Below are 64188 nucleotides of genomic sequence, written 5' to 3'. Positions count from 1 at the left end.
TTAATTTAAAAAGTTTAATTCAAATTTTAAAAATAATTACACCATTGTTTTCCTTATTAAATTTGGAGCCTGTAGCCAAATTTCATCCATGAAACTTTAAAAATAAGCTGACAATTGCAGATTAAAATGTTCAAAACATGCTCTCTGACAGGAACGGGGACCCAATTATTTGCCCCATTGGAACGCATTGAAAATCATAGTAAATACATAGGGTCCTGTTCAATAAATAATTTTGATAGCCACCTTGGGACTTCTGGTTCATGTTAGGCATTCATTTAGAAGTGTCTAAGTGCAATCTCAGTGCCTCATGACCGGCATTCCGTTGCAAAATTTTGTTTTTATTGACAACAGGGTCAGTCTGTCTACTTCCGGGAAAGAATAAAGGCTAGAATTTAGGCAATTTACTCTATGTACTGACGCCAGATTACATTTAAATCAATCAAAATTTTTACAGAAATTCAAACTAGAAAGCCTACCCTTTCAAATAAAACTACATTCAGTTACAGAACTAGTGAAATAATAACACTACACAATTTATAACAAAAGTTATATATTTTTTTTAAGAACTACATTCGTGGGTACCGGACTGGTTGCCCTAACTGGGATCCTATTCCTGTCAGACTTTATTTTTTTTCCCAGACTTAAAACTGCACTTTTAAAATAAAGATATACATCTCAGTAGTTATTGTGCAAAGTTTCAAAAAATTTGATCAAACAGTTACAGAATTATAGATCCTTATCTATAACATCTCAAATACCAGAAAATTGATCGGAGAAAATCTTAAATTCATGAAGAAAATATGCTAAAAATCAGCAAAACTTTTTTATTTCAAGAGATATTTACATTCTGTAAATTGCATAAGGTAGACAAATTCATTCTTTGTATGGAAATCTAGTTGAAACCAAAATTTGTTTAAAAATAAATTAAAAATATTATTTTTTTCAATTAAAATTAAAAAATCTTCTGTTTTAAAGAATTACATATGCAAAACAAGCATACCCCATAAACAATGGTATAAAATATGAGACAAAGTCTTCAAATAGTCTGCTAAGTTCATTTAAAATACAATATAAGAGGCTAGATGCAGAGAAGTTCTCACTTGTAGCTAAAACCAGTCAAACAGCACCTCCTATAGTTTAACAGATGTGAAGGGAAATCCTTGATCTTCCTGACCGCCTAACGCTACTGTGCGTTGTTGTACTTTTGACTGCTCTAAATGTCCCACTAGTTCATATGTGTGTTCTCTTGGACACTGAAACTGTTGGTGGCTGGGATCCATGTACTTTAGTCCAAGTTCACCAACCTGAATATAGATAACAAAGACAAGTTAATAATGCAGGAACTTTTAAAAATGAAACTTAGGAAAGAAGCATTAATTAAAATGAAATTCAAACAGTGAAACTATTAAAAGAGCACTAAGTGTTTCCTTAACCAGAAGCAGATCTCCAAAAGTTCCAAAACCAAGGAAGATATAGCTCTATTCATTTACTGCTGAAATAGATACAGATAAAATTAACGGTCCTTTTAAGGACCATCAAAATCTTTAAAAGGGAGTCTTAAATTGTTGTACATTGAGTTTAAATTGCTTGTATAAGCTATATTATAGCCCTACCCCTTAAATATCTTCCAAAAAATGTAAAATTAGAGAGCCCCTGGCAAGTGTTTCTGAGTTCACACAATAATATGTGGCTATGTATGTGATGCGGCTCTAAATAAATGTTAGCTGGATTCGCACACAACTTTCATAACTGAACCGTGGCACTTAAATGATTTATTTAATAGCCACAATTTATCAAAAACTTATTAAAAACCTAAAACTGAAACTATGGGTTTATTTTCTGTTTCCAGGTCCCAGAAATAAGATATTAGAAAGAAATAAGCCCATATTTTCCATCTTTCACTGTCCCCTGATCCCATATAACACATTTATTATTTCTTTCCCTGTGACTTTTTCTAATACTATTTGCTGATATTTTTCAAAAATCCCTCCATTTTAACTTGCAAGTGTAGGAATACATATTACAGACAACTATGACCTTTCTGTGACCCCCTTTTAAACTTTAAATTGAAAAACAAACTTTTTTAAATTTCATAAATTTAAATTTCAATTTAATTTAAAAAGTTTAATTCAAATTTTAAAAATAATTACACCATTGTTTTCCTTATTAAATTTTGAAGCCTGTAGCCAAATTTCATCCATGAAACTTTAAAAATAAGCTGACAATTGCAGATTAAAATGTTCAAAACATGCTCTCTGACAGACTTTATTTTTTTTCCCAGACTTAAAACTGCACTTTTAAAATAAAGATATACATCTCAGTAGTTATTGTGCAAAGTTTCAAAAAATTTGATCAAACAGTTACAGAATTATAGATCCTTATCTATAACATCTCAAATACCAGAAAATTGATCGGAGAAAATCTTAAATTCATGAAGAAAATATGCTAAAAATCAGCAAAACTTTTTTATTTCAAGAGATATTTACATTCTGTAAATTGCATAAGGTAGACAAATTCATTCTTTGTATGGAAATCTAGTTGAAACCAAAATTTGTTTAAAAATAAATTAAAAATATTATTTTTTTCAATTAAAATTAAAAAATCTTCTGTTTTAAAGAATTACATATGCAAAACAAGCATACCCCATAAACAATGGTATAAAATATGAGACAAAGTCTTCAAATAGTCTGCTAAGTTCATTTAAAATACAATATAAGAGGCTAGATGCAGAGAAGTTCTCACTTGTAGCTAAAACCAGTCAAACAGCACCTCCTATAGTTTAACAGATGTGAAGGGAAATCCTTGATCTTCCTGACCGCCTAACGCTACTGTGCGTTGTTGTACTTTTGACTGCTCTAAATGTCCCACTAGTTCATATGTGTGTTCTCTTGGACACTGAAACTGTTGGTGGCTGGGATCCATGTACTTTAGTCCAAGTTCACCAACCTGAATATAGATAACAAAGACAAGTTAATAATGCAGGAACTTTTAAAAATGAAACTTAGGAAAGAAGCATTAATTAAAATGAAATTCAAACAGTGAAACTATTAAAAGAGCACTAAGTGTTTCCTTAACCAGAAGCAGATCTCCAAAAGTTCCAAAACCAAGGAAGATATAGCTCTATTCATTTACTGCTGAAATAGATACAGATAAAATTAACGGTCCTTTTAAGGACCATCAAAATCTTTAAAAGGGAGTCTTAAATTGTTGTACATTGAGTTTAAATTGCTTGTATAAGCTATATTATAGCCCTACCCCTTAAATATCTTCCAAAAAATGTAAAATTAGAGAGCCCCTGGCAAGTGTTTCTGAGTTCACACAATAATATGTGGCTATGTATGTGATGCGGCTCTAAATAAATGTTAGCTGGATTCGCACACAACTTTCATAACTGAACCGTGGCACTTAAATGATTTATTTAATAGCCACAATTTATCAAAAACTTATTAAAAACCTAAAACTGAAACTATGGGTTTATTTTCTGTTTCCAGGTCCCAGAAATAAGATATTAGAAAGAAATAAGCCCATATTTTCCATCTTTCACTGTCCCCTGATCCCATATAACACATTTATTATTTCTTTCCCTGTGACTTTTTCTAATACTATTTGCTGATATTTTTCAAAAATCCCTCCATTTTAACTTGCAAGTGTAGGAATACATATTACAGACAACTATGACCTTTCTGTGACCCCCTTTTAAACTTTAAATTGAAAAACAAACTTTTTTAAATTTCATAAATTTAAATTTCAATTTAATTTAAAAAGTTTAATTCAAATTTTAAAAATAATTACACCATTGTTTTCCTTATTAAATTTTGAAGCCTGTAGCCAAATTTCATCCATGAAACTTTAAAAATAAGCTGACAATTGCAGATTAAAATGTTCAAAACATGCTCTCTGACAGGAACGGGGACCCAATTATTTGCCCCATTGGAACGCATTGAAAATCATAGTAAATACATAGGGTCCTGTTCAATAAATAATTTTGATAGCCACCTTGGGACTTCTGGTTCATGTTAGGCATTCATTTAGAAGTGTCTAAGTGCAATCTCAGTGCCTCATGACCGGCATTCCGTTGCAAAATTTTGTTTTTATTGACAACAGGGTCAGTCTGTCTACTTCCGGGAAAGAATAAAGGCTAGAATTTAGGCAATTTACTCTATGTACTGACGCCAGATTACATTTAAATCAATCAAAATTTTTACAGAAATTCAAACTAGAAAGCCTACCCTTTCAAATAAAACTACATTCAGTTACAGAACTAGTGAAATAATAACACTACACAATTTATAACAAAAGTTATATATTTTTTTTAAGAACTACATTCGTGGGTACCGGACTGGTTGCCCTAACTGGGATCCTATTCCTGTCAGACTTTATTTTTTTTCCCAGACTTAAAACTGCACTTTTAAAATAAAGATATACATCTCAGTAGTTATTGTGCAAAGTTTCAAAAAATTTGATCAAACAGTTACAGAATTATAGATCCTTATCTATAACATCTCAAATACCAGAAAATTGATCGGAGAAAATCTTAAATTCATGAAGAAAATATGCTAAAAATCAGCAAAACTTTTTTATTTCAAGAGATATTTACATTCTGTAAATTGCATAAGGTAGACAAATTCATTCTTTGTATGGAAATCTAGTTGAAACCAAAATTTGTTTAAAAATAAATTAAAAATATTATTTTTTTCAATTAAAATTAAAAAATCTTCTGTTTTAAAGAATTACATATGCAAAACAAGCATACCCCATAAACAATGGTATAAAATATGAGACAAAGTCTTCAAATAGTCTGCTAAGTTCATTTAAAATACAATATAAGAGGCTAGATGCAGAGAAGTTCTCACTTGTAGCTAAAACCAGTCAAACAGCACCTCCTATAGTTTAACAGATGTGAAGGGAAATCCTTGATCTTCCTGACCGCCTAACGCTACTGTGCGTTGTTGTACTTTTGACTGCTCTAAATGTCCCACTAGTTCATATGTGTGTTCTCTTGGACACTGAAACTGTTGGTGGCTGGGATCCATGTACTTTAGTCCAAGTTCACCAACCTGAATATAGATAACAAAGACAAGTTAATAATGCAGGAACTTTTAAAAATGAAACTTAGGAAAGAAGCATTAATTAAAATGAAATTCAAACAGTGAAACTATTAAAAGAGCACTAAGTGTTTCCTTAACCAGAAGCAGATCTCCAAAAGTTCCAAAACCAAGGAAGATATAGCTCTATTCATTTACTGCTGAAATAGATACAGATAAAATTAACGGTCCTTTTAAGGACCATCAAAATCTTTAAAAGGGAGTCTTAAATTGTTGTACATTGAGTTTAAATTGCTTGTATAAGCTATATTATAGCCCTACCCCTTAAATATCTTCCAAAAAATGTAAAATTAGAGAGCCCCTGGCAAGTGTTTCTGAGTTCACACAATAATATGTGGCTATGTATGTGATGCGGCTCTAAATAAATGTTAGCTGGATTCGCACACAACTTTCATAACTGAACCGTGGCACTTAAATGATTTATTTAATAGCCACAATTTATCAAAAACTTATTAAAAACCTAAAACTGAAACTATGGGTTTATTTTCTGTTTCCAGGTCCCAGAAATAAGATATTAGAAAGAAATAAGCCCATATTTTCCATCTTTCACTGTCCCCTGATCCCATATAACACATTTATTATTTCTTTCCCTGTGACTTTTTCTAATACTATTTGCTGATATTTTTCAAAAATCCCTCCATTTTAACTTGCAAGTGTAGGAATACATATTACAGACAACTATGACCTTTCTGTGACCCCCTTTTAAACTTTAAATTGAAAAACAAACTTTTTTAAATTTCATAAATTTAAATTTCAATTTAATTTAAAAAGTTTAATTCAAATTTTAAAAATAATTACACCATTGTTTTCCTTATTAAATTTTGAAGCCTGTAGCCAAATTTCATCCATGAAACTTTAAAAATAAGCTGACAATTGCAGATTAAAATGTTCAAAACATGCTCTCTGACAGGAACGGGGACCCAATTATTTGCCCCATTGGAACGCATTGAAAATCATAGTAAATACATAGGGTCCTGTTCAATAAATAATTTTGATAGCCACCTTGGGACTTCTGGTTCATGTTAGGCATTCATTTAGAAGTGTCTAAGTGCAATCTCAGTGCCTCATGACCGGCATTCCGTTGCAAAATTTTGTTTTTATTGACAACAGGGTCAGTCTGTCTACTTCCGGGAAAGAATAAAGGCTAGAATTTAGGCAATTTACTCTATGTACTGACGCCAGATTACATTTAAATCAATCAAAATTTTTACAGAAATTCAAACTAGAAAGCCTACCCTTTCAAATAAAACTACATTCAGTTACAGAACTAGTGAAATAATAACACTACACAATTTATAACAAAAGTTATATATTTTTTTTAAGAACTACATTCGTGGGTACCGGACTGGTTGCCCTAACTGGGATCCTATTCCTGTCAGACTTTATTTTTTTTCCCAGACTTAAAACTGCACTTTTAAAATAAAGATATACATCTCAGTAGTTATTGTGCAAAGTTTCAAAAAATTTGATCAAACAGTTACAGAATTATAGATCCTTATCTATAACATCTCAAATACCAGAAAATTGATCGGAGAAAATCTTAAATTCATGAAGAAAATATGCTAAAAATCAGCAAAACTTTTTTATTTCAAGAGATATTTACATTCTGTAAATTGCATAAGGTAGACAAATTCATTCTTTGTATGGAAATCTAGTTGAAACCAAAATTTGTTTAAAAATAAATTAAAAATATTATTTTTTTCAATTAAAATTAAAAAATCTTCTGTTTTAAAGAATTACATATGCAAAACAAGCATACCCCATAAACAATGGTATAAAATATGAGACAAAGTCTTCAAATAGTCTGCTAAGTTCATTTAAAATACAATATAAGAGGCTAGATGCAGAGAAGTTCTCACTTGTAGCTAAAACCAGTCAAACAGCACCTCCTATAGTTTAACAGATGTGAAGGGAAATCCTTGATCTTCCTGACCGCCTAACGCTACTGTGCGTTGTTGTACTTTTGACTGCTCTAAATGTCCCACTAGTTCATATGTGTGTTCTCTTGGACACTGAAACTGTTGGTGGCTGGGATCCATGTACTTTAGTCCAAGTTCACCAACCTGAATATAGATAACAAAGACAAGTTAATAATGCAGGAACTTTTAAAAATGAAACTTAGGAAAGAAGCATTAATTAAAATGAAATTCAAACAGTGAAACTATTAAAAGAGCACTAAGTGTTTCCTTAACCAGAAGCAGATCTCCAAAAGTTCCAAAACCAAGGAAGATATAGCTCTATTCATTTACTGCTGAAATAGATACAGATAAAATTAACGGTCCTTTTAAGGACCATCAAAATCTTTAAAAGGGAGTCTTAAATTGTTGTACATTGAGTTTAAATTGCTTGTATAAGCTATATTATAGCCCTACCCCTTAAATATCTTCCAAAAAATGTAAAATTAGAGAGCCCCTGGCAAGTGTTTCTGAGTTCACACAATAATATGTGGCTATGTATGTGATGCGGCTCTAAATAAATGTTAGCTGGATTCGCACACAACTTTCATAACTGAACCGTGGCACTTAAATGATTTATTTAATAGCCACAATTTATCAAAAACTTATTAAAAACCTAAAACTGAAACTATGGGTTTATTTTCTGTTTCCAGGTCCCAGAAATAAGATATTAGAAAGAAATAAGCCCATATTTTCCATCTTTCACTGTCCCCTGATCCCATATAACACATTTATTATTTCTTTCCCTGTGACTTTTTCTAATACTATTTGCTGATATTTTTCAAAAATCCCTCCATTTTAACTTGCAAGTGTAGGAATACATATTACAGACAACTATGACCTTTCTGTGACCCCCTTTTAAACTTTAAATTGAAAAACAAACTTTTTTAAATTTCATAAATTTAAATTTCAATTTAATTTAAAAAGTTTAATTCAAATTTTAAAAATAATTACACCATTGTTTTCCTTATTAAATTTTGAAGCCTGTAGCCAAATTTCATCCATGAAACTTTAAAAATAAGCTGACAATTGCAGATTAAAATGTTCAAAACATGCTCTCTGACAGGAACGGGGACCCAATTATTTGCCCCATTGGAACGCATTGAAAATCATAGTAAATACATAGGGTCCTGTTCAATAAATAATTTTGATAGCCACCTTGGGACTTCTGGTTCATGTTAGGCATTCATTTAGAAGTGTCTAAGTGCAATCTCAGTGCCTCATGACCGGCATTCCGTTGCAAAATTTTGTTTTTATTGACAACAGGGTCAGTCTGTCTACTTCCGGGAAAGAATAAAGGCTAGAATTTAGGCAATTTACTCTATGTACTGACGCCAGATTACATTTAAATCAATCAAAATTTTTACAGAAATTCAAACTAGAAAGCCTACCCTTTCAAATAAAACTACATTCAGTTACAGAACTAGTGAAATAATAACACTACACAATTTATAACAAAAGTTATATATTTTTTTTAAGAACTACATTCGTGGGTACCGGACTGGTTGCCCTAACTGGGATCCTATTCCTGTCAGACTTTATTTTTTTTCCCAGACTTAAAACTGCACTTTTAAAATAAAGATATACATCTCAGTAGTTATTGTGCAAAGTTTCAAAAAATTTGATCAAACAGTTACAGAATTATAGATCCTTATCTATAACATCTCAAATACCAGAAAATTGATCGGAGAAAATCTTAAATTCATGAAGAAAATATGCTAAAAATCAGCAAAACTTTTTTATTTCAAGAGATATTTACATTCTGTAAATTGCATAAGGTAGACAAATTCATTCTTTGTATGGAAATCTAGTTGAAACCAAAATTTGTTTAAAAATAAATTAAAAATATTATTTTTTTCAATTAAAATTAAAAAATCTTCTGTTTTAAAGAATTACATATGCAAAACAAGCATACCCCATAAACAATGGTATAAAATATGAGACAAAGTCTTCAAATAGTCTGCTAAGTTCATTTAAAATACAATATAAGAGGCTAGATGCAGAGAAGTTCTCACTTGTAGCTAAAACCAGTCAAACAGCACCTCCTATAGTTTAACAGATGTGAAGGGAAATCCTTGATCTTCCTGACCGCCTAACGCTACTGTGCGTTGTTGTACTTTTGACTGCTCTAAATGTCCCACTAGTTCATATGTGTGTTCTCTTGGACACTGAAACTGTTGGTGGCTGGGATCCATGTACTTTAGTCCAAGTTCACCAACCTGAATATAGATAACAAAGACAAGTTAATAATGCAGGAACTTTTAAAAATGAAACTTAGGAAAGAAGCATTAATTAAAATGAAATTCAAACAGTGAAACTATTAAAAGAGCACTAAGTGTTTCCTTAACCAGAAGCAGATCTCCAAAAGTTCCAAAACCAAGGAAGATATAGCTCTATTCATTTACTGCTGAAATAGATACAGATAAAATTAACGGTCCTTTTAAGGACCATCAAAATCTTTAAAAGGGAGTCTTAAATTGTTGTACATTGAGTTTAAATTGCTTGTATAAGCTATATTATAGCCCTACCCCTTAAATATCTTCCAAAAAATGTAAAATTAGAGAGCCCCTGGCAAGTGTTTCTGAGTTCACACAATAATATGTGGCTATGTATGTGATGCGGCTCTAAATAAATGTTAGCTGGATTCGCACACAACTTTCATAACTGAACCGTGGCACTTAAATGATTTATTTAATAGCCACAATTTATCAAAAACTTATTAAAAACCTAAAACTGAAACTATGGGTTTATTTTCTGTTTCCAGGTCCCAGAAATAAGATATTAGAAAGAAATAAGCCCATATTTTCCATCTTTCACTGTCCCCTGATCCCATATAACACATTTATTATTTCTTTCCCTGTGACTTTTTCTAATACTATTTGCTGATATTTTTCAAAAATCCCTCCATTTTAACTTGCAAGTGTAGGAATACATATTACAGACAACTATGACCTTTCTGTGACCCCCTTTTAAACTTTAAATTGAAAAACAAACTTTTTTAAATTTCATAAATTTAAATTTCAATTTAATTTAAAAAGTTTAATTCAAATTTTAAAAATAATTACACCATTGTTTTCCTTATTAAATTTTGAAGCCTGTAGCCAAATTTCATCCATGAAACTTTAAAAATAAGCTGACAATTGCAGATTAAAATGTTCAAAACATGCTCTCTGACAGGAACGGGGACCCAATTATTTGCCCCATTGGAACGCATTGAAAATCATAGTAAATACATAGGGTCCTGTTCAATAAATAATTTTGATAGCCACCTTGGGACTTCTGGTTCATGTTAGGCATTCATTTAGAAGTGTCTAAGTGCAATCTCAGTGCCTCATGACCGGCATTCCGTTGCAAAATTTTGTTTTTATTGACAACAGGGTCAGTCTGTCTACTTCCGGGAAAGAATAAAGGCTAGAATTTAGGCAATTTACTCTATGTACTGACGCCAGATTACATTTAAATCAATCAAAATTTTTACAGAAATTCAAACTAGAAAGCCTACCCTTTCAAATAAAACTACATTCAGTTACAGAACTAGTGAAATAATAACACTACACAATTTATAACAAAAGTTATATATTTTTTTTAAGAACTACATTCGTGGGTACCGGACTGGTTGCCCTAACTGGGATCCTATTCCTGTCAGACTTTATTTTTTTTCCCAGACTTAAAACTGCACTTTTAAAATAAAGATATACATCTCAGTAGTTATTGTGCAAAGTTTCAAAAAATTTGATCAAACAGTTACAGAATTATAGATCCTTATCTATAACATCTCAAATACCAGAAAATTGATCGGAGAAAATCTTAAATTCATGAAGAAAATATGCTAAAAATCAGCAAAACTTTTTTATTTCAAGAGATATTTACATTCTGTAAATTGCATAAGGTAGACAAATTCATTCTTTGTATGGAAATCTAGTTGAAACCAAAATTTGTTTAAAAATAAATTAAAAATATTATTTTTTTCAATTAAAATTAAAAAATCTTCTGTTTTAAAGAATTACATATGCAAAACAAGCATACCCCATAAACAATGGTATAAAATATGAGACAAAGTCTTCAAATAGTCTGCTAAGTTCATTTAAAATACAATATAAGAGGCTAGATGCAGAGAAGTTCTCACTTGTAGCTAAAACCAGTCAAACAGCACCTCCTATAGTTTAACAGATGTGAAGGGAAATCCTTGATCTTCCTGACCGCCTAACGCTACTGTGCGTTGTTGTACTTTTGACTGCTCTAAATGTCCCACTAGTTCATATGTGTGTTCTCTTGGACACTGAAACTGTTGGTGGCTGGGATCCATGTACTTTAGTCCAAGTTCACCAACCTGAATATAGATAACAAAGACAAGTTAATAATGCAGGAACTTTTAAAAATGAAACTTAGGAAAGAAGCATTAATTAAAATGAAATTCAAACAGTGAAACTATTAAAAGAGCACTAAGTGTTTCCTTAACCAGAAGCAGATCTCCAAAAGTTCCAAAACCAAGGAAGATATAGCTCTATTCATTTACTGCTGAAATAGATACAGATAAAATTAACGGTCCTTTTAAGGACCATCAAAATCTTTAAAAGGGAGTCTTAAATTGTTGTACATTGAGTTTAAATTGCTTGTATAAGCTATATTATAGCCCTACCCCTTAAATATCTTCCAAAAAATGTAAAATTAGAGAGCCCCTGGCAAGTGTTTCTGAGTTCACACAATAATATGTGGCTATGTATGTGATGCGGCTCTAAATAAATGTTAGCTGGATTCGCACACAACTTTCATAACTGAACCGTGGCACTTAAATGATTTATTTAATAGCCACAATTTATCAAAAACTTATTAAAAACCTAAAACTGAAACTATGGGTTTATTTTCTGTTTCCAGGTCCCAGAAATAAGATATTAGAAAGAAATAAGCCCATATTTTCCATCTTTCACTGTCCCCTGATCCCATATAACACATTTATTATTTCTTTCCCTGTGACTTTTTCTAATACTATTTGCTGATATTTTTCAAAAATCCCTCCATTTTAACTTGCAAGTGTAGGAATACATATTACAGACAACTATGACCTTTCTGTGACCCCCTTTTAAACTTTAAATTGAAAAACAAACTTTTTTAAATTTCATAAATTTAAATTTCAATTTAATTTAAAAAGTTTAATTCAAATTTTAAAAATAATTACACCATTGTTTTCCTTATTAAATTTTGAAGCCTGTAGCCAAATTTCATCCATGAAACTTTAAAAATAAGCTGACAATTGCAGATTAAAATGTTCAAAACATGCTCTCTGACAGGAACGGGGACCCAATTATTTGCCCCATTGGAACGCATTGAAAATCATAGTAAATACATAGGGTCCTGTTCAATAAATAATTTTGATAGCCACCTTGGGACTTCTGGTTCATGTTAGGCATTCATTTAGAAGTGTCTAAGTGCAATCTCAGTGCCTCATGACCGGCATTCCGTTGCAAAATTTTGTTTTTATTGACAACAGGGTCAGTCTGTCTACTTCCGGGAAAGAATAAAGGCTAGAATTTAGGCAATTTACTCTATGTACTGACGCCAGATTACATTTAAATCAATCAAAATTTTTACAGAAATTCAAACTAGAAAGCCTACCCTTTCAAATAAAACTACATTCAGTTACAGAACTAGTGAAATAATAACACTACACAATTTATAACAAAAGTTATATATTTTTTTTAAGAACTACATTCGTGGGTACCGGACTGGTTGCCCTAACTGGGATCCTATTCCTGTCAGACTTTATTTTTTTTCCCAGACTTAAAACTGCACTTTTAAAATAAAGATATACATCTCAGTAGTTATTGTGCAAAGTTTCAAAAAATTTGATCAAACAGTTACAGAATTATAGATCCTTATCTATAACATCTCAAATACCAGAAAATTGATCGGAGAAAATCTTAAATTCATGAAGAAAATATGCTAAAAATCAGCAAAACTTTTTTATTTCAAGAGATATTTACATTCTGTAAATTGCATAAGGTAGACAAATTCATTCTTTGTATGGAAATCTAGTTGAAACCAAAATTTGTTTAAAAATAAATTAAAAATATTATTTTTTTCAATTAAAATTAAAAAATCTTCTGTTTTAAAGAATTACATATGCAAAACAAGCATACCCCATAAACAATGGTATAAAATATGAGACAAAGTCTTCAAATAGTCTGCTAAGTTCATTTAAAATACAATATAAGAGGCTAGATGCAGAGAAGTTCTCACTTGTAGCTAAAACCAGTCAAACAGCACCTCCTATAGTTTAACAGATGTGAAGGGAAATCCTTGATCTTCCTGACCGCCTAACGCTACTGTGCGTTGTTGTACTTTTGACTGCTCTAAATGTCCCACTAGTTCATATGTGTGTTCTCTTGGACACTGAAACTGTTGGTGGCTGGGATCCATGTACTTTAGTCCAAGTTCACCAACCTGAATATAGATAACAAAGACAAGTTAATAATGCAGGAACTTTTAAAAATGAAACTTAGGAAAGAAGCATTAATTAAAATGAAATTCAAACAGTGAAACTATTAAAAGAGCACTAAGTGTTTCCTTAACCAGAAGCAGATCTCCAAAAGTTCCAAAACCAAGGAAGATATAGCTCTATTCATTTACTGCTGAAATAGATACAGATAAAATTAACGGTCCTTTTAAGGACCATCAAAATCTTTAAAAGGGAGTCTTAAATTGTTGTACATTGAGTTTAAATTGCTTGTATAAGCTATATTATAGCCCTACCCCTTAAATATCTTCCAAAAAATGTAAAATTAGAGAGCCCCTGGCAAGTGTTTCTGAGTTCACACAATAATATGTGGCTATGTATGTGATGCGGCTCTAAATAAATGTTAGCTGGATTCGCACACAACTTTCATAACTGAACCGTGGCACTTAAATGATTTATTTAATAGCCACAATTTATCAAAAACTTATTAAAAACCTAAAACTGAAACTATGGGTTTATTTTCTGTTTCCAGGTCCCAGAAATAAGATATTAGAAAGAAATAAGCCCATATTTTCCATCTTTCACTGTCCCCTGATCCCATATAACACATTTATTATTTCTTTCCCTGTGACTTTTTCTAATACTATTTGCTGATATTTTTCAAAAATCCCTCCATTTTAACTTGCAAGTGTAGGAATACATATTACAGACAACTATGACCTTTCTGTGACCCCCTTTTAAACTTTAAATTGAAAAACAAACTTTTTTAAATTTCATAAATTTAAATTTCAATTTAATTTAAAAAGTTTAATTCAAATTTTAAAAATAATTACACCATTGTTTTCCTTATTAAATTTTGAAGCCTGTAGCCAAATTTCATCCATGAAACTTTAAAAATAAGCTGACAATTGCAGATTAAAATGTTCAAAACATGCTCTCTGACAGGAACGGGGACCCAATTATTTGCCCCATTGGAACGCATTGAAAATCATAGTAAATACATAGGGTCCTGTTCAATAAATAATTTTGATAGCCACCTTGGGACTTCTGGTTCATGTTAGGCATTCATTTAGAAGTGTCTAAGTGCAATCTCAGTGCCTCATGACCGGCATTCCGTTGCAAAATTTTGTTTTTATTGACAACAGGGTCAGTCTGTCTACTTCCGGGAAAGAATAAAGGCTAGAATTTAGGCAATTTACTCTATGTACTGACGCCAGATTACATTTAAATCAATCAAAATTTTTACAGAAATTCAAACTAGAAAGCCTACCCTTTCAAATAAAACTACATTCAGTTACAGAACTAGTGAAATAATAACACTACACAATTTATAACAAAAGTTATATATTTTTTTTAAGAACTACATTCGTGGGTACCGGACTGGTTGCCCTAACTGGGATCCTATTCCTGTCAGACTTTATTTTTTTTCCCAGACTTAAAACTGCACTTTTAAAATAAAGATATACATCTCAGTAGTTATTGTGCAAAGTTTCAAAAAATTTGATCAAACAGTTACAGAATTATAGATCCTTATCTATAACATCTCAAATACCAGAAAATTGATCGGAGAAAATCTTAAATTCATGAAGAAAATATGCTAAAAATCAGCAAAACTTTTTTATTTCAAGAGATATTTACATTCTGTAAATTGCATAAGGTAGACAAATTCATTCTTTGTATGGAAATCTAGTTGAAACCAAAATTTGTTTAAAAATAAATTAAAAATATTATTTTTTTCAATTAAAATTAAAAAATCTTCTGTTTTAAAGAATTACATATGCAAAACAAGCATACCCCATAAACAATGGTATAAAATATGAGACAAAGTCTTCAAATAGTCTGCTAAGTTCATTTAAAATACAATATAAGAGGCTAGATGCAGAGAAGTTCTCACTTGTAGCTAAAACCAGTCAAACAGCACCTCCTATAGTTTAACAGATGTGAAGGGAAATCCTTGATCTTCCTGACCGCCTAACGCTACTGTGCGTTGTTGTACTTTTGACTGCTCTAAATGTCCCACTAGTTCATATGTGTGTTCTCTTGGACACTGAAACTGTTGGTGGCTGGGATCCATGTACTTTAGTCCAAGTTCACCAACCTGAATATAGATAACAAAGACAAGTTAATAATGCAGGAACTTTTAAAAATGAAACTTAGGAAAGAAGCATTAATTAAAATGAAATTCAAACAGTGAAACTATTAAAAGAGCACTAAGTGTTTCCTTAACCAGAAGCAGATCTCCAAAAGTTCCAAAACCAAGGAAGATATAGCTCTATTCATTTACTGCTGAAATAGATACAGATAAAATTAACGGTCCTTTTAAGGACCATCAAAATCTTTAAAAGGGAGTCTTAAATTGTTGTACATTGAGTTTAAATTGCTTGTATAAGCTATATTATAGCCCTACCCCTTAAATATCTTCCAAAAAATGTAAAATTAGAGAGCCCCTGGCAAGTGTTTCTGAGTTCACACAATAATATGTGGCTATGTATGTGATGCGGCTCTAAATAAATGTTAGCTGGATTCGCACACAACTTTCATAACTGAACCGTGGCACTTAAATGATTTATTTAATAGCCACAATTTATCAAAAACTTATTAAAAACCTAAAACTGAAACTATGGGTTTATTTTCTGTTTCCAGGTCCCAGAAATAAGATATTAGAAAGAAATAAGCCCATATTTTCCATCTTTCACTGTCCCCTGATCCCATATAACACATTTATTATTTCTTTCCCTGTGACTTTTTCTAATACTATTTGCTGATATTTTTCAAAAATCCCTCCATTTTAACTTGCAAGTGTAGGAATACATATTACAGACAACTATGACCTTTCTGTGACCCCCTATTAAACTTTAAATTGAAAAACAAACTTTTTTAAATTTCATAAATTTAAATTTCAATTTAATTTAAAAAGTTTAATTCAAATTTTAAAAATAATTACACCATTGTTTTCCTTATTAAATTTTGAAGCCTGTAGCCAAATTTCATCCATGAAACTTTAAAAATAAGCTGACAATTGCAGATTAAAATGTTCAAAACATGCTCTCTGACAGGAACGGGGACCCAATTATTTGCCCCATTGGAACGCATTGAAAATCATAGTAAATACATAGGGTCCTGTTCAATAAATAATTTTGATAGCCACCTTGGGACTTCTGGTTCATGTTAGGCATTCATTTAGAAGTGTCTAAGTGCAATCTCAGTGCCTCATGACCGGCATTCCGTTGCAAAATTTTGTTTTTATTGACAACAGGGTCAGTCTGTCTACTTCCGGGAAAGAATAAAGGCTAGAATTTAGGCAATTTACTCTATGTACTGACGCCAGATTACATTTAAATCAATCAAAATTTTTACAGAAATTCAAACTAGAAAGCCTACCCTTTCAAATAAAACTACATTCAGTTACAGAACTAGTGAAATAATAACACTACACAATTTATAACAAAAGTTATATATTTTTTTTAAGAACTACATTCGTGGGTACCGGACTGGTTGCCCTAACTGGGATCCTATTCCTGTCAGACTTTATTTTTTTTCCCAGACTTAAAACTGCACTTTTAAAATAAAGATATACATCTCAGTAGTTATTGTGCAAAGTTTCAAAAAATTTGATCAAACAGTTACAGAATTATAGATCCTTATCTATAACATCTCAAATACCAGAAAATTGATCGGAGAAAATCTTAAATTCATGAAGAAAATATGCTAAAAATCAGCAAAACTTTTTTATTTCAAGAGATATTTACATTCTGTAAATTGCATAAGGTAGACAAATTCATTCTTTGTATGGAAATCTAGTTGAAACCAAAATTTGTTTAAAAATAAATTAAAAATATTATTTTTTTCAATTAAAATTAAAAAATCTTCTGTTTTAAAGAATTACATATGCAAAACAAGCATACCCCATAAACAATGGTATAAAATATGAGACAAAGTCTTCAAATAGTCTGCTAAGTTCATTTAAAATACAATATAAGAGGCTAGATGCAGAGAAGTTCTCACTTGTAGCTAAAACCAGTCAAACAGCACCTCCTATAGTTTAACAGATGTGAAGGGAAATCCTTGATCTTCCTGACCGCCTAACGCTACTGTGCGTTGTTGTACTTTTGACTGCTCTAAATGTCCCACTAGTTCATATGTGTGTTCTCTTGGACACTGAAACTGTTGGTGGCTGGGATCCATGTACTTTAGTCCAAGTTCACCAACCTGAATATAGATAACAAAGACAAGTTAATAATGCAGGAACTTTTAAAAATGAAACTTAGGAAAGAAGCATTAATTAAAATGAAATTCAAACAGTGAAACTATTAAAAGAGCACTAAGTGTTTCCTTAACCAGAAGCAGATCTCCAAAAGTTCCAAAACCAAGGAAGATATAGCTCTATTCATTTACTGCTGAAATAGATACAGATAAAATTAACGGTCCTTTTAAGGACCATCAAAATCTTTAAAAGGGAGTCTTAAATTGTTGTACATTGAGTTTAAATTGCTTGTATAAGCTATATTATAGCCCTACCCCTTAAATATCTTCCAAAAAATGTAAAATTAGAGAGCCCCTGGCAAGTGTTTCTGAGTTCACACAATAATATGTGGCTATGTATGTGATGCGGCTCTAAATAAATGTTAGCTGGATTCGCACACAACTTTCATAACTGAACCGTGGCACTTAAATGATTTATTTAATAGCCACAATTTATCAAAAACTTATTAAAAACCTAAAACTGAAACTATGGGTTTATTTTCTGTTTCCAGGTCCCAGAAATAAGATATTAGAAAGAAATAAGCCCATATTTTCCATCTTTCACTGTCCCCTGATCCCATATAACACATTTATTATTTCTTTCCCTGTGACTTTTTCTAATACTATTTGCTGATATTTTTCAAAAATCCCTCCATTTTAACTTGCAAGTGTAGGAATACATATTACAGACAACTATGACCTTTCTGTGACCCCCTATTAAACTTTAAATTGAAAAACAAACTTTTTTAAATTTCATAAATTTAAATTTCAATTTAATTTAAAAAGTTTAATTCAAATTTTAAAAATAATTACACCATTGTTTTCCTTATTAAATTTTGAAGCCTGTAGCCAAATTTCATCCATGAAACTTTAAAAATAAGCTGACAATTGCAGATTAAAATGTTCAAAACATGCTCTCTGACAGGAACGGGGACCCAATTATTTGCCCCATTGGAACGCATTGAAAATCATAGTAAATACATAGGGTCCTGTTCAATAAATAATTTTGATAGCCACCTTGGGACTTCTGGTTCATGTTAGGCATTCATTTAGAAGTGTCTAAGTGCAATCTCAGTGCCTCATGACCGGCATTCCGTTGCAAAATTTTGTTTTTATTGACAACAGGGTCAGTCTGTCTACTTCCGGGAAAGAATAAAGGCTAGAATTTAGGCAATTTACTCTATGTACTGACGCCAGATTACATTTAAATCAATCAAAATTTTTACAGAAATTCAAACTAGAAAGCCTACCCTTTCAAATAAAACTACATTCAGTTACAGAACTAGTGAAATAATAACACTACACAATTTATAACAAAAGTTATATATTTTTTTTAAGAACTACATTCGTGGGTACCGGACTGGTTGCCCTAACTGGGATCCTATTCCTGTCAGACTTTATTTTTTTTCCCAGACTTAAAACTGCACTTTTAAAATAAAGATATACATCTCAGTAGTTATTGTGCAAAGTTTCAAAAAATTTGATCAAACAGTTACAGAATTATAGATCCTTATCTATAACATCTCAAATACCAGAAAATTGATCGGAGAAAATCTTAAATTCATGAAGAAAATATGCTAAAAATCAGCAAAACTTTTTTATTTCAAGAGATATTTACATTCTGTAAATTGCATAAGGTAGACAAATTCATTCTTTGTATGGAAATCTAGTTGAAACCAAAATTTGTTTAAAAATAAATTAAAAATATTATTTTTTTCAATTAAAATTAAAAAATCTTCTGTTTTAAAGAATTACATATGCAAAACAAGCATACCCCATAAACAATGGTATAAAATATGAGACAAAGTCTTCAAATAGTCTGCTAAGTTCATTTAAAATACAATATAAGAGGCTAGATGCAGAGAAGTTCTCACTTGTAGCTAAAACCAGTCAAACAGCACCTCCTATAGTTTAACAGATGTGAAGGGAAATCCTTGATCTTCCTGACCGCCTAACGCTACTGTGCGTTGTTGTACTTTTGACTGCTCTAAATGTCCCACTAGTTCATATGTGTGTTCTCTTGGACACTGAAACTGTTGGTGGCTGGGATCCATGTACTTTAGTCCAAGTTCACCAACCTGAATATAGATAACAAAGACAAGTTAATAATGCAGGAACTTTTAAAAATGAAACTTAGGAAAGAAGCATTAATTAAAATGAAATTCAAACAGTGAAACTATTAAAAGAGCACTAAGTGTTTCCTTAACCAGAAGCAGATCTCCAAAAGTTCCAAAACCAAGGAAGATATAGCTCTATTCATTTACTGCTGAAATAGATACAGATAAAATTAACGGTCCTTTTAAGGACCATCAAAATCTTTAAAAGGGAGTCTTAAATTGTTGTACATTGAGTTTAAATTGCTTGTATAAGCTATATTATAGCCCTACCCCTTAAATATCTTCCAAAAAATGTAAAATTAGAGAGCCCCTGGCAAGTGTTTCTGAGTTCACACAATAATATGTGGCTATGTATGTGATGCGGCTCTAAATAAATGTTAGCTGGATTCGCACACAACTTTCATAACTGAACCGTGGCACTTAAATGATTTATTTAATAGCCACAATTTATCAAAAACTTATTAAAAACCTAAAACTGAAACTATGGGTTTATTTTCTGTTTCCAGGTCCCAGAAATAAGATATTAGAAAGAAATAAGCCCATATTTTCCATCTTTCACTGTCCCCTGATCCCATATAACACATTTATTATTTCTTTCCCTGTGACTTTTTCTAATACTATTTGCTGATATTTTTCAAAAATCCCTCCATTTTAACTTGCAAGTGTAGGAATACATATTACAGACAACTATGACCTTTCTGTGACCCCCTTTTAAACTTTAAATTGAAAAACAAACTTTTTTAAATTTCATAAATTTAAATTTCAATTTAATTTAAAAAGTTTAATTCAAATTTTAAAAATAATTACACCATTGTTTTCCTTATTAAATTTTGAAGCCTGTAGCCAAATTTCATCCATGAAACTTTAAAAATAAGCTGACAATTGCAGATTAAAATGTTCAAAACATGCTCTCTGACAGGAACGGGGACCCAATTATTTGCCCCATTGGAACGCATTGAAAATCATAGTAAATACATAGGGTCCTGTTCAATAAATAATTTTGATAGCCACCTTGGGACTTCTGGTTCATGTTAGGCATTCATTTAGAAGTGTCTAAGTGCAATCTCAGTGCCTCATGACCGGCATTCCGTTGCAAAATTTTGTTTTTATTGACAACAGGGTCAGTCTGTCTACTTCCGGGAAAGAATAAAGGCTAGAATTTAGGCAATTTACTCTATGTACTGACGCCAGATTACATTTAAATCAATCAAAATTTTTACAGAAATTCAAACTAGAAAGCCTACCCTTTCAAATAAAACTACATTCAGTTACAGAACTAGTGAAATAATAACACTACACAATTTATAACAAAAGTTATATATTTTTTTTAAGAACTACATTCGTGGGTACCGGACTGGTTGCCCTAACTGGGATCCTATTCCTGTCAGACTTTATTTTTTTTCCCAGACTTAAAACTGCACTTTTAAAATAAAGATATACATCTCAGTAGTTATTGTGCAAAGTTTCAAAAAATTTGATCAAACAGTTACAGAATTATAGATCCTTATCTATAACATCTCAAATACCAGAAAATTGATCGGAGAAAATCTTAAATTCATGAAGAAAATATGCTAAAAATCAGCAAAACTTTTTTATTTCAAGAGATATTTACATTCTGTAAATTGCATAAGGTAGACAAATTCATTCTTTGTATGGAAATCTAGTTGAAACCAAAATTTGTTTAAAAATAAATTAAAAATATTATTTTTTTCAATTAAAATTAAAAAATCTTCTGTTTTAAAGAATTACATATGCAAAACAAGCATACCCCATAAACAATGGTATAAAATATGAGACAAAGTCTTCAAATAGTCTGCTAAGTTCATTTAAAATACAATATAAGAGGCTAGATGCAGAGAAGTTCTCACTTGTAGCTAAAACCAGTCAAACAGCACCTCCTATAGTTTAACAGATGTGAAGGGAAATCCTTGATCTTCCTGACCGCCTAACGCTACTGTGCGTTGTTGTACTTTTGACTGCTCTAAATGTCCCACTAGTTCATATGTGTGTTCTCTTGGACACTGAAACTGTTGGTGGCTGGGATCCATGTACTTTAGTCCAAGTTCACCAACCTGAATATAGATAACAAAGACAAGTTAATAATGCAGGAACTTTTAAAAATGAAACTTAGGAAAGAAGCATTAATTAAAATGAAATTCAAACAGTGAAACTATTAAAAGAGCACTAAGTGTTTCCTTAACCAGAAGCAGATCTCCAAAAGTTCCAAAACCAAGGAAGATATAGCTCTATTCATTTACTGCTGAAATAGATACAGATAAAATTAACGGTCCTTTTAAGGACCATCAAAATCTTTAAAAGGGAGTCTTAAATTGTTGTACATTGAGTTTAAATTGCTTGTATAAGCTATATTATAGCCCTACCCCTTAAATATCTTCCAAAAAATGTAAAATTAGAGAGCCCCTGGCAAGTGTTTCTGAGTTCACACAATAATATGTGGCTATGTATGTGATGCGGCTCTAAATAAATGTTAGCTGGATTCGCACACAACTTTCATAACTGAACCGTGGCACTTAAATGATTTATTTAATAGCCACAATTTATCAAAAACTTATTAAAAACCTAAAACTGAAACTATGGGTTTATTTTCTGTTTCCAGGTCCCAGAAATAAGATATTAGAAAGAAATAAGCCCATATTTTCCATCTTTCACTGTCCCCTGATCCCATATAACACATTTATTATTTCTTTCCCTGTGACTTTTTCTAATACTATTTGCTGATATTTTTCAAAAATCCCTCCATTTTAACTTGCAAGTGTAGGAATACATATTACAGACAACTATGACCTTTCTGTGACCCCCTATTAAACTTTAAATTGAAAAACAAACTTTTTTAAATTTCATAAATTTAAATTTCAATTTAATTTAAAAAGTTTAATTCAAATTTTAAAAATAATTACACCATTGTTTTCCTTATTAAATTTTGAAGCCTGTAGCCAAATTTCATCCATGAAACTTTAAAAATAAGCTGACAATTGCAGATTAAAATGTTCAAAACATGCTCTCTGACAGGAACGGGGACCCAATTATTTGCCCCATTGGAACGCATTGAAAATCATAGTAAATACATAGGGTCCTGTTCAATAAATAATTTTGATAGCCACCTTGGGACTTCTGGTTCATGTTAGGCATTCATTTAGAAGTGTCTAAGTGCAATCTCAGTGCCTCATGACCGGCATTCCGTTGCAAAATTTTGTTTTTATTGACAACAGGGTCAGTCTGTCTACTTCCGGGAAAGAATAAAGGCTAGAATTTAGGCAATTTACTCTATGTACTGACGCCAGATTACATTTAAATCAATCAAAATTTTTACAGAAATTCAAACTAGAAAGCCTACCCTTTCAAATAAAACTACATTCAGTTACAGAACTAGTGAAATAATAACACTACACAATTTATAACAAAAGTTATATATTTTTTTTAAGAACTACATTCGTGGGTACCGGACTGGTTGCCCTAACTGGGATCCTATTCCTGTCAGACTTTATTTTTTTTCCCAGACTTAAAACTGCACTTTTAAAATAAAGATATACATCTCAGTAGTTATTGTGCAAAGTTTCAAAAAATTTGATCAAACAGTTACAGAATTATAGATCCTTATCTATAACATCTCAAATACCAGAAAATTGATCGGAGAAAATCTTAAATTCATGAAGAAAATATGCTAAAAATCAGCAAAACTTTTTTATTTCAAGAGATATTTACATTCTGTAAATTGCATAAGGTAGACAAATTCATTCTTTGTATGGAAATCTAGTTGAAACCAAAATTTGTTTAAAAATAAATTAAAAATATTATTTTTTTCAATTAAAATTAAAAAATCTTCTGTTTTAAAGAATTACATATGCAAAACAAGCATACCCCATAAACAATGGTATAAAATATGAGACAAAGTCTTCAAATAGTCTGCTAAGTTCATTTAAAATACAATATAAGAGGCTAGATGCAGAGAAGTTCTCACTTGTAGCTAAAACCAGTCAAACAGCACCTCCTATAGTTTAACAGATGTGAAGGGAAATCCTTGATCTTCCTGACCGCCTAACGCTACTGTGCGTTGTTGTACTTTTGACTGCTCTAAATGTCCCACTAGTTCATATGTGTGTTCTCTTGGACACTGAAACTGTTGGTGGCTGGGATCCATGTACTTTAGTCCAAGTTCACCAACCTGAATATAGATAACAAAGACAAGTTAATAATGCAGGAACTTTTAAAAATGAAACTTAGGAAAGAAGCATTAATTAAAATGAAATTCAAACAGTGAAACTATTAAAAGAGCACTAAGTGTTTCCTTAACCAGAAGCAGATCTCCAAAAGTTCCAAAACCAAGGAAGATATAGCTCTATTCATTTACTGCTGAAATAGATACAGATAAAATTAACGGTCCTTTTAAGGACCATCAAAATCTTTAAAAGGGAGTCTTAAATTGTTGTACATTGAGTTTAAATTGCTTGTATAAGCTATATTATAGCCCTACCCCTTAAATATCTTCCAAAAAATGTAAAATTAGAGAGCCCCTGGCAAGTGTTTCTGAGTTCACACAATAATATGTGGCTATGTATGTGATGCGGCTCTAAATAAATGTTAGCTGGATTCGCACACAACTTTCATAACTGAACCGTGGCACTTAAATGATTTATTTAATAGCCACAATTTATCAAAAACTTATTAAAAACCTAAAACTGAAACTATGGGTTTATTTTCTGTTTCCAGGTCCCAGAAATAAGATATTAGAAAGAAATAAGCCCATATTTTCCATCTTTCACTGTCCCCTGATCCCATATAACACATTTATTATTTCTTTCCCTGTGACTTTTTCTAATACTATTTGCTGATATTTTTCAAAAATCCCTCCATTTTAACTTGCAAGTGTAGGAATACATATTACAGACAACTATGACCTTTCTGTGACCCCCTTTTAAACTTTAAATTGAAAAACAAACTTTTTTAAATTTCATAAATTTAAATTTCAATTTAATTTAAAAAGTTTAATTCAAATTTTAAAAATAATTACACCATTGTTTTCCTTATTAAATTTTGAAGCCTGTAGCCAAATTTCATCCATGAAACTTTAAAAATAAGCTGACAATTGCAGATTAAAATGTTCAAAACATGCTCTCTGACAGGAACGGGGACCCAATTATTTGCCCCATTGGAACGCATTGAAAATCATAGTAAATACATAGGGTCCTGTTCAATAAATAATTTTGATAGCCACCTTGGGACTTCTGGTTCATGTTAGGCATTCATTTAGAAGTGTCTAAGTGCAATCTCAGTGCCTCATGACCGGCATTCCGTTGCAAAATTTTGTTTTTATTGACAACAGGGTCAGTCTGTCTACTTCCGGGAAAGAATAAAGGCTAGAATTTAGGCAATTTACTCTATGTACTGACGCCAGATTACATTTAAATCAATCAAAATTTTTACAGAAATTCAAACTAGAAAGCCTACCCTTTCAAATAAAACTACATTCAGTTACAGAACTAGTGAAATAATAACACTACACAATTTATAACAAAAGTTATATATTTTTTTTAAGAACTACATTCGTGGGTACCGGACTGGTTGCCCTAACTGGGATCCTATTCCTGTCAGACTTTATTTTTTTTCCCAGACTTAAAACTGCACTTTTAAAATAAAGATATACATCTCAGTAGTTATTGTGCAAAGTTTCAAAAAATTTGATCAAACAGTTACAGAATTATAGATCCTTATCTATAACATCTCAAATACCAGAAAATTGATCGGAGAAAATCTTAAATTCATGAAGAAAATATGCTAAAAATCAGCAAAACTTTTTTATTTCAAGAGATATTTACATTCTGTAAATTGCATAAGGTAGACAAATTCATTCTTTGTATGGAAATCTAGTTGAAACCAAAATTTGTTTAAAAATAAATTAAAAATATTATTTTTTTCAATTAAAATTAAAAAATCTTCTGTTTTAAAGAATTACATATGCAAAACAAGCATACCCCATAAACAATGGTATAAAATATGAGACAAAGTCTTCAAATAGTCTGCTAAGTTCATTTAAAATACAATATAAGAGGCTAGATGCAGAGAAGTTCTCACTTGTAGCTAAAACCAGTCAAACAGCACCTCCTATAGTTTAACAGATGTGAAGGGAAATCCTTGATCTTCCTGACCGCCTAACGCTACTGTGCGTTGTTGTACTTTTGACTGCTCTAAATGTCCCACTAGTTCATATGTGTGTTCTCTTGGACACTGAAACTGTTGGTGGCTGGGATCCATGTACTTTAGTCCAAGTTCACCAACCTGAATATAGATAACAAAGACAAGTTAATAATGCAGGAACTTTTAAAAATGAAACTTAGGAAAGAAGCATTAATTAAAATGAAATTCAAACAGTGAAACTATTAAAAGAGCACTAAGTGTTTCCTTAACCAGAAGCAGATCTCCAAAAGTTCCAAAACCAAGGAAGATATAGCTCTATTCATTTACTGCTGAAATAGATACAGATAAAATTAACGGTCCTTTTAAGGACCATCAAAATCTTTAAAAGGGAGTCTTAAATTGTTGTACATTGAGTTTAAATTGCTTGTATAAGCTATATTATAGCCCTACCCCTTAAATATCTTCCAAAAAATGTAAAATTAGAGAGCCCCTGGCAAGTGTTTCTGAGTTCACACAATAATATGTGGCTATGTATGTGATGCGGCTCTAAATAAATGTTAGCTGGATTCGCACACAACTTTCATAACTGAACCGTGGCACTTAAATGATTTATTTAATAGCCACAATTTATCAAAAACTTATTAAAAACCTAAAACTGAAACTATGGGTTTATTTTCTGTTTCCAGGTCCCAGAAATAAGATATTAGAAAGAAATAAGCCCATATTTTCCATCTTTCACTGTCCCCTGATCCCATATAACACATTTATTATTTCTTTCCCTGTGACTTTTTCTAATACTATTTGCTGATATTTTTCAAAAATCCCTCCATTTTAACTTGCAAGTGTAGGAATACATATTACAGACAACTATGACCTTTCTGTGACCCCCTTTTAAACTTTAAATTGAAAAACAAACTTTTTTAAATTTCATAAATTTAAATTTCAATTTAATTTAAAAAGTTTAATTCAAATTTTAAAAATAATTACACCATTGTTTTCCTTATTAAATTTTGAAGCCTGTAGCCAAATTTCATCCATGAAACTTTAAAAATAAGCTGACAATTGCAGATTAAAATGTTCAAAACATGCTCTCTGACAGGAACGGGGACCCAATTATTTGCCCCATTGGAACGCATTGAAAATCATAGTAAATACATAGGGTCCTGTTCAATAAATAATTTTGATAGCCACCTTGGGACTTCTGGTTCATGTTAGGCATTCATTTAGAAGTGTCTAAGTGCAATCTCAGTGCCTCATGACCGGCATTCCGTTGCAAAATTTTGTTTTTATTGACAACAGGGTCAGTCTGTCTACTTCCGGGAAAGAATAAAGGCTAGAATTTAGGCAATTTACTCTATGTACTGACGCCAGATTACATTTAAATCAATCAAAATTTTTACAGAAATTCAAACTATATATAAATATTTAAAGACTTAGTTATCAATGTGGTATGAGTACCAATGAGACAACTCTCCATCCGAATTAACAATTTATAAAAGTAAACCATAATAGGTCAAAGGTACGGCCTTCAACACGGAGCCTTGGCTCACCGTGACCTAACAACAAGCTATAAATGGCCCCACAATTACTAGTGTGAAACCATTCAACCGGGAAAACCAACGGTCTAATTTAATTTGACTCAATATAAAAAAAAAAGCAATTCAGCGGTGATTTATTAGTTAGCCGACCGTGCGAGGGCTGTACAGCCAGTGAAGGTCGTTAAAAACTTCCATTTGTTGTGATTCATCATGGCAAGACATTAATTTTCACTGACAGCTATAGGAGGGGTCCAGCTCAAATCATGCTCAAGTGATTCCGGCCCTATATCATATTATATACCCCACCCCCACCCCATTTGATCCGTCCGTGCAATTGGGTACTCCTCATTAGAGATTCATGGATCGTTTGGTAGTCTTTGGTCAGGTGGTCGGTTCAAATCCATTTTTCTATGGTTCACCAAGGACTAAGAATTGAACAGGTGGAACAACAGTGTAAATACTATAAGCAGTGGCAGATCCAGAACTTTTCCTAAAGGGGGGGCGCTGACTGACCTAAAAGGGGGGGGGGCACTCCAGTCATGCTTCAATGATTCCCTATATAATCAACCAAATTTTTCCCAGGAAAGGGGGCCCGGCCCCCCCCCCCCCCCACTGGATCCGCCTATGATAAGGACGCATCTAAATTACAAATTAAATAGAAACATTGTTTTGGAAGCACCGAACCGTGGGTCAACCGTCTCAGGAACACAGGCCTGACTTCAGGAAAGATCGGAGATCCGTCAACCTTGCTTCGGAAGTTGGTCGTCTTATTAGTCGACAGGAGAGTTATTTCCCTTTTAAAGTATTTTCTGAAGTTCTGGTGGTGGATATATTCCCTGAATTACCATTTTTGCAGTTATCGGTAAAGTTTACTTTAATTTTTTAATGAAGCGTTCATAATAATTGTTAAATAAAACCCAAATGAATATTATAAGTCCAAATTAGTCTCCCGTCTGTTGCATTATATCTTATATCAGATCATGGCGGGACAATCCGGGACTTTCTCCCGGTCCTACTTAAAAGCGCCCGGAAGCGCCCGGGAATAGAAAAAGCGCCCGTGGAAAGGAAAAAGCGCCCTGGGAAGGAAAATTAATATTTTTCCTTAAAAAGAATAAATAATCATTGCTTGTTTTGTCCTTATAATATAAATGCATGTGGATATGATGCCTGAAGTCTATTTTTGCAACTGCATGCCATCGTCATGGTGAACACTTTTTTATGCAGATGCTGATATACATTTATTATATCTTTTTTATGAATCTAAAACTGTTTCCATGGCTATGCTTATCAGGGTTTTAATGCTTATTTTTAAATTTAAACCAAAACCCTGCCTTTTACCCCCTTGTTTTAACTAACTTTATTTGCTGATGTATTATGTGTAACTCTTTTAATTTTGATTAAATTAATTTTTGTCTGTGAAATTTAAGAGTTCCAAATGGTGAAGTTGAAATCATGCCTTCGTAAATTTTACTGACGGACGCCATCACGAGTTGGTTGACCGTTATGGAATAACCGTTTCACAAATGATATCGCATATGTTCCTTACGTCGTAACTACAATCCCCTTCCCTTTCATGAATATGACCTACTGAATTAGATTATTTACCGGATTTGTAATCACATAAGCAACACGACGGGTGCCACATGTGGAGCAGGATCTGCTTACCCTTTTGGAGCACCTGAGATCACCCCTAGTTTTTCGGTGGGGTTTGTGTTGTTTATTCTTTAGTTTTCTATGTTGAGGGCCCTCATGGGGTTTTTGATTATGTGATTACTTGGCCGTTTTTTTAATGATTATTTGATTATTAAGCCAAATATTTCATGATTATTTGATTACCTAGGACTGTATTTTGAGTTTATGATTATTTGATTACTAAAGATAAGCAAATATTTAATGATTATGTGATTATATTGGCAAAAAAATGGTGATTATGTGATTACTAGGACTCCCCCATGAGGGGCCTCTATGTTGTGTCGTGTGTACCATTGTTTTTCTGTTTGTCTTTTTCATTTTTAGCCATGGCGTTGTCAGTTTGTTTTAGATTTATGAGTTTGACTGTCCCTTTGGTATCTTTCGTCCCTCTTTTAAGTAGTTTTTTTTTACATTTTTCATTTTGATATCATTTTTGATACATGCCTTTGATGTCTTACATTTTATTAATCTTCCGCATAAACTGTGATCCATTATAATCAGTCTATTCATAAATTATATTATTGTTAAAATTGAAACATTCATAGATATAGGAAGATGTGGTGTGAGTGCCAATGAGACAACTCCATACAAATAACAATTTAAAAAGTAAACCATTATAGGTTAAAGTACGGCCTTCAACACGGAGACTTAGCTCACACCGAACAACAAGCTATAAAGGGCCCCAAAATTACTAGTGTAAAATCATTATTACAAATATCTATTATCTGAATTTGAAAATTACTTGTCTAAAATTTAAAAAAAATAATGTGCATAACTTATTTCATCAACACAAAGTTGTCTCAGGCCAATAAAATATATTTTCCCCGGGCGCCTTTTCTTTTTTCTGGGAGCATTTTATTAGGACCCCTTTCTCCAAGTCCAAGCACAGCCACTGGGCTGTCTTCTTTACGGGACCTGACGAGGTTTGACTGTCAATGGCTGTCACTAGTCTGATTCATTGCTCAAAAGGGACTCGTTAGTGAATGATTACTAGCAATAAGTAGTTTCAAGGTAGACATTGTGTCCAGCGGATATAGGTGTTTATCCAGTTCACTCCGTATCACTACAGTCTACAGGTTTGTTCGCGGAAACAGTGGGAACAAAATTAAAATGTTTATAGCAATATAACACTTAACAAACTTGATTACAAAATAATTCAAACCAAACAAAAAAGGGTGTAAACATTTAGGGTGCAAACAGACTTTGGGTGCCAGTGGCTGATCCAGAAATTTTCATAAGTGGGGGCCCACTGGCTGCCTAAGAGGGGGACGGTTGCTTCACGCTTCAGTGAATCCCTATATAAGCAACCAAATTATTTTCTCACAAATCCATCTCTGGGTGCAAATGTGTAGCCTGTAATATATATAGGGTTGGGAAGTGAAAGGGTGCTATAATTTACAAACATGAATAGTCTAACGAACATGTTTTTTGCAAACTGACCTGGATTCACTTTTTTTCGAGTGTAGACCAGGTATTTCAAGGGAACTGCTGTCTCCTTTGTGATTTTGGGGCCTTCTTATACGGCGACATGTATGGCCGATTAAAATTAATTGATAGATTTTCATCCCCGTCTGCCCCTCTGAAATCATCCCGCCCCAATTTTTAGCTCACCTGGCCTAAAGGGCCAAGTGATCTTTTCCCATCACTTTGCGTCCGGCGTCGTCCGTCGACCGTCGTCGTTAACTTTTACAAAAATCTCCTCTGAAACTGCTGGGCCAAATTAAACCAAACTTGGCCACAATCATCATTGGGGTATCTAGTTTAAAAAATGTGTGGCGTGACCCCGCCAACCAACCAAGATGGCCGCCATGGCTAAAAATAGAACATAGGGGTAAAATGCAGTTTTTGGCTTATAACTCAAAAACCAAAGCATTTAGAGCAAATCTGACAGGGGTAAAATTGTTTATCAGGTCAAGATCTATCTGCCCTGAAATTTTCAGATAAATCAGACAACCCGTTGTTGGGTTGCTGCCCCAAAATTGGTCATTTTAAGGAAATTTCACCGTTTTTGGTTATTATCTTGAATATAATTATAGATAGAGATAAACTGTAAAAAGCAATAATGTTCAGCAAAGTAAGATCTACAAAAAAGTCAACATGACCAAAATGGTCAGTTGACCCCCTTAAGGAGTTATTGCCCTTTATAGTCATTTTTTTGTCAATTTTTCGTGAAGTTTTGTTATCTTATACAAAAATCTTCTCCTCTGAAACTACTGAGACAAATTTAACCAAACTTGTCCACAATCATCGTTTAAAAAATGTGTGGCGTGACCCGGCCAACCAACCAAGATGGCCGCCACAGCTAAAAATAGAACATAGGGGTAAAATGCAGTTTTTGGCTTATGACTCAAAAACCAAAGCATTTAGAGCTAATCTGATTGGAATAAAATTGATTATCAGGTCAAGATCTATCTGCCCTGAAATTTTCAGATGAATCGGACAACCTTTTGTTGGGTTGCTGCCCCTGAATTGGTAACTTTAAGGAAATTTTGCTGTTTTTGGTTATTACATGTATCTTGAATATTATTATAGATAGAGATAAACTGTAAACAGCAATAATGTTGAGCAAAGTAAGATTTACAAATAAGTCAACATGATTGAAATGGTCAGTTAACCCCTTTAGGAGTTATTGCCCTTTATAGTCAATTTTTAACCATTTTTCGTAAATCTTAGTTATCTTTTACAAAAATCTTCTCCTCTGAAACAACTGGGCCAAGTTCATTATAAATAGAGATAATTGTAAGCAGTAAGAATGTTCAGCAAAAGTAAGATGTACAAACAAACACATCAACATCACAAAAACACAATTTTGTCATGAATCCATCTGCGTCCTTTGTTTAATATTCACATAGACCAAGGTGAGCGACACAGGCTCTTTAGAGCCTCTAGTTTTTATATTTGAAAATATATGATTTCCGGATTTTGTTCATTTCCATTACCAGTAACCATCAATAATTTCGTTTCATTCAAAACTTCCTGTTTCAACTAGATTATTGTATTTCTTCGAGTAATTTAAAATGATTCTACAGATCTATGATGACAACATCATCTACCGAAAATAGAGATTGATTACGGGAAGGGCATAACATATTCGGCTTACGATTAATATGCTGTTTCCAAGAATGCAAATTGCTGTATGACACAAATTTTTAGGATTAGAAAAACAGGGATTTTTTTATTGATACTGTACAATGTCAATGACTTAATTTGTGTCCGGAATTTTGGACTGAATTTCAGAATGATATCCAAAGCGCAAGAATCGTGGAACTCATTGGTACAAAAAGGACTGACTTAAAAAAATTGACTCAAGCATGAACTTATTAGATTTTTTTACTGTATATTGAGTTCAAAAAGTCGGCAAACAGACTATGCGGTATGGGCTTTGCTCATTGTTGAAGGCTGTAAGGTGACCTATAGTTATTAATGTCTGTGTCATTTTGGTCTCTTGTGGACAGTTGTCTCATTGGCAATCAAACCACATCTTCTGTTTAACTTTTATATACACCTACATGTAGATTTTTTTACCCACAGCTATTGTTTTCTGTTGACAAACAGCAAACACCCTCTGTCCCAATACCTTCAATTAGGGTTATTAAACACTTCTTTTTGTTAAGTTCATGTTTTACATTGTTGCTAGCCTATGTTTGCATCATGCATAAGAATCTTTTTTAAAGCACAAACCCTTTTATTTTCAACACTTGTTTGTGGTTTCATTTTATTATGTACTCATAATTCTTGTGCTGCATACCAATGCATATTTGCTTCATACAAGAAAGCAAAATTAATTTGGTGTAGTGGTGCAGCTGAAGAGAGCATTTCTACACATTTTCACATGGTTTTGTCGTTTAATGAAAATAGGTTTCTAAAGCGACAATAACATCATGTAGAACAATGGTTGCCAATGAATAAGAGATATTAAGAATTATGTGTGAGGCAGTCCCCCCCCCCCCCCACCCCATTTAAAAAAAAAATTTGGATGAAAATCTACTAATTAAATTAAGTTGGCCTATATACATGTAGCTAACTATATCATCAGCAGTATGGGCTTTGCTCAATGTTGAAGGTCGTATGGTGACTTATAGTTGTTAATTACTGTTTTTATTTGGTCTCTATTGGAGATTTGTATCATTGGCAATTATACCACATCTTTTTTATATTTGTGATTATAAAAGTCTTATTATCATGACTTCATCTTTTTATAGGCTTGTAAATTTTTTTACGGGAAGTATAATTTAGTATTCAAATGTCCATCATGCGTCTATGGATCTGTCTGTATGGCGTCCACATGTCACACCGTAACTTGAAAACCACATATCCAACTTTCATGAAACATATATCATGTATATACATAGTTGTTTCTTATGAAAGTCAAACGATCAGTATACTTTTTGGTGAAAATAAGATTTAAACTTTTTGAGTTACAGGACTTTATAACTAAAACAAGGGTGTGTTTTTTCACATGTCATTCCATATTTCAATAATTGATTATTACTTAAAACAACACACATTTCTTTGTTATATTTTGTTTATTCACATATATATATATATATATATGTGAATAAACGATTAAATTAGGTATAATGAAAATCTATTACAATAGATTACTTCTTGCATTTAAACAATTTGTTACGAAAGAGGAAGATAATTTTAGTGCCGTATAAGGTGTATTATTAAGTATAAGATTTATTTTATTTTTATCGCACAATGTGGATATACTTTTTCCTGTAATTTTGAACATTTTTGATACAAAAGTCTCTCTAATACTGGAGTAACCTCTGATGATATTGTATTTATAATTATCGGATAGCAAAGAGGGTTTGCAAAATTGTCTCAATACATTATAACAAGTAATTATTGTTCTTCTTGGAAATTACAAGTCAATACAGAGAAATCAAAAGTAATGGTTTTTAATTCAAACGGAAAGTCTTTTCTAAACGAATTTTATTATAATGGCAAATCCTTAGAGACAGTTAGTACAAATGTAGTACTTATTGTTACAAAATGGGTATTAATATTAGATATAATGGCAGTTTTAATGTCGCCATCACTTCGCTTATGAAAAAAGCTAGGAAAGCATATTTTAAAATAAAGAAAACAATAGGATTAGATAACCCTTGTAAACTTCTGGAAAAACTTTTTGATTCCTTAGTAGCCCCTATTCTCCTTTATTGTAGCGAAATCTGGGGGATTATTTCGACATTTAAAGACAGTGATGCATAATAGATGAAAAGTTGCATATAAAATTTATTTAAGAAATCTTGGGAGTACACTGTAAGGCCTGGAATGATGCATGTCGTTCCGAACTTGCAAGACTACCATTATTTAAAAATAAGATAATGTTATCTTGCATTAAATTCTGGGACCATTTAATCACTTCAGAAGGAAGTTTAGTTCACCAAATATATAATGCTACAAAAAAAAGCAACCCATGGGTTAAAAGGTTAAATATTTTTATTCAAAACTTAGGTTTATCTTATTTGTCAAATGATAACCTTACTATTAAACCCCTGTTTGGTTTTATAAAACAAAGACTAATTGACCAGGGTTTTCAGGAACAACATGCAAATAACCCAACTGTATAAATAATATAAAAAACTGATCATGTCATCATGTTTATTTTTTCATCACATTTTATCAAGTTGTATTGAACATTATTATCACACTTGACTTTTTATGCTAATGTATGTATGCAATGTACTAGTATATGTTTGTGTTTTGTTTGATTTTTCATTACGAGGGCCTCAGGGAAGATTAGTTATATAGCTAACTGTGTAACCCTCTTAAAATAAAGTATTGTTGTTGTTGTTGTTGTTATTATGTAAATTAAGAGTTAGTGCTCATAACCTTGCCATTGAAAGAGGAAGATATTTAAAAGTACCAAGAGATCAAAGAATTTGTGAAATCTGTAAAAGTGGCGAAATTGAAAATGAACAGCACATGCTTGTTATGAGCATTACTATAATTAAATTTAGTATTTGAATATTTTGTAAGGTCCTCATGGCTGTCAAACAGTTATAACTAGATGTCAACCTCATCTCATGGAAGAGTGAATAATGTAAAGTTTTTCGAGGTAAAAAAAAGTCACTATTGCAGATACTATAGGTAGCAGATCAACTAAATTTAGTGTATGGAAATAATGCAGGGTGTGCACATCCAACTGGCAGGAGTCGTCTAATCTTTACCTCATTTTCATACATTGTAGTTGTTCAGTGGGTAAATTAAAGTTTTGTAATTTGGTGTTTTTTTTGCATACCAAGGGCAAATACAAACTAGATGCTCTAAAGAGAAAAATTCATGGCAACAAATTATTGACCAATTTCTGTACTTCCCGTTTTATCAAAACTTTTAGAAAAGCATGTTTCAAAACATTTGTATGACTACCTAAATTAAAAAGATTAGATCTTTTACACCCAGCACAGTCTGGGTTTCGACAAGAACACTCTTGCCAAACTGCCCTTGTCAATATCATAGATAAATGGATACAGGATATGAATGATGGTGATATCAACTTAGCAGTTCTATTGGATTTTAATTAAGAAAGCTTTTGATGTAGTAGATCATGATATTCTCTGTAAAAAACTTGAAATTTATGGATTTGATAATACTGCTGTTTCTTTTTTTAAATCATATTTGAATGAAAGATCTCAACAAGTACAAATTGGTAATGCTCATTCTGAAAAACTTTATATCAAGTATGGTGTCCCCCAAGGCTCCATATTAGGCCCCCTTCTGTTTATATTGTACATAAAGGATCTTCCTATTTATATGAAAAATTGTTGCACTGATTTATATACCGATGATTCAACTTTACATCTTTCTGGTAATTGTTATCAAACTCTACAGTCAAAGGTACAAGAAGATTTACATGGTGTAGAGGAATGGTTCAATGATAACAATATGTTCATCAATAAGAATAAAACAAAATATATGATTATTAGAACGAAACAAAGAGCAATGCCACATTACATGAGAGTTGTTTAACTATTAACAATCAAGTGATACAATCTTCCACATGCGAAAGTCTTTTAGGCATTAAAATTGACCCTTCCCTCACATGGAAAAACCAAATTGATGTGATCTGCTCAAAAATATCATCTAGACTATATCTACTATTAAAGATTAAAAAAATTCTAAATCTAGACTGCAGAAAATTATTCTATAATGGTTATATCTTGCCACTAATTGATTATTGTTGTATAGTGTGGAGTAGTTGTAGCAGTGAGGGTTTAAAAAGGATATTAAAATTACAAAAGAGGGCTGCTAGATTAATACTAGAAACAGACCCATTCGCTCCTTCTGCACCCAAACACTTAAACTGGATGACAGTTTAACAGAGAATAAAATATCATAAGTTAGTGATGACATTTAAGTGCAGTAAATGTGATGCCCCATCATATCTTACTAACAAGTTTCATTATGTTTCAGACAGAAATCCATACCCCTTGAGAAATGCTGTTAAAAGAAACCTCATACTCCCTAAACCAAAAACAGAATTGTTCAAAAAATCTTTATGTATTCTGGACCATTCTTATGGAATAATTTACCAATACCGTTAACAAATATTACAAATGTTAATTCTTTCAAATACAAAATAACAGATTATTTATTGAAATCAACCTAGCTGTCTCAATAATATAAAAAACTGATCATGTCATCATGTTTATTTTTTTCATCACATTTATCAAGTTGTATTGAACATTATTATCATACTTGACTTTTTATACTAATGTATGCAATATATATGTTTGCATTTTGTTTGATTTCTCATGATGAGGGCCTCAGGGAAGATTAGTTATATAGCTAACTGTGTAACCCTCTTTAAATAAAGTATTGTTGTTGTTGTTGTTGTTGTTGTTGTAGCTCACCTTGGTCTATGTGAATATTAAACAAAGGACACAGATTGATTCATGACAAAATTGTGTTTTGGTGATAGTGATGTGTTTGTAGATCTTACTTTACAAAACATTCTTGCTGCTTACAATTATCTCTATTTATAATGAACTTGGCCCAGTAGTTTCAGTGGAAAATGTAGTGAAAATTTACAAATTTTATGAAAAATTGTTTAAAATTTACTATAAAGGGCAATAACTCCTTAGGGGGTCAATTGACCATTTTGGTTGTGTTGACTTATTTTTAGGTCTTACTTTGCTGTACATTATTGCTGTTTACAGTATATCCTACTCTATCTATAATAATATTCAAGATAATAAAAAAAAACAGTAAAATTTCCTTAAAATTACCAATTCATGGGCAGCAACCTAACAACTGGTTATCGGATTCATCTGAAAATTCCAGGCAGATAGATCTTGACCTGATAAACATCAATAGACCCTGACTGAGGGGGTGGTTTCATTTAATTAAGACTTCTTGTCTATTTGCATAGTTAAGCAACCCAAATTTGTATGTGACACCACCAAAATTCAAAGTTGGTCTGTGTTTTGAGGTATTGAGCATTGTGTACAAGTTTCATAACATTTGGTCAGGCAATCTAATATTAGAGGAACCAATCTATAAGGATAAACAAAGGTACAGACACACTGACAATAGTACTTAATGCCCCCTCTACTTGGTGGGGAAAGAAAAGTCTGTATATCTGCCATTAATTTCTGCAAAAATTAGGAGAGCAGAACAAAGCTTAAACATATTAAATTTGTAACTCATCATGGTTAACTCACTTATATTACCAAAAATCAGCTGGGGGACAAGGGTAAAACTGTATGGCCCAACAACTTTGTTGCAGGCCATATGTTTTGCCACTTGTTAGATTTGCTCTTAATGCTTTAGTTTCAGACATATAAGCCAAAAGCTGCATTCTACCCCTTTGTTCTATTTTGAGCTATGTCAGCCATGTTGGTTGGCAGACAGGGTCATCAGACACATTTTTTTAACTAGATACCTATTGTAGGGTTAACGTTGTAATGGGGGTACCTTCATGACAAATAATGGTAAAAATTCTTGCCAAACGATGAAAACGGTAATTTTTTTGGAATATGATGATAAAATGTACATTTTCTTTTAGAAGAAAGAACTGATTTAGGCGAAGCACGTTATTTTTTTTCCAAAAATGACAATAACGATAATCATTTGAGACTTATGACGAATCATGATAAGTATATTTTGACAAATCATGTTAACTTTTTAACAAATTTAACGCTAACGGTTGCTGAAATGACTGTTTGATGCCTGATCCTCCTATTGATGATTGTGACCAAGTATCGTTCAGTAGTTTCAGAGAAGATTTTTGTAAAAGTTAACAAACAAACTTAAAATATTAGGTAGGTAAGGAAATTAGAACACACATATTTTTTGCTCACCTGGCCCAAAGTGAGCTTTTCTCATCACTTGGCGTCCGTCATCGTTAACTTTTACAAAAATCTTCTCCTCTAAAACTACTGGGCCAATTTTAACCAAACTTGGCCACAATCATCATTGGGGTATCTTGTTTTAAAAAAATGTGTCCGGTGACCCGGCGAACCAACCAAGATGGCTGCCATGGCTAAAAATAGAACATAGGGGTAAAATGCAGTTTTTAACCGGATTTTTGTGACAAAAATGTCGGTTATTGATTTGGGGATGTACGGCGGGCGGGCGGTCGGTCGGGCGGGCGGGCGGCCGGGCGTCACTCAAATGTTGTCCGTGCATTAACTCATGAACCGTTCAACCAAAGCTTTTAACATTTTAATATGTTGTTACTGACAACTAAATGAAGGTCAAGTTCAATAATGGCGATTTTGACTTTTACCGTTCAGGAGTTATGGTTCTTGAAAGATTGAAAAATGGAGTTTCCAGTCGTGTCTGTGCATTTACGCATGAACTGTTCTACCTAAGCTTCCCAAATTTTAATATGTTGTTACTGATGGCAAAATGGAGGTCAAGTTCAATAATGACGATTTTGACTTTTACCGTTCAGGAGTTAAGGTTCTTGAAAGATTGAAAAATGGTGTTTCCAGTCGTGTCCATGCATTTACACATGAACTGTTTTACCAAAGCTTCCCAAATTTTAATATGTTGTTACTGATGACAAAATAGAGGTCAAGTTCAATAATGACGATTTTGACTTTTACCGTTCAGGAGTTATGGTTCTTGAAAAATTGAAAAATGGTGTTTCCAGTCGTGTCCGTGCATTTTCTCATGAATCATTCAACCAAAGCTTTTGAAATTTTTATATGTTGTTACTGATGGCAAATTAGAGGTCAAGTTCAATAATGATGATTTTGACTTTTACCGTTCAGGAGTTATGGTTCTTGAAAGATTGTGAAATGGCGTTTCCATTCACGTTGTTGCATTTACTCATGAACCATTCAATCTAAGCTTTTCAAATTTTAAGATGTTGATACGGATGACAAAATGGAGGTCAAATTTGATATTGACGATTTTCACTTTCACCATTCATCAATAATGGTTCTTGTGATATTGCCAGGACACAAATAAATATTAATAAATCCGGTTTGCTGTCGTTGTGACAGCCTCTTGTTGGCTAATAACTCAAAAACCAAAGCATTTAGAGCAAATCTGACATGGGGTAAAATTGTTTATCAGGTCAACATCTATCTGTCAAGAAATTTTCAGATGAATTGGACAACCCATTGTTAGGTTGCTGCCTCTGCATTGGTAATTTTAAGGAAAATTTGCTGTTTTGGGTTATTATCTTGAATATTATTATAGATAGAGATAAACTGTAAACAGCAATAATGTTCAGCAAAGTAAGATTTACAAATAAGTCAACATGACCAAAATGGTCAGTTGACCCCTTTAGGAGTAATTGCACTTTATAATCAATTTTTAACCATTTTTCGTAAATCTTAGTAATCTTTTAGAAAAATCTTCTCTGAAACTACTGTGCCAATTAAAGCAAACTTGGCCACAATCAACTACCTCTAACCTTTTTTATTTGGAAAATATGCCATTTTGTCAAATTGGGAAGTTTATAATAACCATGAATTCGACTGGGACTTCAATTTGCAGACCCCCTTTCAAGAGAAAAACCCTCATTTGAAATAAGACCCCTTTTTATTAGCTCACCTGGCCCGAAGGGCAAAGTGAGCTTTTCTCATCACTTGGCGTCCGTCATCCCTCGTCCGTCGTCATCGTCGTTAACATTTTACATTTTGAACTTCTTCTAGAGAACCACTGAATGGAATGAAACCAAACATGGCATGAATGTTCTTTATGAGGCGCTGACCAAGTGTTGTTACTTTGTAGCCGATCCATCATCCAAGATGGCCGCCAGCAGGGGACTTAGTTTAACATAGGACCCTATGAGATATGCATACAAATGACTTCTTTTAGAGAACTGTTGAATGAAATGAAACCAATCATGGCATGAATGTTCCTTATGAGGTGCTGACCAAGTATTGTTACTTTGTAGCCAATCCATCATTCAAGATGGCCGCCAGTGGGGGACTTAGTTTAACATCCAATTGTAGGACCCTGTGGGAAATGTATACAAATGACTTCTATTTTAGAACCAATGAATGGAATGAAACTAAACATGGGATGAATATTCCTTATGAGGTGCTGACCAAGTCTTGTTACTTTGTAGCTGATCCATTATCCAAGATGGCTGCAGTGGGGGACTTAGTTTAACATAGGACCCTAATGGGAAATGCATACAAATGACTTCTATAAGAGAACCAATGAATGGAATGAAACCAAACATGGCATGAATATTCCTTATGAGGTGCTGACCAAGTGTTGTTACTTTGTAGCCAATCCATCATTCAAGATGGCCGCCAGTGGGGGACTTAGTTTAACATCCATTTGTAGGACCCTGTGGGAAATGTATACAAATGACTTCTATTTTAGAACCAATGAATGGAATGAAACTAAACATGGGATGAATATTCCTTATGAGGTGCTGAGCAAGTCTTGTTACTTTGTAGCTGATCCATTATCCAAGATGGCTGCAGTTAACATAGGACCCTATGAGAAATGCATACAAATGACTTCTTTTAGAGAACTGTTGAATGAAATGAAACCAAGCATGGCATGAATGTTCCTTATGAGGTGCTGACCAAGCTTAAGTGTTGTTACTTTGTAGCTGATCCATCATCCAAGATGGCCGCCAGAGGTGGACTTAGTTTAACATAGGACCCTATGGGAAATGCATACAAATGACTTCTTTTAGAGAACCACTAAATGGAATGAAACCAAACATGGCATGAATGTTCCTTATGAAGTGCTGACCAAGTATTGTTACTTTGTAGCCAATCCATCATTCAAGATGGCCGCCAGTGGGGGACTTGGTTTAACATAGGACCCTGTGGGAAATGCATACAAATGACTTCTATTTTAGAACCAATGAATGGAATGAAACTAAACATGGGATGAATATTCCTTATGAGGTGCTGACCAAGTCTTGTTACTTTGTAGCTGATCCATTATCCAAGATGGCTGCAGTGGGGGACTTAGTTTAACATAGGACCCTAACAGGAAATGCATACAAATGACTTCTATAAGAGAACCAATGAATGGAATGAAACCAAACATGGCATGAATATTCCTTATGAGGCGCTGACCAAGTGTTGTTACTTTGTAGCTGATCCATCATCCAAGATTGCCGTTAGCGAGGGACTTAGTTTAACATAGGACCCTTTGGGAAATGCATACAAATGACTTCTTTTAGAGAACCACTGAATCGAATGAAACCAAACATGGCATGAATATTCCTTATGAGTTGCTGACCAAGTGTTGTTACTTTGTAGCTGATCTATCATCCAAGATGGCTGCCAGCAGGGGACTTAGTTTAACAAAGGACCCTATGGGAAGTACATACAAATGACTTCTTTTAGTGAACCATTGAATGGAATGAAACAAAACATAGCATGAATGTTCCCAATGCGTTGCTGACCAAGTGTTGTTACTTTGTCATCCATCAAACATCCAAGATGGCCACAAGTGGGGGGACTTAGTTTAACATAGGACCCTATGGGAAATACATTTAAATTTCTTTTAGAGAACCACTGAATGGAATGAAATCAAACATAGCAATAATGTTTCTTATGAGATGATGACCAAGTGTTGTTACTTTGTAGCCGATCAATCATCCAAGATGGCCGCCAGCAGGGGTTTAGTTTAACATAGAACCACTGAATGGAAAGAAATCAAACATAGCAATAATGTTTCTTATGAGATGCTGACCAAGTTTTGTAACTTTGTAGCCAAATTTTATCTTTTTTTTATATGATTTCAAAAACCCAAGTAGAGTCAGGTGAGCGATACGGGCTCTTGAGAGCCTCTAGTTAATAGTGATCATGGTGATAATACATAAATAGACCCTCAAATCTGCATACAAGTCATTTTAGGCATGAAAAATTTTTAAATGAGTTTTTCAGTTTGTATTCATGCACAATTACTACTGAGACTGCACTGTTTGAGAAAAAAGTTGTCTTTTTGGGAATAATTTTAAGCCATTTTTTTAAAAATTGGGATTCTACTCCAGGGGAAAAAGCCTTTATTCTCCTGTAATTTGAGCCAATAACATCACTGGTCACTGTCTATGGACTTTGAAACTTTTGCTAAGTATTTATCTTAGTTTATAGTTTTGATTAGGTTGGTTTATGGATAAGCATTGGCATATCTCATAACCATGACGACTATTTGACCACGCCCCCTCAGATTTGGTCATTTGACTTTGAAATTTTGCTTAGTTTACATGTATTAGTTTGTTTAGGACGTCTGTTTAAAGGGAACTATAATTATGATAAGTCAATTGTATTTGGTATACATTTGTATTAGCATAAGCACATATTATTACGATGGAGATTGTTTAGCCATGTACTTTCAGTCATGTTTCATTGACTTTGAATATTTTCAAAACTGTACAAGTGTTTATATTTTAATTTCAACATTTGCATTACCCTAATTACAAAAAAGTGAGGCATATTTCCGTGATAACAGTTTATTATATACTTTATATCATCGGTCAGGCAAACTAATACGAGAAACGCCAATCAATTTATTTTATTCAGCATTGCACAAAGTAAAAAAAGATAAAGGTACAGGGGTGGATCCAGCCATTTAAAAAGGGGGGGGGGGGTTCCAACTACATGTCCCTGTTATTCATATTTTACACATAAATGGACTAAATTTTTCTGCCACTTATAATGCATTGATCACTCTGGTTAGAATTTTTCAAATTTTAATAACTTTCTTAAACTTATTTGTAAAAAAATATTTCCTGTTTAAACATACATGTATATATTACTTATAAATGGACTCTGATATTTTTTCTTCCAGTTAACATTACATACAGTCTGCAGTTAAAGTTTTTAAAGCATTTATTAGATTCATAAACCTTTCTCATTCCTTGATTTTGACCAAACTTGGATAAAAGCTTCTTACAATCAAAAGAAAGTATCTGAAGGAAAATTTTTAAATAATTTTTTCCTCATTTTTGTTGAGCCACTTTTGATTGCATCAATATGGATGCATGCATGCATATATATGTATTTCCTTCATTGATTGAAATTTTATGAAAGGTTAAATATACATCAAGTACCTAAATGAAAAAACAAGATTTTTAACTTCCTATGTCAATTAAGATAAAAACTGGTATGTTTAAATGTAAATTCTGGATGCTATTTAGGTCAGAAAATTTGAAAGATTAACTGATTCACATATTTGTGGTTTAAATGAATGATGCTGAATCAGCAAATGTTATCATTTTGATATTAGGCACATATCCGATTTTAGGGAGATGAATTAAATATGTCATGTTTGTTTTTTTTTTAAATAAAATATGGTTTAAAAACCTATAGTCTACTAAAAAAGAACATTTATTTTTAAGTAATTTGACAGATCATTTTGAATTTATTTTATTTTCAGTCTACAAGCAGTCATTAATTGATTGAAGATTGAAGGTGGTGGGGGGAAAGGGGAGAGGGGGTTGTACCCCTAAATTATTTTGGTAGGGTTGAGCTTGAGCATGCAACTGAGACATCAAGTACCCCACCCTTTTCATATATTTTGTTTATCAATTAGATATTTAGATATTTTGTGGAAGAGTGAATTTTCTGCCTTCCATTTACACTGGATGCATTGATTGTATTATACAGTATGTACTAATTCTAAATATCTCTTGCAGATAATTTATTGACGTAGGTGATTCTTTGTAATCTACTTGTGATTAGGTCTTATTTTATTGGTCATTGGTCAGTCAGGGGTACTACTTGTAGAAGTTATTTTTAATTACTTGAAAAAGTAATATTATTTACTTATATAAGTAAATTTGTAGGATACTTATACAAGTGAATTTTATTTACTTGTATTATGTAAAACAAATATTGGCTGAGTTATGTCCCTTAGACAATCAGATTTTTTTTACTTGTAGAAGTAACAAAGTCATCCGATCTTCTTTTATTGAATTTATGATTATTGCTCTAATAGAATTTTAAATTATCTGCCCTTTGTAGATGTCTTTATAATTACTAATCATTTAAGTGTAATTCCATGGACAACGAAAATCCCAGTTGTCTGTTGTCTTCAGAACACTGCTCATTTACAAGCCCCCAAGGAGCAATTTTTGAAGGCCTCTTGCACAAATACTTAAGATCTTTGCACAATCAATTTCTTTGTTGAATTAATGAGACTCTAATAAAAAAGTTGAGCAAACCTGGGAAAAATCATTATAGGCATGAATTTACATCTCAAAACTTGATGACTTTTGTGGGCTTGTAAGAAAAATTTACTGTAAACATGATAAATACAAGTAAATTTTTGAGAAAATAAAGGGGAGATTATTCAAACATTATTTATTTACTTATATATATGCATATTTTTTTTCATCTTCAAGTAAATAAAATAACTTGTACAAGTTGTACCCCTGACTGTTGGTGGTCTTGTGATAATTATACAGGGAATTTAATTGCTGGTCAATTTTGGTCTTTGTTCACAAAAGTTTAAATAGTTTAATTTTTAGCATCTTCTGGTACATTAGTATAAAAAGTTGCAACTTCCTGTTAAAGAATTAAGCTGACAAGGCCAAGAGAATTTCTTTTAATAATTGCTATCATGTTTCATGTGTACAAACCTTTGAATGTTAACTAGGTGCATATGTCAAAATGATTGGATTTATTGCATCTACAACTAACATCAGTGGGAATACATTAGAATATGATAAATATAGAGTTCAATTGGTTTGACAAATAGCTGCAGATGCATTCACAACTGTTACGTTTAACCACATATAAAATACTGACATCTGATTAGTTTCAGATACTTATGATATAATCAAGCAAGTGATTATATATATATGTCAACCTTATTATGTATTAAATCATCTTTTAGTATATATATTTCATATACATGTAGAACTTATATATTTTCCCAAAAAAATATTGCAACATGACAAAATATATTTAACTACATGTAATGAACCCAATGAGCAGCAGAATTGACATAGCTTTTATTTGTTTATTTGGTTAAACATTTATTTTGTTGAGAGCCATTTTGAGGGAATATCTTATTTCACAGTGAAAACGTGTTTTTTTTGTCTTAAAATTTGCTAAACAATATAACACCGAATTAATTTGTAAAAAAATATTACATATAAATATACATGTATACAATGTATATGTTCACATCTCAATGAAAAAAATCAACACAATTATTTGTACACTTTAATTTAAACTGTAATTGTACTGCTCCTCGGGGCGTCTTGATTGACAAATAAAAATTGTTGTTGTTGTTGTTGTTCATCAGGAGAAAAAAAAACAACTGGAGACAAAATAATGAACTAATTAAACAAACTTTAGCACAGGATTTGTTAAAATCAAACCATACAAATTTAAGGGCATGAACATGTACTAGAACATTGAGTGAAGGAGTGGATTCATGCTGAGGATGCATTGAGTGAAATCCTAACCTACATGTAATTCATTTCTTTTTCAAATGTAACATTTTATACAGATTTCAAGTGTTATTTTTATTGCAAAAGACTGTTCTGTTTAATAATGCCGTGGATTTTGTTACATATACTTGTAATTTATAACAAAGTATTTTTTGCAAGTACCATCATTCTCTCCCTAAATAATTCAGAATTTGTTGAATAGGTTGAACCCATCTATCCTATCACACTAGAGATAGAGGATAATTTCCAAATTAATCGAAACTTGTTGAAGATTGATTATAATTTTATTGAGCAATAGATGACTTAGGGCTTACACGAGAGAACGGAAGTTCGTAACTACCAAAGGTCATTCTTTAGAGAATGAATGATCTAAATTGTAGTGTAGGGAGGGAGCTGGCCCAACAGCTTGGGTGGGCGTGTAAGCCCTAAGTCATCTATTGCTCAATAAAATTATAATCAATCTTCAACAAGTTTCGATTAATTTGGAAATTTTATTGAACAATAGATGACTTAGAGGCTTCCACGAGACTTTAGAGTTCTACATTTTAGATCATTCACACCAGGATGTATGTGTAGGCAATTCTGGATACTAATAAAAATTCTAATTATGTACTATTCTATTATTCCAACTATATATATGTACATGAATATACATTTATAACAAAAACATACATTGTAATAAATGTTATTATTTGTTTTCCAATAAGCTATCACTTAATGTTTGTGTTTGAATAGGTTTAAAATAAAATTTGTAAAAAGTTTGTGCTGAGCTCCAACCGGCTGTTTTCAGTATATTATTTAATGGAATCCCATGTGCTGCAGCGCTAGACGATGAAGCTGATCGACAGCTATGTGTCCCATACACTTTTATATCAATTCCTGCTTTTCCTAATAAATGTTTTATCCAACGTGATATTGTACTTTTTGTTACAGTTTTAAAAGGTTTAACACATGAAATGAAAAGGGATTTTTCCTGTCCCCTGAGTTTTGAAGTTCTTTTCAAATATTCTTCCATTGCTACAATAACACATAGTTTATTATCATCATGTCTATTAAATTCCAATGGTCCAATGTGCTTCCCTGGTTTGGATTGTTTAACTAAGTCTACTATGTACACTTTCATGTTGTCATTAGAAATAGTAATATTATTCAGTTTTATCAAATGAACAGTTTGACAGCGTTGCGCACTAAGCAGCATAAGCAATAATGCTAGCTTTTGTGATAGTTGTAATAATGTTAATTCCTCATTTGCAGGTAATGTTTTCAAATAATCTAAAACTATATTTACATCCCATGTTTCTGTATATTTGGGAAGAGACGGTCTAGCATTGAAAATTCCCCTCATATATCGAGTTACTAGTTTATGTTTCCCAATGTCTATCCCACTTGTCACAGAACAAATTGAAGATATTGCTGATTTAGCAGTGTTGATTGCACTGTAACTTAATCCACTATCATAAAGTGATGATAAGAAGGACAGCACAGTGTTTATAGATGGATCAAGTGGATCAGTTTGTCTTTTATTTGAAAAACACATCCATCTTTTGAAATAAGTCCCATATTGTTTTCCTGTGGATTGCCTCCAAGATTGTAAAATGATGTCGGCAGTGAGTGTTGAAAGTCCTTTATTTTCCAAGCTTTCCCGGACAAGATAAAAGCTCCCAGAAGGAGGTTTGAAATTGGATGAATTCGTTTCAGATCCTGTGGTAGAAAGAGACTGTTTTTCGGCAGGATGTATGATTGTTGACTGATCTGATGTAATAATTGCGGAAACCATATTTGTGTTGGCCAAAGTGGTGCTATCAATACTACTTTGTCTAACTTGTCCTTGATGATTTTCTGAAGCACCTGTCCTATGACACTGAAAGGAGGAAAGATATAATAAAAATTATTATTAGTCCACTTTATAGTAAATGCATCAATTGCTATTGCATGTGGGTCTGGCTTATATGAAACATACTGAGTTGTCCTATTATTAAGCCTACTAGCGAATAAATCTATATGCATTGTCCCTACAGTACTCTGTAATTTTTCAAATAATTCTGTTTTTAATGTCCATTCCATGTCGTCATTTAATTTTCTAGATAGTTTATCGGCTTCTATATTTAGCTTTCCAGCTATATGTGCCACACTAATCCATAATTTTCGTTCTAAACACCAGAACCATATTTCTTTTGCTAGAATATGTAAATTTGTAATTTTTCCTCCAAAATTTTCAATATAAGAAATAGCTACTGTATTATCTAAGTTCATTCGAATATGCTTTTGTGAAATATTCCCAGCCAATGATTGTAAAGTTAAGAAAGCTGCCTTTAATTCTAAAACATTAATATGCATTTCTCTTTCTTCTGCTGACCAAAAACCTTCTGTTTTCTTCCCAGTGGTTTTATTAATTCCACCCCAGCCAGTTTTACTTGAATCACTGAACATTATAATATCAGGATCATTTTGAATTATTGGTTTGTAACTAGAAGGAAGATTTTTTATCCACCAATTAAATATTGTTTTCACATGAATTGGTAAACAAATACTTCTATCATAATTCCCATAAAACTTTTTTAACACTTTCTCTTTATATATTTCTAAATCTTTGTAATACAATTGAGCATATAGTACACCTGGTTCACTGGCAACCATTTTTCCTATAATTGTAGCAAAACTTCGAATAGTTATTTCCTTCGAATGCAATGCATTAACACATAAATCTTGTAAATTTAAAATCCTTTCTTGTGTCAATCTAACTGTCATATTTTCAGAATTAATTATAAATCCTAAAAAAGTTATTTCTTTAGTTGGTGTAAAGACAGATTTCTTTGGGTGTACTGTAAAGCCTAAACTATCAACTAATTCCACAGTATGTTTTACATTGTTCTGACAGTCTTCATAAGAGCGTGCTATAAGTAAGCTATCGTCTATATAAGGAACATTTATATGACCCATTTTTCTCAAAAAAGAGTATACTGGTTTAAGTAATTTTGTAAAAATTCTTGGACTGGTTGATAATCCTTGTGGTAATACACAAAATTGATAAGCGATATCATTCCACATAAATTTTAAATATTTGCAGTCCTGTTCATGAACTGGTACACTAAAATAACTGTCTTTTAAATCAATCGATGCAAAATGATCATTTTGTTGTATGTTTGTTAAAGCTCGTACCAATGTTTCCATTTTGAAATGAATTTTTGACACACTTTCATTGAAGTTTTTCAAGTTCAAAATCATTCGAATTGTATTGTCTTTCTTAGGGCGAATAAATATATTTGAAAAATATTCCTCTTTTTCTGTTTTCATTACCACCCTAATAATCCCTTTTTTCAAGAATTTATTAACTTCCATTGTAATCAAATTGTTTTCTTGTTCATTAAAAACTATTGGAGATGGTCTAAAATTTTGTTTTGGGATTTCATCTAGTTCAATCTTGTATCCCTTCACTGCATTTAATATAAAAGCATCACTTGTTAACTTTTCCCAATTTTGTACAAAAAGTTTTAATTTCCCTCCTGTAAAATTGTCTACTGTGTTTATCACTGTTATATTTTCACTTACACTTAACGTTTGTCTTTGTTGTGAAATCCGGCCTTCATCTTCTTGTTCTTGTTGCCCTTCTGTCCATGTACTTGTCCAGAAGTTTTTGCATGCTTTGGCTGAAAATAGGGTGGTTTTTGCCATGGAGGTCCTGGACGTTTCTCCACTCTGCGTTCCTCTAAAAAAGAGTCATTAAAGCTGAGTTTATTTGTCCTCCTGTCTTCTTTTTCAAGGTCTTCCAATTTTGTATCTAAATTGTCCCCGAAAAGGTACTCTGTAACTGGTGTGTCCACCTCTGTTACCCTTCTATATTTACTAGAAATTCCTGGCGTTATTAGCTGTTTGCGTTTTCTATTTGATGTATATATACCATGGGTTAACATTTTAAACATGTCTTTTGTTGTGTTTTTAACCTCATTCATGTCCCCTCCAGATTTCATAACATTTAAAGACTTAACTACCATTAGAAGAGTAGTTGTCATGCATTTTTGCACATTTTGTAGTGCCAAATCTGGATCCCTTTGTTTCTTACTCTTGAACCCTCTCCAAATTTCTTTGTTAACTTTGGGGACCTGAAGGCGTTTACAGTTTTCTGGAACTAAATACTGTTCCTCTAACTTTGTTAGTGTTTCTGTTTTCATTGGCTTATTTATAGCCTGATCTACCAATTTAGCCATCTGATTATCTATACTGTCACCAAATTTCTAAGGCTCTTCGTACATTTTCTCTAGTTCATCTAGAAAAGCTTTATTCTCCGCATCGTCATTTGCGTCAACAATATCATCGATGTTTAACTCATCATCGTCATCGTCGGAAATGTCTTCCAGACCATTATCTGACAGATCACTTTGATTGTTATTATTTATGAGGTTAACCTCGTTGTCAGCTTTTGTCCTTTTGCGTATTATTGTTTGTTTTCGTTTTCTGGACATTTTTGTTGGTAACCGCGTCTTGCACGGTAAGCATATTGGCAGCCAAATTGGCAATAATCTCTGTATGGGATTCTATCTGCCGTTTGTTTACATCGGCCATGTTAGATATTTTGTCCCATAATGCTTGCATTGTAAGGTCATTTCCGGTTGACCCCTCTCCAATATTGTCAATATCACTTGGTCCTGTTTCATCAACATCTCGTTGCACAGGCCTTGGAGTTTCGCTGGCTTTCCCAGTTTTAACTCGATAAATCTCACGAGTTCTTCTCTTTATTGCATTTATCATTTCCTCATCTCGAGGAGAATTGTCCATCTCGGACGTGTGGCCTCGTTCGGCCGTCGCCATTATAGCGTAACTGTTTTCATAAATAAATCCAATTAATATTCTTTCGTTTAGAAATACATCCACGCGTAAAATTCACTTAAAAAGAAACACTGTTAGTTCCTGCACTAAATATATTATTTTCCTACACATACGAAACTGTTTATTTGGTAATTATTTGTAAAAAAACTTGGAGATTTGTTTATAAGAATTGACCAGTGGCGTCACGTGACCGTAATGACCTTTGGTAGTTACGAACTTCCGTTCTCTCGTGGAAGCCTCTAAGTCATCTATTGTTCAATAAAATAGTACTATAATGCAACAGGCACACTCAAGTAGACTGCCTCTTATCTAATGACATACATCTGCTGAAAGTTGGTGTAAAACAAAACTACAAATATGAAAACAGAAATGATTTCAGTTTTCCAATTGAGAAAATAATAGGCCATTTCTGTTACATAATTGTATGTGTCTGTCCCAGTCAGGAGCCTGTAATTCAGTTATTGTTTGTTAATGTGTTACATATTTGTTTTTTGTTCATTTTTATCAGAAAAGATGAGATGAGGCTTATGTAATAACCAAAATCATTATTTGACTCTATTAAGGGCTGATTAATTACATTACGTAAGTATATATACTTTGATTTGTTCTACATACCTGTACATTGTACAGCTGAATATTTGTGTAATGAATCAAATTCAGGAAATTTGTGTCTCCTCTTGCAGAGTGCAGGACATATGCCGAAGTGAGTGCAGTTGGCAACATTATGAGCTTTTTGCATAAAGTTTTGTTTTTCTGGACAACCTGGATACTTCAGCTAGTATAAAATAATTGAAAACAATACTTTAATAATTCTATGCGTTTAAAGCTCGCTTGTCTGGATTTAGTTTTATCATCAGGAACACTCAAAGCCAAATTGAAAATCTGAAGATGTATAAGTACCGAAACTAATGAAACTGTATGTTGCATACAGATTTTTTTGGTCTGTATTTGTTAAGTCTATATATATAAACCCTTATAAACAGACTTGACCAGAATCCTGCATCATTGGTGTTTCTAGTTGAAATTGTACATGTGTTCATAATAAATGTGACGTACGACCTAGCCTTCCTACTAAAATGGCCAGCAACATGGCTAAAATAGAACACAAGCCTAGGGTCAAAATACATTTTTTTTTAACCCAAGTCAAGTGAGCTTTTTTCATCACATGCAGACCCTTGTCTGTTGTCCATTAACTTTATATATTATGAACTTCTTCTAGAGAGCCACTAAATGGAGCGAAATAAAACATTGCATGAATATTCTTCATGCAGTGTTGTAAAAGTTTTGTTACTTTGTAGCTGATTCATTATGATCCCAGACGGCTGCCAAGGAGGGTGAAAAAAGGGGGTGTTGCTAAACGGCGGAAACGGAAAACGAAACGGAAACGGAAAACGGAAACAGAAAGAATTAACATCTTTTATTTAGGGTTATTTTATCTACATATACGTGAATAGGCATGTTTTATGTAGTATAACACATGTTTACAAGAAAGAAAAAAAGAGGAATAAATTGAAAATAAAAGATTTAAAAGCATAACATATTGAACTAATTAGCAGGAGATGATGAGACTATGTTTTTGTTTTTAAATATTAGATAAGGTCATGTGAACGTTGTTCATGCTATTCATTATAGTCTGTTAGACTTTTCTTATTTTAAACACATGTTGGATAAATGTCAATAAGATAGTAACCCAGCAACACAAAACCAAATCTACATACGGCCTAAAAAGATGGTCCTTCAACTCGATCCTAAGATAGGTTGGGGAAATGCTTTTCATTGTTTTTTCTGCGATTCTTCTTCAATTGCTTTGCATTATGATTGGTGTGTATTTGTAACTTTCGTTGTATTTTTAACCAGATTTTTGTGACAAAAATTTCGGTTATTGATTTGGGGATGTACGGCTGGCAGTCAGCAGTAGGGCGGTCGGGCTGGCGGCAAACAAATGTTGTCTGTGCATTTACTCATGAACCATTCATCAAAAGCTTTTAAAATTTTAACATGTTGTTACTGACAACAAAATGAAGGTCAAGTTCAAGAATGATTTTGACTTTTACCGTTCAGGAGTTATGGTTCTTGAAAGATTGAAAAATGGCGTGTCCAGTCGTGTCTGTGCATTTATGCATGAACTGTCCAACCAAAGCTTCCCAAATTTTCCTATGTTGTTACTGATGAAAAAATGGAGGTCAAGTTCAAGAATGACGATTTTGACTTTTACCGGGCATTCAGTAGTTATGGTTCTTGAAAGATTGAAAAATGGGGTTTCCAGTCTTGTCCGTGCAGTTTTGCATGAACTGTTCAATCCAAGCTTCCCAAATTTTAATATGTTATTACTGATGACAAAATGGAGGTCAAGTTCAAGAATGACGATTTTGACTTTTACTGTTCAGGAGTTATGGTTCTTGAAAGATTGAAAAATGTCGTTTCCAGTCATGTCAGTGCTTAAATTACTCATGAACTGTTCAACCAAAGCTTTTCAAATTTTCATATGTTGTTACTGATGACAAAATGGAGGTCAAGTTAAATAATGTTGATTTTGACTTTTACCGTTCAGGAGTTATATATATGGTTCTTGAAAGATAAAAAAATGGCGTTTCCATTCATGTTGTTGCATTTACTCATGAACCATTCAACCTAAGCTCTTTCAAATTTTAATATGTTGATACTGATGACAAAATGCAGGTCAAATTTGATATTGACGATTTTCACTTTCACCGTTCATCAGTTATGGTTCTTGTGATATTGCCAGGACACAAATAAATGTGACAGCCTCTTGTTTCTTGTAAAATGAAAAGAAAACGAAAAAGAAACCTAATGGGACAAAGAAATATGGACAACCGATAAGGAAACCCGGGAACTGGACATATAAATTTGTATACCCTTTATTTTAATGTAAACATTGATGAAATCACTCACTATACTGAGCCTTTTTTCACTGATTACAATACTGATGTACGATGTTAAATATTAAGGTATTGTAGCGTTACATCTCCTAGATTTACTATCAATAATACGAATTGATGTGAAACAAGTGGCGGAAAATTAGTAGCCTACATGGTTAACGTTGTCTTGTATTAGTATTTTTAAAATCAAATGTACACACTGCTTTAAATATCAAGCCGCTTAATTCTTCTCTGAAAATTTAATCCCTAGTAGCCATACATTTTATTTTATAATATTACAATTGAAAACAGTCTCAGTATGCTGTTTTTCTATAGTTGAAAACATTAAAACATAGGCGAAATTAAGATTCCAAAGGGACATTCATACTCACAGACTCCATAGGCGGATTTAGGGGGGGGGGGGCCCAGGGGGCCCGGGCCCCCCCTTTTTGGGAAAAAATTTGGTTGCTTATATAGGGAATCACTGAAGCGTGACTGGAGCGGGCCCCCTCTTAGGTCAGTCAGTGGGCCCCCACTTATGAAAATTTCTGGATCCGCCACTGAAGTCTATAATTAACTGACAATGCCATCACCAAAAAAAGAAGAAAAAAAGACAATCAGACATTAACAATAGTTTACAAAACACAACATGTAAAACTAAAGTCTGAGCAACACACACCTCACCATTAACACTGGGGTTGATCTCAGTTGCTCCGGAAGGGTAAGCAGATATAGCTCCACATGTGACTCCCGTTAACATAGACATGAATTTATATCATTCTACTAAGGAATGTTGAAATTTGGAAGTTAATCTTATTTATATTGGTAATTTTTAAAGATTTTGGTCCTATGCCAAGACAACTGAAAATTCATTCTCTGTTGGTTTTTCTATGACGAAAAGGATACTATATTTTACATAACTTATCTGATCGCCAAACACCAGATTATAAACAATTGATGTCATTTACTAAATAACACCTTACCCTGAACAGTTCCTTGCCATACCACAGCATTAACGACCTGGTTGACCTGTTTGATGTTGTCTAATTTACCATGACTCTTTGCTTGCAAAAGCATAGGAATGAGTAAATCCAATATTGTGTTTTACCTGGTTTCCTGTAACTGTTTAAATTCGATTAAAATAGTTTATATGAGGCTTTTTCAAAATGTGACATAAACAGTGGCAGATACAGGGGCGAGTTCCGGAGGTTGAAACCCTTTTTTTCTGACGACCAATGCATTTGAATGGGGACATAAAGTTGGACCCCCATCCATCCTTTTCTCCTTGGTTGGGACCTCCCCTCTACTTTTTTGAAAATGGCTGGATATATCTGTAACTTGTCCTTATCGATGTTTTGGGCGCAACCATTAAGGATAGTACATATAGTTGCAACTGTGTTATTTACCAATAGTTATGTAACCAACATCTTCTTTCTTTATAAGAACCTTTGAATTCATTGAAACCAAATATTGTATTTATGTTCTTGATGAGGTGCTTACCAGGTTACCTACCAAGTTTTGTAACCTTGTCACTGATTTGTCATCCCAGAAAGCTACCATCAGGGTACCTAGTTTTAGGAATTACATAAAAAATTCTTACATGAATCACTCATAGTGATAGGAATAATATATGACATGAATGTTTCTTATGAGATGTAAACTTGAATTAGCATTCTTACTTTTTTATCCTAGAAAGTTGCCTATAGTGGCCCTTAGTGTAACATAGTAACCTATTGGAAAAACATACTATTATAAAATTGTCTTCCAGAGAAAAGCTTCAAATGGATCCAAAGGAAGCCAAGGCTTGATGTAGAAATAAGGCTATTATTTGACCTAAATTGGTGACTTCATATACAATGCCACTCGGATGGAAGGTTGGCTAATTGGCACTCATACCATGGCCACATCTTCTTATTTTATATGATTAATTGTTTCTTAAGAGCTGTGTTGTTGCTTTGTTGCCTATCTCAGTATCTGTTATCTAAGTAGGCTTCAGTAAGGGGGCTTTATAGTTAAGCATATGATGGGAAATACTTACAAATTTAAGTCTTCCATTTAGATCCAATAAAAGAATTGAATCCAGTAATGATTTGTATGTTCCGTATGAGGTGCTAACAAAAGTAAAAAAAAATGTACTTTGTTGCTAATCTGTCCTCTAAGATTTTTTAATATGTAACCTTATAGAAAATACATATTTTTCAAAATTAGATATAAAGTTCAATGTATTATTTTCATAGTTTTTTTTATGGCCCAGAACAAAGTTGTCAGGGCAATATAGTTTTACCCTTGTCTCAGTCATTCTGTCATTCGCTCATTCCACAACAAACCATTACACAGTCTTTTTTTCTAAACACTTTTAGATATTTGGCTGATTTTTGGTATGTGAGTTAACCTGATGATGAGTTACAGATCAAGTTTGAGTTTAATTTTTTGCAGAAATTTCTGACTTTGGACCCTGATAAATTGTTGAAAATCACAGTTAAGATTTTGAGCTAATTTTTGATATTTTAAAAAAAATACAATCCCAATTCAACATCCCAAAATTTTGAAAAACGAATTCCTGGATCCTTAAAGGGTCAATCTCGAAATCTTAAGCTTAAAAACACATGATCCCTGAGACCCAACAAAGGTCCTATCCCACCTCATAGAAAGTAGGGGTAAATGCAAGGTTTGTCTATTATTCTATTATTATGAAATTTGCTATGAAAAGACTTTGAATATTTGCATACTTTAAATGTTAAGGTATTGCTATTTTAATTGCAACATATGAATTATTGAATAACAAATAAACATGATCTACAAATACATGTAGACCAGACATGTCTCTGTGTTAATGTTTCTTTTTTTTTTCTTTTCAGAAATCAAGTTGACCAAGCATATAATATCAAACAGGTAGGAAACTTACATAAATAATAAGTTATCAGTTTTCATAGGAGCTCAGCGGAAAATATATATTTGGGTGTTATCTAAAATTCATTGCATGCTTGATTAATTCACAAATCTTTTTGAGGTGGGTTTAAACATATTTTATTGTTTCAAATGACAAATGGATCAGACACAATTGAATTTTGCATCTTATTTACTGACTTCTCTCTGTGAAGTTTAACTCTAAAGTTGATCATTGGACTCTAAAAGTTGAGTTATATTTCAATCATCTTGTCCTTTCTGATTCCTTCATTGTTTCTTATCGCCCCACTGTTGTATGTTGATTCATCCTTCTGTTGTCAACACTATCAATAACTCAAAAAAGCTTTCAGCTGAATTTTCATGAAACTTTGGTGAATTGTTGATATATAGAGAATAATACATGGCAAAATCCGTATCATATGTCGTATCATCCCGTGACATCAATATCAGCCCAAGGGCCTTTAGGCCCGAGGGATGATATTGGTCGAGGGTGATACGGCATGTGATACGGATTTTGCCATGTATTATACGCTTTATCATATATTTCAACAGAAGAGTATTATATTATATGAACTGTTTTCTGATCTCGATAGATTAGCACTGGGTTACCTTCAGTTCTGCTTTTGTCTTGGTTCAAAGCCTTAAAATAACTGCTTATACAAAGCACCTGGGTTACCTTACCATTTGCCTGCTGCTGTTTTAAAAATATTTTGTTTATTATTGTATTTATTTGAGTGTTTTGTATTTTTTATAGTTGCATTTAGTGTGCCAAAAAATATGCAAACTTGATGTTCGTGACGTCACATACAATATGAAAACTTGACGTTCGTGACGTTACATACCAAACAATGACGTCATTAAAAAAAATGACCTATATTTATGGTCATGACAATATGCGTAAATGTAACAGCCACTATGTTCCGCCAGTTACTTTGTTCCGGCGGAACTTTCTAACTAGTTATTTCGTTCCGTTGGAACTTTTCAACTAGTTATAATGTTTTGTTCCGAGTGCAGTTGAAAAGTTCCAGAAAAAAGTAGCTAGTTGAAAATTCCCGGAACAATGTAGCTAGTTGAAAAATTCTGGCCGGAACAAAACAACTAGTTATATCGTTCCAGATCAAATCAGATAGTCAATTTATTCCAGCATATCATAATAACTGTTCATTACACTCAGTATAAAACCCCCTGATTGCCCAGCTGGCAACAATTAATATTTTTCATCCAATGTCTATCCTTTTAATAACCAAAACCCAGTAGGACAACTACATTTTTGATGGGAAGTCATGATTGACACATGTATTACCCATTCTCTAAACATATTTTCTTATAGATCTCTTTTTAAAGCTTCTACGATAAATTCATTGTTTTTACGCTTTTGAATCTGAATTGCTTCAAAGATACATCCCAGAAGAGAGTTATTACAAGTCTGATTTTGACAAATACATGTCAACACAATGTGTTCTTTTATGAAAAAACGAAACTCAAAATCTCATAAATAAATAGCATTAATATCTAGTATAATAACCAATCTGTGATGTAATTAGATGACACAGTATTGTGCAATAGCAAGAAATTTTCAATTGCACAGTGACAATATTGTGCAATAGCAAGAAATCTTCAATTGCAAAGTATTGTGCAATAGCAAATATTTTCAATTGCACAGTATTGCGCAATGGCAAGAAATATCTAATTGCACAATATTGTGCAATAGCAAGAAATTTTCAATTGATTGGAGTTATCTTTCTTTGTCCAGAATAGTAGTTGAATCAACTTAAATCATTGTTTTATACAATATACAATGTATATTTACTTTTACTACCAACTGATAAATTAAAACCATTCAGTGATAACAAGCACCTTTTGGTACATTTTAATATTTTATGATGTATTTAAATGAGTAGTTATTGTTGCAAACTCCATTAGAAATTTGAATTGAGATCAGTTTTGGATAAAGGGAAAGGGGGATGTGAAAAAAAAATGGGGGGGGGGGGGTTAAATTTTTTTCATTTTAGATTTCATAAATAAAAAGAAAATTTCTTCAAACATTTTTTTGAGAGGATTAATATTCAACAGCATAGTGAATTGCTCAAAGAAAAAAAAAGTATTTTAAGTTCATTAGACCACAATCATTCTGTGTCAGAAACCTATGCTGTGTCAACTATTTAATCACAATCCAAATTTAGAGCTGAATCCAGCTTGAATGTTGTGTCCATACTTGCCCCAACGGTTCAGGGTTCAACCTCTGCGGTCATATAAAGCTGGGCCTTGTGGAGCATCTGGTTGGCTCATATCTGAAACCAAAGCATTAAGAGCAAATTTGTCAGAAAAAAAAATGTTTTTAGGTCATTATATATTTGCTCTGAAATTTTCAGACCATTCAGGCAAACAATTGTTGGGTTGCTGCCCCTTAATTCCAAATTTTATGAAAATTTTGCATGTTATTATCTTGAATATTTTTATAGATAAAGATACAGTGTAAACAGCAATAATGTTTTTGCAAAGTAAGACCTTAAAATAAGTCAGCATGACTTAAATGGTCAATTGACCCCTTAAGGAGTTATTGCCCTTTATAGTCTATTTTTAACAATTTTCATAAATTCTGTAAATTTTTCAAAATATTTTCCACTAAAACTACTAGGCCAAGTTGATTAATGATAGAGATAATTGTAAGCAGGAAGAAAGTTCAGTCAAAAAAGATCTACAAACACATCACCATTACCAAAACAAAATTTTGTCATGAATCCATCTATGTCCTTTGTTTGATATGCACATAGACCAAATTGAGCAACACCCACATTTATTTTTTGACAAAAATCTATATTATGTCAAAAATTTTATCACAATCCAAATTCAGACAGTATCAAGCTATGTTCAGGGGTTGACCACTGTGGTCTTAAAAAACTCTGCCCTGCGGAGAACCTGGATAAAACTAAAAACCCTTGTTATATGATGTTGTTGTTGTTGTTGTTGTTGTAGTGACCAAGTGACATTTTCAGAAGAATCAGAAAAGCAGTTGTTGGTTTGCTGCCCTGTATTAGTAATTTTAAGGAAATTTTGCTTTTTTTTTCCAGCCTAGCTCGACTCAGGGGTTGTGATCCGGTGGCTACGACGGCTGTGGCATTAGCTTACTTCTTAAAAGCTTTATATTTTAGAAGGTGGAAGACCTGGATGCTTCATACTTTGAATATACATATGCCTCATTTTTCGAAGTTTCTGTCAGTCGCATGTCCAATGTCCTTGACTTTATTTCATGGTTCAGTGACTACTTGAATAAAAAGTTAAAATTTTTTTTAATGTTAAATTCTCTATTATTATAAGTTATAGGCTAACTATATTTGGTATGTGCATACCTTGCTAGGTTCTCGTGCCCGTCAGACAGTTTTCACTTGACCTCACCCTCTTTTCACGGATCAGTGAACAAGGTAAAGTTTTGGTGGTCAAGTCCATATCTCAGATACTATAAGCAATAGGTCTACTATATTTGGCGTATAGAATGATTGTAAGGTGAACATGTCTTGCTGGCAGGTGTCATCTGACCTTGACCTCATTTTCATGGTTCAGTGGTCAAAGTTAAGTTTTTGAGTTATGGTCTTTTTTTCTAATACTATATGCAATAGGTCAACTATCTTTGGTGTATGGAAATATGTTATGATCTATATGTCTGTCGCGCAGGTTAATTTTGACCTTGACCTCATTTTAACAGTTCATTTCTCAGTGTTTAGTTTTTCTGTTTTGGTCTGTTTCTCTTTAACTATAAGCATAAGGTCAACTTTTTATTTGTCGTATGGAAGTATTGTTAGCTGTACATGTCTGCCTGGCATGGATCATCTGACCTTGACCTCATTTTCATGGTTTATTGGTCAATGTTTATTTTTGTTGGTTAATTTTATAGTTTATGTGACAGTTGTGGTAAAGCTTTATACTTAGGACTATCAACATAATATCAATGATAAGTAAAGAAAGAGGGACATTTCAGCGTGTGCACTCTGGTGGTTACTATCTTGAATATAAATATAGATTGAGATGAACTGTAAACTGCAATAATGTTCATCAAATAAATCATAAATCAACATTGAAAGCCAAAAGTATAATGGTTGCAGTATTTCATGCATCAATTAAAAAAAATTATCTTAACACAGACTCCTCAGAGCCTCTATAGTTATTTAAAATGCTGCTTATCTATGTTGGGGCCTCAGGTAAGATAAGTTATGTAGCTTTTAGTGTACAACCCTCTTAAATGAGGTATTATTGTTTTTGTTTGCTAAGAAATGAATATAAATTTTAACAAAAAACACAATTGATTTTTTTTGTAGGAAAATTTTCCACCTGGTGACAGATTTCTTAAATCTAAATGTGCAGGTTAGTTTTTGAGTGAAGATCATCAATGCTGGAAATATTAAGTCATACAAATGCATGAAATTTTTCTCCTATTACTTCAACAGAAAAAAGGTACTTTTACAAAAATGTAGGCTTCTTTCAAAGGCAGATTTTGAGCATAATTGAAAGGTATAAGATAAAGTTCATTTATAGGAAAATACAATGTATAGTGAAATCCTATATTAAGAAAAACAATTGACTTGGACCTGTGAACCCCCTTAATTCATATTATATATGAAAAGTAAATGTTTATCATTGTTTTTACTATAAGAATGATTTTTGTGGATCAAATCTGTCATTAAAATGGTTTGCCTTTGTTTCACTTTCAATGTGAGCTTTTCTCATCACTTGGCATCTGCCATTGTCCCTCCTCATAGTCCATTGTCATATACTTATAATAAAACTTTTATAGAAATCTTTTCCTCTAAAACTACTGAGACAAAATTAAGCTGACATGGTTACAATCATCATTAAGGTATCTTGGTAAAAAAATTTGTTAGATGATCCTGCCTGCCAATCAAGATGACAGACATGGCTAAAAAAAGGACATAGGAGTAAAATGCAGCTTTTTGTAAATAATTCTGAAACTAAAGCACTAAGTTTTTAATGTAAATTTTTAACGATTTTTTTCGTAAACTTTTCTTTAAAAAAATTATTTTCCAGCAGTTAATTAATCTACGGGCCAATTAGAATTAAACTAAGCCACAATGCCATCCAACTAACATGGCAATCATGTCTGAATATAGTACATAGGGATTAACTATTGAAGTGTAAGGGAAAATTGTTAAAAAAAACCAACAATTTCAAATGGTCTTAACTTGAAAACTAATTTAAATAATGATAAGGGGTCTTCAGTAAGTATTGTCTAAGTCAAGATACTAGTGGGATAACCTTTTTTATTTTAATTATTAGGGTATCTTATACTATTTATTATGATTCATAACTCATTTTACATGATTTACAAAACCACAGAAGATTCATGTAAGCGACAAGAGCTAGCCTCTAATTTTAAACAAAAATTGCTATTGTTGAAGATGCAGGTGAGCAAGCCCACCTTGTTAGAGACACTAGTTCCCCTGCTTCATACTTATGTGTTTGAATTTAAGATAAGAAATCAACTAAATATTTAATCTCCATGTACAACAGAGGTACCACAAGCACCTGAAAATTTGAAGGTGAAGACGAGGACCAATGACAAGTTGACTTTGGAATGGACAAGGCCAAAGGCAATTGGCGATTCAAAGGTTACTGGGTACAATATTTCCCTGAAAATGGTTGATTCTGATGACTGGAAAAAGATTGGACGAGGCAGATCATTTGTCACCTCCTATACCATTAAGAATCTGAAGCTGGACAAACATTATGTATGTAGTGTCAGTGCTGAAAACAAAGTTGGTAAAGGACCAGCAGCCGAGGTAGAGTCTCCTGTTGTTCAACATCAAAAGCCAGGTGAATTGAAGTTCTGTCTGAGTTCATTCAAAATTAAAGGCTGAATTGGATTTTTTAGTTCCTGAGTGATTAAGTTAATTTTATTTTATATATGGTTGAAAACATTTTTGGATTGATTTTGGAAGTTATGGTCCAAACTCATGTCCACGTCGTTGTGAGCATTTGTGTCAGATTATTATTTAGTTATAAGACCATTGGTTTCTTGATAATAACTTAGGGATGTACTTAGGTGAGGTTTTGGAATTTGTGTCAAATGTTCGGACTCCTTGGTGTTTTTCCATATAATACAATGTAAAATATTTTGCCCCATAACACCCATTTATTTTTTCATGTAAGACTTAATAGCTCATGAAAGTTCATTTACCAAAATTGTAGAAGATTCTTAATTTTCTTTCTTTTGTTTTGAGACCTAATAATACCAATGCAAATATAAGGTAAAAGTCTGAGTCAGCCTTTTCCCGCCATTTTTTAAATCTCAAATATCTCGAAAAAGAGGTCCATGACCTATCAATATTTTTAGCTTATTTTTATCCTTAATTGATGCTCTATCAACTTATAGTATCAATTTTAACTTCTTAATTTATTAATTTTCACCTAACCTCACCTAAGTACATCCTTAAGTATTTATAAGAAAATAGAAATATATGAAATTTTAAAACTAGATTTGAAATCATAAAAGGAAGGCTGGGATTTATTTAGGGGGTTTTGGTTCGAACAGTTTATGTATAAAGGGCCAAAAAAGGGCTAAAATAAGCATTTTTATAGTTTCCAGAAAATAAACCGTATGTAAGTATAAATACAATCTTACTGAAACTGCTAATTTAAATTTTTCAGCTATTTTTTGTGTGAGTTTCTACTACTGTCCGACTATAACATAGCTCTTTTCTGTGTACTTTTTGTGTTGAAAACTTTGATGCCCCACCTACGTTCGTCTCTGTCCCGCTTCAGGTTAAAGTTTTTGGTCAAGGTATTTTTTTATGAAGCTGAAGTCCAATCAACTTGAAACTTAGTACACTTGTTGCTTATGATATTATGTTTCTAATTTTTAAGCCAAATTAGACTTTTGACTCCAATTTCAGGGTCCACTGAACATATAAAATGAAAGTGCCAGTTTCAGGTTAAAGTTTTTGGTCAAGGTAGTTTTTGATGATTCAATCAACCTCAAAACTTGGTACACATGTTACCTTTATATGGTATGATCTTTCTAATTTTAATGCCAAATTAAACTTTTTACCCAATTTCCCGGTCCATTAAATATGGAAAATAATGTGTGAGTGGGGCATCTGTGTACTTTGGACACATTCTTGTTTTCAGGCAGTTTTGCAGTGCCAAACTATATGTATCAACTGGTTGTTTTACAGTGAAAGTACCTATGTGTAGTTACAAGTTGGTCTAATTTGCTGATAACAAAATCAATACTTATACCAAACATAACAATGTTTAAAGATTTAATTACAGTGTTAAATAGGTAACCTTGAAAATATGAGCATAAGTTTATAAGTATAACAACCTGATAATGAACATAAGTATAACAAACATGAACAATTCCACATATGTCATAAGTATAACAAATATGAACAATTCAACATATGTCATAAGTATAACAAACATGAACAATTCCACATGTGTCATAAGTATAACAAACAT

General features: G+C 32.6%; 1 long non-coding RNA gene across 1 annotated transcript; it reads left to right on the top strand.

Annotated features, from left to right (window-relative positions):
- The first annotated feature begins 28344 nt into the window (after nt 1-28344).
- LOC143048988 (uncharacterized) lies at nt 28345-62533 on the top strand. The gene is made up of 4 exons (XR_012969977.1): nt 28345-28426; nt 56667-56700; nt 61029-61074; nt 62239-62533. It is a non-coding gene; the product is annotated as an uncharacterized LOC143048988 (long non-coding RNA).
- Nucleotides 62534-64188: the final 1655 nt, after the last annotated feature.

Source organism: Mytilus galloprovincialis, chromosome 10 (genome assembly GCF_965363235.1).
Source record: "Mytilus galloprovincialis chromosome 10, xbMytGall1.hap1.1, whole genome shotgun sequence".
NCBI lineage: Eukaryota > Metazoa > Mollusca > Bivalvia > Mytilida > Mytilidae > Mytilus > Mytilus galloprovincialis.
Note: the sequence above shows the minus strand (reverse complement) of the source record. Positions and strands in the feature narration are given on the sequence as shown.